Genomic DNA, 72,089 nt, shown 5'->3' on the forward strand with positions numbered 1-72,089 from the left:
ACCTTCTACCTTCTTCCCAGTATTAGTTTTATGCTTTGGGGACTGGAAAAAAATGAGGTGAGGAGGTAGCCAATAAAAGCAGGAAAGAATGGTTGGAGATTTGGTCTCAATCCATGAATTGTGGGGTGGGGGAACAGAAATATTCAGGTCATGGCAGTGTGTTAAGAAAAACAGCAGTTACCAGACCACCTCTCTTCATTTCTGCTTAGAATTCTTCAGCTACTTTTCTTGTTATTTATTTCTCTGTTCCAAACTATTTTTCAATTTTACTTTTTCAGTGTTAGTCACAACTTATTGACAGCTTGAAGAATCATCGTGTCTTTTGTGCATTAATGCCCCAAAAGCTCTTCATCTCCCCTGTAACTATATCATAATTTTAATTAGCAACTCTACAGCATGGCCTTGATGGGCTGTGGTTAGAGCTGAGTCATTTAATAAATGATGGTTACTATTTTTTTCCTGTACAACTCTTTCTTTTTCCTGAAATTAAGACTTGTGTTCCCTATCTCATTTACTTGATTTTCATGTATTCTTTTATGGGAACTCAAGGTCTCTGCTTGTTATCTAAATCTCTGCTCATGCAGTTATTTACACTGTGTACTTCTCACTTTTATTTTCTTCAGCCTTGGAGCATAGCACAGTTTTTTACTTGTTGCCTTTTGCCTAGTTTTGTTTCTTTTTTTATTGTAATTGCTATCTTCTTCTTCCTTAGCCTATTTTGTTTCAACAGTTCACATTATTTCTGTAATTAACTTTCTGAGAAAAAAGTAGCACTGTTTTCTACTGGAAAAATAAATTCAATGTAAATTCAGTTCTGTTAAGTGCAGATACCATTTGGTTTAATGATGGTATAGGAGGGACATTGTGGCATAGAGTAACCTGCAATTTTGAGATGTCCACAACCCATATTGGCATGTCAATCCAATACCTAGACATTCTGCTTCCAATCTTGCTTCTGTCGATTCTCCCAAGAGGCAGTAGGAAGGTTGGAAACTCAGACTGATTTCTCAGATTCTGGTTTTAGTCTAGCCCAAACCCAAATGTTGTAGCCATTTGGTGAGTGAGGTGGTGGTTAGAAGATCTCTTTTGCTCCGGTTCTCCCTCTCTCTCTGTCAATTTGCCTTCCAACCAAATGCATACTATTTATTTAAAATGATGGCATAGCCATGCAGACTGCAGACTGCAGCAACCACCAGCCTGATAGGAGTTTTGAAGAATCAATTTGAACAGGCCAGGACACCCCCTGATGGGCATGAGTTGAGTCTGGGGGCTGGCCAGGTTGAACCATTGCACCCTCTGGTGCTCATGAGAGCCATGCAGCCATCCAGGAAATGGCCTGGAAAGGGCAAAAGGGGTTGCCGTAACTGGGCTACTGCATCTTCTGGTAAGTGCTAGAGCCAGGACTGGAGGCAGGATGGGTGAGACCAATGTACCTTCCAGCTTTCACAGGAAATGGAACTGGGTACTAACTTGATAGGGGTTTGAAATCCCCAACCCAACCATGTTGACACACCTGCAGAAACATATGGGAGAGAGGGCAGGAAGCTGTCTGGACCAGGCTGCAGCACCCACTGAAGAGCACCATAACTGAAGCCATGGTGGGCCAGGTACTATGACCTGGTCAGGAGTGCGCTCCCTGAGTCATGAGAGTATCTTGATCTGACAAGTATCCCCAATCTCAATGAACATCCCATGCATGTGTGGTCCAATTGTGGAGCATATGATGTGAGACCAGGCTGCTCCCCATTGTTATCTTTAGGGAAAGGATAAAGTACACTCAGTTGCTCATGAAAGACAAGACAACCAGATCCTGTAACCCAATGGAAGACCTCAAGTACCTCTTCAAAGGATAGAAAGAAAAGCAAATGGCACAATACTTCAGGCCAAGTTCTATGTAAAGCATCAAGGCTTGAGGATACTCTGAGGTAGACATGCATAACCAATAGGTCTTGGAACCTATACAGAGAGAACAAGGAAGAGCCCCTATGAAGACAGATGGAATATGTCACCTCTTATACAATGACCATTCAATCTCCCCAGGACATTCTCTCCAACACTGAATCCCCTGAGGTGGCATCAATAGACCATTTCTAACCTTCACCACTGATGTAGTCTGACACAAGCTGCAGCACAGCCTTTCCCGCATCCCCCGATGCAAACACATCTCACTTATCCCTCCTCCCCTCCCTGACGCCCTCCATCCCTACTCGAGCACCACATGGGCCTGCAATCCCCATATCCTTACTTCTGTAATAAATGTCAGAAAATAAATGATTGTGTTATGAAATAAGCAAATACATACATTTTATAAGTATTTTTAATGACAGAATAAGAGAAAGTAACATCTTAGGAATCCATCTATGTTGCTTAATTATTGAGAATTCCATGATATGTTGCCAGTTTTCTTTATGTGAGTACCAAGAAATGGCTTTTAAAAATTTATGGCATAGTAGTTTCCTTATTTAAAGACTTTGGCTAGGGCTCGGCAGCGTGGCCTAGTGGCTAAGGTCCTCGCCTTGATCCCATATGGCCGCTGGTTCTAATCCCGGCAGCTCCACTTCCTCTCTGTCTCTCCTCCTCTCAGTATTTCTGACTTTGTAATAAAAAATAAAATAAATCTTTAAAAAAAAAAAAAAAAAGACTTTGGCTAAAGTGTTGTACCATTTGGTTTTCTTTTCCAATGAAAGGAAGATCTTTCTCTCTGTCTCTCCTTTTCTCTCTATAAATTTGCCTTTCAAATAAAAGCAAATAAAATATTTAAATAAAACTTAGTAATGTGCTAATCTATAAGTCTGTTTTTTATTTTGGAAATTAGTGTTTCTCAAACAAACAAAAAATAGCAAATTTACAACTATGTGTTATTGTAGCTGTTTGATTTTACAATATAGTGGGTGGTGACATTGCAGCACAGCAAATTAAACCAGTACCTCCGATGCTGACATTGCATATCAGAGTGCTACTTTACACTTACGATGTTATGCTTCCTATTCAGCATCCAGATAATATACCTAGAAAAATAGCAGTAATGGCTAAAACACTTAGCCCTCCTGCCACTTATATGGACGACCTGGCCTGGATGCAATTTCTGTCCCCTGGCTTCAGCCTGGTCCTGCCTTAATATTTGTAGCCATTGGGCCCGGCGGCGTGGCCTAGCGGCTGGGGTCCTCGCCTTGGACGCCCCGGGATCCCATATGGGCGCCGGTTCTGGTCCCGGCAGCTCCACTTCCCATCCAGCTCCCTGCTTGTGGCCTGGGAAAGCAGTCGAGGACGGCCCGGGGCTTTGGGACCCTGCACCCGCGTGGGAGACCTGAAAGAGGTTCCTGGTTTCCGGCTTCGGGAATATTTGTAGCCATTTAGGGAGTGAACCAGTGAATGGAAGATATATCTCTCTTTCATTTTATATTAAAGGTTTATCTAGGGACATAAAGCTTTTAGAATGTCCTTGTGACACTTAGGTTTTTAAGTTCTTGGTTATTGTGAAGAGTAATAGACATGGGCGGGCAGATGCTTCCTCTCTGTATATCTGACTTTCCAATAAAAATAAAATAAATAAAATCTTAAAAAAAAAGAAAAAGAGAAAACACCATGTATTTGCAAGAATGTGGAGAAAAGGGAATCGTTGCATAGGAGTTATGAGAATATAAATAGTACAGCCACTGTGACAAACAGCATGGATGCTCCTCACAAAGCTAAAGAACAGACCTGCTATGTGATCAGGCAATCTTGCTTCTGGATAAACACTCAAGTGCAATTAAATCCATCTGTTGATGAAACATCTACCCTCCCATGTCTATTACTCTCCACAATAGTCAAGAAATTTTAAAAATCTAGGTGTCAATTAACTGGAAGAATGGATAAAGAAAATACGAAATCTATATACAATGAGATATCATTCAGCCATTAAAATGATGGCATTTTGTCGTTCACAATATGGTTGGAACTGAAGCCATTATGTTAAGCACAATAAGCCAAAGACAACTATCTCAGCCAAAGACAACTATCTCAGCCAAAGACAACTATCTCAGCCAAAGACAACTATCTCATGAACTCACTCGTATGTAGAATCTTTTTTTAAAAATAACAGGTGATTGCAGAGAAGTTAACAATATAATTGTGGTTACCAGAAACTGGGAAGGAATACATGGAGAGTACGATGTTACACTAGATGGGTTAGGTAATCTGAACTGGGTAAAAATATGTAAGCTAGTTTACTGTATATTTTCCTATCTTAAAATTAGAAGATGGGAGTTTTGGATTTTTTTATGCTAAAGATATATTAAATGCCAAAATAATAAATGTGTCTGCCCTGAGTAGATGTTATGCAATATATATATGTGTAATAACATATAGTATCCTATGAATATGTACAATATATATCTGCTCAAATGTTTAAGATAAAACTATTTTTCAAAACTGAAAAGTAAAGTAATATTATAACAAAAACATATAAACTATATATACGGAATATCTATAATTATTTTATTTGAAAGGCAAGCTTGCAAAGAGATGTGACACAGAGATGTTCCTCCATCCCTCTGTTCACTCCCCAAATGGCCACAACAGCCAGGGCTGGGCCAGGTTGGAGCCAGTTATAGGGAGCATTTTCCAGCTCTCCCACCTGGGTGCAGGGGTCCAAGCACTTTGGCCATCTTCCACTGCTTTCCGAGATGCCTTTGTGGAGAGCTGGATCAGGAGTACAGCAGCATGTACTCAAACCTGTGTTGTCATGGTGTGCTGGCACTGCAGGTGCGACCTGCTATGCCACAGTATCGGCGCCTCTAGAATTAACATACTTTTCAAAGGCACAGCAGAGACAACCTAGCAGGTATAAATGCCTATGACCCACATCAGAGTAGGTTCAGTTCCAGGCTGTTTTTCCGGGCCTAGCTTACTGCTAATTTAGAGATGGTTCGAGGAACTGAGTCCCTGTCACCCACATGGAAGGTTTAAATCATGCTCTAATTCCTGCTTCAGCCTCGGCTTATCCTCAGCGACTGTGCGAACGTCAGGGGTGATGAAACAGATGGGAGAGCTCTGTGTCTCTAGATCTTGATTTCTGTGTATCTCTGTCTATTTCAAATCTAAAATACTGGCATACAAGTACTGCATGTATGGCTTCATAAAATTAAAAAGAAAATAATTCAGTCAAGAGAATTTTTACAAAAGTTAGAGGGAATCTGCATCCATCTTACCCAGAAAAAAGTTCCAGAACTAGGAAAAAGAAATGTTTCCACAAGACTTAGGATAAGCTTTAGTAGTGAAATAATAGGAACTACAAAACAACACAGCAACTCTGAAAGTCAGCTAAGAGAAACAAAGCACACAACTGGTCTTACTGCCGCCGCCACCATGCCTACCAACACACTCAGACGTGAAAAATCAACTCATCAGTAAAATGATTCTACATATAAAACATGCAAATTGAGGAGACCGAAGAAACACTTCAAAAAAGAGTTGAATAGAGGGCCCAGCGGCTTAGTGGCTAAAGTCCTCTTCTTGCACGTGCCGGGAGCCCATGTGGTTGCCGGTTCTAATCCCGGCGGCCCTGCTTCCATCCATCTCCCTGCCTGTGGCCTGGGAATGCAGTCAAGGACGGCCCAAGGCCTTGGGACCCTGCGTCCATGTGGGGGACCCAGAGGAGCTCCTGGCTCCTGGCTTCGGATTGGCTCAGCTCTGGCAGTTGCGGTCGCTTGGGCAGTGAATCATTGGACGGAAGATCTTCCACTCTGTCTCTCCTCCTCTCTGTATATCCGCCTTTCCAATAAAAATAGAGTAAATATTTAAAAAAAAAAAAGATGTTGTAATGTTGTAGGGTATGAGAGAGACCATGCCAGAAAAGTCTAGGATGTATTAAGGAGTCATTATTAACCAACCTTGGTAATGGCAATGCCCACTAAAAATTAGCAAATGAAAAGTCTTCAGGGCAATCCAGTCTGGAATAACCCCAAGAGGAACAGATGGTCATTACTGTGAAGTCCATCAGTTAAAATGAAGGTTCCAGCTTCCCTAGCAATATAAATTATCCTGAGACATGCAGCAAGCCACCTGGACACACAAAGCTGCAACCATTCACCTTTTCCCTGACTTCTCTGTCCACATTCTGTTATTGCTAGGCCTCACCTGCCCTAGAACTCTTGAAAGCACACAAATTATAAATACAAAGCATCTTAGCACTAACATCTTCACTGACTCACCCAAGCAGTGAACAGAGGGTGAGGAATACAGACATACAGGGGCCATGTTTAGGAGCTACCTGTCCTGGAGTCTGTCCATGGGAAGGCAGACAGCAAGCAGGTTCTGGAACGGTCAAGAAAGCAAGCCCCTCCCTATCATGGGACTTTTTGGATGCCTGAGGGCGGACTGGTTATGCAACAGTGCAATATTGCTCGCATCAGGCTTCAGGCGATAGTAGGTGACCATCATTTGACTCACAAGTGGGTAAAAAGGATTATATAGATGGGGAGGCGTGGGATACAAGCTCGTGACCCTGAACTAACTGCCTAAGACGATAACAATACTACTATAGTTTTATGATATGTGATTACTTTAAAATCTAGTTTATATGAATAAAATTATCATTTTTCCATTCAATTATTATTATTATTTTTTAGTTTTAATATTGTTTACATACTGGAGAGGGAAGCATACCTATGTGGGCCTGTGATTAGGGCAGGAAGGTTCAGGTACAGAGGAAGGTGGATGTAGCAAAACTTTCAGGGTTTTTTTTCATGTTCATGAGAGAGGAAGGGGAGGGGGCTGTTCCTTGCTGTCCAACTACACTGGCTCCCAGGGATAAGGGATGGTCATTTGATGTCATCTTAGTGACTCATGTGGGGAAGAATGTTCCAAGGCTGTAACTTGAGCAGTTTGGATGGTTCTGAGAAATAGTTGGTTTCACTGCTCCAGGATTAAACTTCTTATTCAGTGAACTATTAAGCCTTTTTACTGTAATGTAGATTTAAAATATTATCTCACAAACTGCAAAAGCATAAAAAGCATAAAAAGCAGAAGGAAGATGAATGGAAGGGAGGAAGGAAGGGAATATCATGTTCTTAGCATTGTATCTAAAAGTCACATTCAATTTGTTCAAAAATTGTCACAAATTTGTTTAAAAAATGAAGAATTAAAATAAAATACAAAAGTGGAAAGAATTAACCATGCAAATTTGGAAGTAAGCAATGCAAACAACAAATAGCTAACCAAATAGCTACCTGGTAAAAGTTGACTATATTACATTGATTCCATGGAAAGATTTCGTTGTTTTTTTTTCTTACCAGAGTAAATATATACGTTGGTGATGGAGTTGCCTTCCTTGCATGTAATACATTTTTTTTAAAGAAAAAGAGATATTTATTTTTATTGGAAAAGCAGATCAGATTTACCAAAAGTAGAGACAGAGAGAAAGATCTTCCATCTGCTGGTTCACTCCCCAAATGGTTGCAACAGCTGGAACTGAGGTGATCCAAAGCCAGGAGCCAGGAGCTTCTTCTGGACCTCCCACATGCATGCAGGGTCCCAAGGCCTGCTTTCTCAGGCCACAAACCGGAAGCTGGATGGGAAGTGGAACAGCTGGGACACAAACTGGCACCCATATGGGATTCTAGCACTTGCAAGGTAAGGATTTAGCCATCGAGCCATGGCACCGGGCCCTACATGTAATACTTTTGCTCAAATATCATCCGTGAACTTATAGACTGCCTTACCCATATAACATTGCTTTTCACTCAATAGAAAAAGGAATCTCAATAGGGCTAAATTCATGTAATTCACCGGTTCTACATTTTTTTTCACCCTTCCGAAGCAACTGGATTGCTATATTCTTGAGAAGGCCTTCTGAAGATGCCTTTACAGTGCCCACTAGATGCCAGTATCTTGTAGAAATGGGCCTAGGGTTGACAAGAACCTGTATATGCTCTGAGTCAGTATCACTACTGCTTCTTCAATAGCTGGGATTCATAGAACCAGAAATTTAAGGATGTTTTCCCACTTTCTGCCATTCCTAGAGACTCACCAATAAAAATGTTGCTTCTTTTTCCTGTGACTTTGTTTTTCTGACATAGAGGTCTTAGTTCCAAAAAAAAAATAGGGCTTTCATGAGCAAACACAAGATTTCCACTGAACTTAAAGCTAAGAATGCCTCCTTGTGCCTCTTAGTGAATGTCAAGTAAAGACAATACATGGGAAATTAGACTACCATTCCAGAATGAAGGCAAAGAAGAATGTGGAACATATAAGATTCCTAAGGTCATTTCTGAATATTACCATGCCCTGTGATTGGTGTTAATGAAAAACTATAACACCCTAGTCCAGGAACAACTACTGATGGCCTAAGCCTTTCAGGTGAAGAATTTATAGATCTGGATCAATGTTACAGATATGGATCAACAAGCTTAAACTTGTTTCCTACAATGACTGCATCCAATATGGGCTCTGGGTCAATTCCCTGCTGCTCTACTTCCATTCCAGCCCCAGTTCAGCCCCAGTTCAGCCCCAGTTCAGCCCCAGTTGCTCCATTTTCCTACTTATGTGCCTGAGAAAGCAGTGGAAGATGGTCCAAGTACTTGGACCCTGCAACATGTGAGAGACCTGGAAGAAGCTCCTGGCTCCTGGCTTCAGATCAGCTCAGCTCTGGCTTTTGCGGCCATTTGGGAAGTAAAGCAGTGGTTGAAAGATTTTTCTCTCTGTCTCTCTTTCTCTGTGTAAATCAGATCTGCCTTTCCAATAAAAATAAATACATCTTTTTAAAAAATCAATAATTTTCTTTTCCTTGAGGGAAGGCATTAGTGTGTTTATATTCATTCAGTGTTTGTTACTAATAAGCATATTTTTTTTCCTTAAAGAGCTCCCTTTGGCATTTCTTTATTTTTAAAGATTTATTTATTTTTTTATTGGAAGGTTAGATATACAGAGAGGAGGAGAGACAGAGAGAAAGATCTTCCATCTGATGATTCACTCCCCAAGTGACCGCAATTGCCAGAGCTGAGCCAATCTGAAGCCAGGAGCCCAGAGCTTCCTCTGGGTCTCCCACATGGACGCAGGGTCCCAAGGCCTTGGGCCGTCCTTGACTGCCTTCCAAGGCCACAGGCAGGGAGTTGGATGGGAAGCAGAGCAGCTGCGACATGAGCTGGCACCCATATGAGATCCTGGCACCTGTGAGGGGAGGACTTCAGCCACTAGGCTATTGCCAGGCCCAACTTATATGTTTTAAATTGTGAGCTCTTCTGAGTAGTGTGTATGAGATCTGCAAGGATGGCCCTGCGTTCAGAGATAGTGACGGGATGCCTGAGCCCATATTCGTAGGGGTCAGCCTAAAGTCTGGATCCAGAAGAGCTGCTGTAAGCTTAGGGTATGCCTTAAACTTGATTCTGCGGAGGCTGCACAGGAACTCTGGCATCTGAGTCCACTGGGATGGGCGTGGAGCCTGCTGTGGCACGAGGCCAGTTAAAACCTGAGGCATCAAGAGGAAGGTCTGGACTATGTCAATCAGTGGACTCTGCACCAGCCTCATCGTACCTGGATTGTTGCTGATGGTATGTTGGAGCTTCTAGCTGATCGGGATGACACTCTGCTGGCTCTGCCTTCAAACCAGAGAGGGCCTCCCTAAGAGGCCGTTGAACTTGACTGGACAATAGGAGGCTGGACTCTATGTATGGTATATGCTTGCAATGAGGGGATACCAACGGAACTTAAGCTGTGGTTATGCATCAAGATGGAGGAATCCACCATAGGTGGAGGGTTTGGGGTAAGGGGGGGAGAATCCCAGTACCTATGAAACTGTATCACGTAATACATTGTAATTAATGAATAAATTATAAAAAAAGGCGTGGATCTAGGGTCTGAATTGGGTATTTCTGTAGCATCAGTTCACTGTGCATGGCATGATTCTACTGAGGTGGGCCTGAACCTTGAGTTTGCTGTAGCAGATCTAAACCTCAAATCCTCTCTAACATGGGTGAAGAGAGACACTCTCTCCACCCCCACTCACCTAGGATATTGGGCCTTGACTGGCCAATACACATCCTGTGATGGCCTACTTCCTATGATTATAAATGTTGGTGTGGATGATGTCACTGGGTTTATCCTGGTGCATGGGGCTGTGGGGACTGTCATGGATCCTGTGTCTGCTGGTACTGACCTAGAAGTTGAGTGTGTAGATGCTGGCCTGGATACTAGGACAGCAAGGGCTAAACTCAGTACTAGGGCCTTTGGTTTTATGCTGGAAACATGGAAGGTCTTAGAGCCTAGCCTTACAGAGATCAGTCTAGTACTGAAATCTATCCATATAGGTCTGGGCCCTGGAGTTAACAGAACAGGCCTGTACCCTTGGTCAGATGGTAGGGCCATGTAGACCAGTCTTGTGTTAGGCACATGGCAGACCTAGAGTCTGTGTCCACAGGTGGGCATCTAGTATTTGTGGCTAAGGAGGCTGATCTGACATTGGGACAAGTCTGAAGCCTGGCGTTGCAGGGACTAGTGTAGTGTCGAATATCTTTCACTTACAGAATCTAACATGGAGGCTGGGCCTGTAGGTACCAGCCTGGTGACTAGCACTCCGTGGTTGACCTGGTGCTAGAGTGGGTCCATAGCCCAGGAATGCTGGGGCTTTCTTGGTGCTGGGGACAGGCCAGACCTGAAACCACCTGGGATGTCCTGATGCTGGGGTAGACTTGAATAACGGGGCTACAGAAGCTACTAAGCACCATTTTTTTTTACAATGGATTTGAATGGATAGGCCTGGATTTAAGGATCCAAGGCAAATTTAGTCTCAGTTCCCTCTCACTCACCCGTAAAGTTGAGTATCTTTCTCTATGCTAAGCTTATTGCCTAGGATTGAAGGAGTCACGTGGGTAATGTGAAGTTGTTCTTCCCGTATTATTCAATGCGTATTATTTCTGTGCAATATTCCAAGTGCTCTGTTCTTTTAGTTTCTTTAGCTCTTATTTTATATGGAAATCATTGTTCAAGATGATTTTTCTGCAGAGAGTAGTGCTAGAATCCTATTCTGCAGCCTTCCTTCACACAAATTCAGAGAAGTTGGGAAAGATGGCCTTGAGAACTGCTATCAAAGGTCTTTTTTTTTTTTTTACAGCTTTGAAATATAATTCAAAAGCAATGCCACAACTTAGAGAATATAATTGGATTGCTTTAGATATTTATAGATTTCTGCAAATATACAAGTCAATTTTGATACAACTTCACTACCCCACAAAATTCCCTTAGACATACTCCTCAATCATACCTTACGGGAAATCGCATTTGTTTAAAGCAACTATTATCTGTAGATTTGCATTTTCTAAGCAGCTCATATATATGAAACTACAATGTGTTGTTTTGTAACTGGCTTCCGTCACACAGCATGTTTTCAAGGTTTATCCTTGCAGCATGGATCCGTAAGTCTCACCTTATGATCAAATATTCTATTGTGTGGAGATACTCTCTCTCTCTCTCTCTCTCTCTCTCTCTCTCTCTCTCTCTATATATATATATATATATATATATATATATATTGCCTTTTGCCAGTGAATGCGTACTTGGATTACTTCCATATTTGGCTGGCATGAATAATGTAATATATTTTTTAGCATTTATTTTTAGTTTGTATATACATGAAGTTCTTTATCACGTTTAACGTACAAAAATTTTTCTGCTGTACCACTTTACAATCCCACCAAAAATTCCATATCCTCTCAAACACTTGTTATCTTGCTTTGTCTTTTTAAAATTATAACTATCCTATTGGATAAAAATTAATATCTTACTGTGGTTTTGATTTGCAATTTCCTGATGAATAATGATGGTAGTACCTCCTTATGTGCATATTTGTGATTTCCATGTTTTATTTGTAGAAAAATGTATTCATAACCATTTCTAATCTTTAAGTTTTTAAAATTATTATTGGGATTAGGTATTTTCATATATTCTAGATGCCAAGCCTTTTATGAGACATACCTGTATTATTTGCAAAAATATTCAATTCTGTTACCTTTCCATTTAAAATTTATTTTATTTTATTTATTTGGAAGGCACAAACACAGATCTTCCACTTACTGGTTCACTCCCCAAATGCCTGCAACAGCCGGGGATAGGCCAGGTCAAACCAAAAGCTGAGATTTCAACACATATTTCCCAAATGGATGACAGGGATCCTATCCTTTGGCCATCACCCGTTTCCTCCATGGATGCTTATTAGCAGGAAGCTAGAACTGGGAGAATCGGGACTGAAACACAAGCACTCTGATACAGAATGCAAGCATTGCAAGAGGAAACGTTAACAGCTGCACCCAATATCTACTCCCGTCTTTCCACTTTGTTGATGGTATCCCTTGAAGCAATACATTTTTAGTTTATATCATGTTTGGTGGATCGAATTTTTTTGTCACTTGTGCTCTTGGCCTCAAATCTAGAAAACAAGTGTTAAAAACACTCTCCTCTAATTTTATCATTTTGTCTTCCTTGTAAAAATTAAGTGGCAAAGAGTTTCTTTCTATCCTTTTAATTTTATTTCATTAATAAGTGTCTACCCTTTCACCAGTACTACACAGTTTGGCTTGTTGTACATTTCAAGTAAGGTTTGAAATTGGGGAATGTGAGATCATATATGTGTGTGTATGTGTGTGTATGTGTGTGTGTGTACCATCCACACATATGTGATACCATATAAACATATGTGTGCATAAATGTACATACATTCATACATGGGCAGAGAGAAAAATAAAGATCATCCATGCACTGGTTCACTCCCCAAGTGTCTGCAGCAGTGGAGAGTGAACTACATGGAAGCCAATAGATAAAAATGACCTCAGATCACCTGCATGGCTGCAGCAATCACCACTGCAGCTGTCACTGCTACTGCCCAGGGTACACATTAGGAGCTTCTCTGAATCAGAAGCCAATCTGCAATTACAACCTAGGTGCTCTGATATGGGAAGTCTTAGGTGGCCTCTTCACTGTTGCACCAAATGTCCACTCTGTTACTAGAATATATAAGAATTAACATGATAACATCATTTGTAATATTTCACATGCTTTGATTCTAGGTCAAGGCACCAAGTTCAGTTAACTGAATTAAATACTCAAATTTCACAGTCTGAAAATTTATTTTATGAAGTCAAATTTAATAACTTATTTGAACACATTATATATGTGTCATGGTTATGTTATTTTTCAAATACACTATATGCTTAGGAAAACATTTTATTGTAATTGAGAAAAGTTCTCTTTTTTTACGACCCCTGGAAGATAGTTATAAGAGTTTATACATAATTTTTTAATAAATTTCTAATTTATAAGCAAGTAATAATTGCGTGAAATAATGAAAGCTGCTTTGGGTGGTCATTTGATTTAATAGTTGAGGCAACTTCATGCCATATCAGAATGTCTGGCTTTGATACCTCACTTTTACGTTGTAATTTCAGCTCCCTGCTAATGCTAACCTTAGGAGGCAGCGGTAAAGCTCCAAATGACTGGGTGTCCGACACTCACGGCTAGTTCCGCTCACAGCCCAGTCCTAGATGGGAGCACCCTTTCTCCGTCTTGGTCTCTCTATCCTCCTCAAGTAATTAAACAATTTTAAATGCAAAAAAAAAGTTAAAGTGAAGAAAATGTTCTGAGATCTTGATTTATATTCTGATATTACCATTAACCTTGTGGTGTTGTCGCATGACAATGAATAAGCAGATAGCTGTTTGGAGGAACACGTCACATTTTGACATTCATTTTAGCTATATTTGGAGTTCAGATGAAGTATTAATTAAAACTCATTATTTATTAGGCAGTAGTAATATCTAAGACAACAACAAGAGACAAAATTTATTGGGACGTTAATGAATTTATGACAGCTTAAAGTTATATGGCAAGGACTAAAATATCAGCAAAAGAGAGCATTGGTTATCTGCTTGCAGGACCATCTCAGGAGCAGTATCTGCTTTATGAGTTCATTATGATCCATGCCATGACGTTCAGTCTTAGAAGTCTACAAGCTGATCTTGCCCATGTCCTAGAATTCATCCAAATTCAGGAGGTACAATCACGCTGATTACATCTTAAGACTGAAAGATACAAAAAATGACTATTAATTTATACTGAGGCATTCAATTATCATACAGGTCCAAATACACCTCTTGAGAAGTTAACACCCCACTGTCCCTTTTAAGCAGGTCACAGAAAAAGAAAAGCATTAAAAGATATTGTGACAATTGCAAAATCAAAGTCATAGTAATCTAATGGCCTTATTACTTGGTATATGATGTATCTGACTGTAAGCTGTAACAGATGCTTTAATCACTGTAGGCTTATTTCTTCCAAAGAAGTGCTAGGATATCTAACTTTATGACCGTTGGTTTTGTTGTTGTTTGCTCTGTGTGTGTGGTTTTCTAGGATTCATTCATCAGTCTCCTTAATCTTCCATATTCCTATAGCCTCTTAACACACTCATTTTCTTGAGAAAAATATGTATGTTTACACAAGTAACATGTGAATATAATCAAGCTATGTAAACTTTAAACAACAGACAAAATGCTTACTTCAAACAAGACTCCTCAGATTTCTTCATATCACCAAAGGTATCAGTTCTTTTTAAGCCTTTTTCTATTTATTGACAAGTATACATAGAGAATGGTGACTACAGTGTAAAGTTTTAGATTTAAGATTTGGAATATAAATCAGATTAACTGTACACACTGTTGTACAATATAATTTTACCCACCAACGATGATCATAATATTTATATACCAAATTATTTCTATCATAGCATGATGTAACAGAAAAAAGGACAAGGACAGGAAAGGGACTCTATCATTTGAAATATACTGTAGGGAAAATGATAGAGAACAACAATCATGCTCATGCAATGAATGACACAACAATCTCAGTATGGATACACCCTTCAATCCATGTAAATCACTTCTCCCCAAGAAAACAGACTGGTAAAGATTTACCCAGGGACTGGCAGAGTGGCACAGCACCGATTCCAGCTTCCTGGGAAAGCAGCAGCAGATGGGCCAACTACTTGCAACCCATGATAGAGATCAGATGGAGTTCTACTCCCCTGGCTTGGACTTGGCCTAGGCTTCACTGTTGTGGCCATTTAGATAAGAAACTAGCAGATGGAAGATTTCTTTCTCTGTCTTTCCCTCTTTCCCTTTCAATTTACTTTCTCAAAATCAAATAACATCCAATCACCAAAACATTACAAAACGTGGAGAAGCCATCATTGTGCCTCGGCAAGTGAAGCCACTGCCTGCAACTCCGGCATTCCATATGTGAGCGGCTGCTCACATACTCTGTAAGTCAATCGCAAATGATAATTCACACGTAACAGTCCTGAACACTCTCGTGGAGACCGTGACTGACTCCCTGCCTTCTGGCTACTGCCTGCCTCACACTTGTCTACACAGAAACCTAGGGAACCAACAAGCTGTAGATGATCCCCTAGCTCTCTCTGTCCCAATTGTTAAAAAAAAATTAAGGAAACAAAACACAAACAAATGAAGATGAGGAAATCACAACCTATCTTACAAACACAGCAAGAGGGAAAACAAATAGCAATATCAAAATTAAAAAGGGGTGTGAGGCAGACACTGAGGTGAGCGAGTACGTCACAGTGACTGGAAGCGAGTGAAATAGAACCCAAACATTCCAAATGGAGGCCCTCTCTCACGCTGCACCTGCTTGAGATGAACAGAAGAAACACAAGGATACGATATCATTTATAGTGGATGTAATATTCTCCATATGAAACTTATTCATCTACCTTTCCCTTCTGGAAATCACTGTTTATTTTAAAGAAGTCTGCCAGCATAAGATTGGATATCACAGTGTTTTGTTTTTTTTTTTAAGCAAATGAATAAGCCCAGAAAGCTGAGTAAGACATTGAATGAATGAATGAACATAAATATTCAACTCAAGAAAAAGTTCACCTCTGGTAATGAAACATCATAGTTAAAATATAAAGCAATTTATGAAATATGAAGAAATTTGAGGTCACAACGTGACCTTTGCCTGTGACATACTCAACGAATGTCAGTGTAGATGTAATGAACATCGAATTCCACTCTTAGACAAACATTAATAGTGACTCCATACTCTAAGAATTTTTAATCGTTTCTGCTTTTTCTATCTGCCTAAGAGTACATGTGAAGTCACAGTATGGAAGTCAACAACACAATTACATTGAAGAGCAGGAAATCAATCTGTATTTGTAGTAAGTGTACCCACTTAAAAGAATGAGGAAAATCAATGTTTCTGAGGAAACTTAACACCAAAATCAAAAAAGCAAAAAACCGGAGAAAAAGCAAAAACACCAACAGACGATGGGAAAGAATTAAAAGACGAATAAATAAAGGGACAAAGTGGGAAACACTGAGTTCATCTGCAAATGCTGCTGAGAAAATGAACAGAACAATTCATCAGGTTATGCTCTCCAGCAGGGTCTCTCTGTGCAGGGTTTCCCTGCCCTGTGCCTTATGGAGTTTGCAGGGAAACCATGGGGCTGGTCATGTCCCCCAGTCCCTTATTTCCTTCCCAGGGTTGGTGGGGGGTACCTAAAGGTTCTCAGCTATACAACCCTCTCCCCATGCTGACTGCTGCCAGTACCTACTCCTCTCCCACGCACACACTTTGCAGCAGAGGGCCTAGTAGGCACACACAAGGAACAGGCCCCAGTTCTTGTGCAGGACTCAGTGAACCCACACAAAGGCTCCTACTCCCAGGCTTGCTCCAGAAACTTCCATCAGGTTGAAGCGAGCCTAGGAAGAAGGGACAAAGCCTGGCTCCTCTTGGGGAATCAGGCCAGGGACGGTCCAGTGGAGGCTGAGGATCCTTACCGGCCCCAGACGAGGCCCCTAACTTGAAGACACCATGCTCCCTGTCTCCAAGTGGCAAAGAAACTGAGGCAGCTGACCAGAAAACAATGGCATCTTTTCACCATACCTAACCCTGATCGTGCAGCCCAGGGGATCCCCTGCCTGTGGGAATCCAGAAATGAAGGTTTCCCCAAATGGAATGTTTGCACAGGGTGTGTACCAGTGATCTTAGTGGCTGTCTTTGCTGTCAACCTGCATTGAACTCCTCTTTTCTCAAGGCGCTGGGCTTTAAAGGCAGCCAGTCATTCAGGTCATCCAACTGCCACCTCTACCTGCCCAGAGTGGTCGCCACAGGGTCTCCCCATGGGAGACTGAGCATGCCTAAGTGGAGGTAGAAAGTAAGTTGCTGGGAATCTCCCTGAGTCTTGCTAGATGGTGCCTCCCTGGTGACTATGGAGCAGAATAATTCTGTATAAGCATTGTTTTCTTGCTGAGTTCAGATGAAAGTAAAAGGCAGGGAGAAGTGCGGTCCTGGGTAGTCAACGTAGGCTTTTGATAGCAGAGTGGAATTGTTTTCTTCCAACTACTGGGAAGCTATCCTAAAAAACTAAAGAAAGGGAGAGGCAATGATTATGAAAGCAAGAGAGGGGACATAGGGATGGAGGAAGAGAACAAAGGGATAGCATTGTGTTTTTAGAATTTTATCTATAAACTGTATTTAAACAGTGAAAGCTAATTAGAAACAAACCAAACAAACAAACAAAACAAAAAAAAAACCTGCTGAGTTACAGCACACCGAGTCAGGAGATATAAACTGTGGATGCACTAAGGTGAACTTTGTCAACAAGTAGACCCTGGAAAGGTTTTCTCAACCCAGGAACAGTGAAACCAACAACTTCTCAGAACTATCAAAACTACTCAGGTAACATGCTTGGAACATTCGTCCCCATATGGTGGTCTCTAAGATAGCACCAAATGACTATTTCCTATCCTCAGGTGTCGATTTAGTTTGGCAGCAAGGAGCCATCCCCTCCCCTTTCCCCACTACAGACATAGAAAGAAAATAAACCCTGAAACACCTGTCCCACCCACCTTCAGAGACCCACATGGGTGTATAGTACTTTCCACTATGTAAACAATATTAAAAATAAAACAAAAAATTAAACAAAGAAAAAAGCAAGCAAGAAATCATGAAAAGATTTTAAGTAGGAAAACTATTTGTTTAGATTTTTACTTTGGTGATGTTATTCTAGAGGCTTTGCAAAGTTAATAAGCAGTAATGGAGGTAGATCAGTTAGAAACTATTAATGTCATTCATTACAAAAATGGTGAGGGTTCAAGCCACGGTACGGGGATGGAGTTTTGGGGATGTGAAAGAAATGTCAAATTCATGACATTTTGAAGGAATAATTATCATGACTTCACGACAGATTAAAAACATAGATATGCAAGAGAAAGAAAAGGGCATGATGTCTCACTTTTTGCATTGGGCAATTCAGTGCCTAGAATAACAAGAGGTTTGTGAGCTGCTGGTGAGAGGATGGAAGATTCCAGGTTGGCTGTGTTCAATTGGAAATGCTGATAAGGCATCTCCCCCAAATGGATTATTAGGCAGTCAGCTACATGAGTCTCAAGCCTGGTATAAGGGCTTATTCTCAAAATACAGATTTTAGAATCATCTATGCATATGTATTTAATTTGACTCAAAGAGGTGGTTGAGTCTGCCAAGTGGAAGTGAGGATTTAAATAGGTGATTTGCAATTATCCAATCAGGATCTAGGAAAAGAAAGAGTGTTAAAAAAATGATGATGAGCAATAATGGCCAGATAAATAAAAGGAGAACTAGAATAGAAAGATACCACAGAAACGCAGAGAGGAATAGAATTGTGGCACAGTGTTCAGCTGCCCCTTACAACACTAGCCTCCATATGGTGCTGGTTTGAGTCCTCCCTGCTCTGCTTCTAATGAAGCTCCCTACTAATGTGCCTGGGAATGAAGCAAAAAATGGCACATCTACTTGGCCCTTGCCACTTCTATGGGAGACCCAGACACAGCTCCAGGCTCATGGGTTCAGCCTGGCCAGCCCTCACCATGGTAGTCATTTGGAGAGTGAATTAAAAGATGAAAGATCTCTCTCTCTCCGTCCCTATCTGTCTTTTACCTCCCTCTCTCTAACACTTTGCCTTTCAAATCAATAAAATAAATCTTAAGACAAAGAAAGGAAGGTATTCTTTTAAGTGTCATAGAATGATTCCAATAAAGACTAAGATATATTTATTGGAATTAAGGATGAGAATTATGGTAACCTCTCCCACAAAGCATGTGTTTTTCAATCCTAAATGGCTTCCTTTTCTTTAACATATTAATGCCTGTTTTACTAGACTAAAATAAACTTTAGTGGCCAGTGTTGTGGAGCAGTGGGTAAAGCCACTGACTGCAATGCCAAAATCGCATAACGGTGTCAGTCCATGTCCCTGTTGCTGCTCCACTTCAATCCAGCTCCCTGTTAATAGCTTTGGAAAGTGACAAAGGATGGCCCACATGTTTCAGCCCTTGCTACCCAGAGGAAAGACCTGGATACAACTTGGCTCCTGGCTTCTGCCTGGTTCTGTCCTGGCTGTTCAGCCATCTGGTGGGTGACGTAGCAGATGGAAGATCTCTTTGTGTTTCTCGCTCTGTAACTCTGACTTTCAAATAAGTAACTAAATCTTTAAAGTAAACCTCACTAATTTTTGAAAGAATTGATATCTGTAATATGAAAGGCAAATGCAAGTAAAGTTCTTTATAATGAAACAAGATATATCTAAATATGTAAATGCAGACACAACAATATAAGAAAATGAATTTGCAGAAAAATGTACACAGCATATCATAAACGTGATAGCTACAAATGCCAGCTGATACAGGCATATTGTGAATGGTATCTCAATATCCAAGGGCCATGTCTGTTGTCGATGCCATGACTTCCCCAAATGATGAACAAAACAATGTAAATATATTGGCTTATTTTGGCAATGGTACTCCTGGAAATGTCCATGTATATTAAAATTTACATTTTGTACACCAAATGGAGTTCAATTCGAGGCCTATATTAATGTAAATAGGCTTTTCAACCACATGAACACTCAATGAAACCATCAAAGTTGTATAGGAAATATTGAATTACTTATTTGTGCAGGCTGTCTTGCATATTGAACATTTACCAACTCTGACCATACCTACAATATGCCAGAAAGCACTCTGCTTATTTTCATCACCTTAACTGCCTTTCACGTTTGAACCATCCCCTTGATATTATTTCCACTGAGAGCCACCACTCTAGTCCTATCCAAAGATGAAAATAAGTCCTTCTCCTAGCATTGTATCCCCTCAAATAACCAAGGCTTTTTTTCTTAGTTATGAATTCTGTTTTTCCAAATCTTCAATCTTTCCCTCTTTTCTGATCATTGTTTTAAAACTGGGCAAGTTTAGGGCTGGTGCAGTGGTTTATTAGGCTAATCCTCCACCAACAATGCTGGCATCACATACGGGCACTGGTTCGAGTCTTGGCTGCTCCATTTCTGATCCAGTTCCCTGCCTGTGGCCTGGGAAAGCAGTAGACGATGACTCAAGTCCTTGAGCCCCTGCACCCATGTGGGAGACCTAGAAGAAGCTCCTGACGTCAGACTGGCCAAGCTCTGGCCATCGACACCATCTGGGAAGCAAACTAGTGGATGAAAGACCTCCTTGTCTCTCCTTCCCTCTTTGTAGATCTGCCTCTCAAACGAAGATAAATGAGTATTTTTTTTAAAGTTGGGAGAGTTTCTATCATTACTTTTTAATACCCCCTTGGCTCTTAATCTTTTAACAGCTATCATCTAATTTTGTTGTATCATCCAGCTTTTATCCCCTTCCGCCTTAATAATTACTTTGAGGGGTTACTCAATTTGGTACCTCCTAGTCACTCTTGTTTTTTAAAGATTTATTTATTTTTATTGGAAAGGCAAATTTACAGAGAGGAGGAGAGACAGAGAGAAAGATCTTCCATCTGTTGGTTCACTCCCCAAATGGCCGTAATGGCCAGAGCTGAGCTGATCTGAAGCCAGGAGCCAGAAGCTTCTTTCAGGTCTCCCAAGTGAGTTCAGAGGCTCAAGGCCTTGGGTCATTCTTGCTGCTCTCCCAGGCCATAAGCAGGGAGCTGGGTGGGAAGTGGAGCAGCCAGGACATGAACTGGCACCTATATGGGATTCTGGCACTTGCAAGGGGAAGATTAGCCAATTGAGCTATCATGCCAGGCCCCTTCCTAGTCACTCTTAAACCCACTGCAATCTGGATTCTGCTCTAACAATAACACTGAAGGCAGTAATGCGAGATTCATCAGTGATTTTAATTTAAAAATTTATGGATATTGTTCTATTATTAAACCCTCAATAAAATTTATGAAAACACATATTACAAAAAAGCTTTGCATGGATTTCACATTTTTTCTACCATAGGAAATTAATTTCAATTCACTTTTTCACAAACTTTTCAACGTTTGTATTTATTTTACGTATGAGAGAAGCAAAGAAAGAAGTTTACAATCCACTGGTTCACTCCCCAAATGCCTGCAAACGTTGAGCAATGGAGTCCAACTACATGAGCCATTACTTCCTCCCAGGGTGCACACTAGCCAGAAACTGGAATCAGAATCAGAATCAGAGATCTGGACCTCCCAGGGGCATCTCAGCCACAACACAAGTGCCTGTGCCCCCATTAACTTTTTTTTTTTTTTTTTTATATATAATCCATTTTATTGTATTGTTGTTGACAATCTTTACATAGTTAACTATAGTTGAAGGAAAATCAAGAAAGAGAAGGAAAAAAAAAAAAAAGGTTCAGGGGGATAGGGAGGTGGGCAATGCTATTATGTCCATATTGTTTCCATCATGTATCTGAGGTAAAAGGGGATATTGAGGGAGAAGCCCCACCCGGTTTCCCGCCCACCCCAAGTCCCATATGTGGGGCATGCTCTGAGATATGTGCTCAAGTGGAGTTAGTAGTTCTCCAGTTATGAGTCACTGCCAGTTTCGCTCGATGAGGTGGTCCACTGATTGATATGGTCCATCATGAAGTCTCCATTTGTCCCATATTTCGCTGCCAACATGTAGCTGAGATGAATGATTGTCCTATTCTGTCTTCTGTCTTTTCTTGGTTAGAATTCTGAGTCCAGCAGTTCAAGTGGGGAGATCTCCAAAGATACTTTGAGGTATTCCCAGACCAGATTCTTGCCCCCATTAACTTTTTAAAGTATCCCTGTATATACGGTCCTTCTGCTCACATTTTTCTTAAAATTGGAGTATTAAACGCTTTGAGTCTCTCCTTATCTTATGTTCCTTTATTGCTCATCTTCCTGCAGATATTCCTTAAGTGTTGTTCCCCAGGGTTTCTTCCTCAACTCATATTTTCTCTACATATGCAGTCTCTTTCAAATTATCTAATTTACTCCTCTGGCTTTAACTATCTTTTTTATACTGATGGCATCTTCATCTACTTATCTGGCTAAAACCTTTCTTACCGTCTCAGACCTTCACCGGACTTCCAGGAATCCCCAAATAGCTATCTTCCTCAAAATATGAAAAACCTGTTCCTTCTCTCCTACTTTATATCTCAATTCGAGATTTTGTCCAATATTGAGGCCAGAAATTCAAGAGTAATTTTTTATTATTCCATCTCAGATGATTCAATTGTGATGGTCCTTTGACATGTCAATTTGACTAGGCTGGACTCCCCAGTTTTCCAACAAATATGCAACCAACTATTACTATGAAGCTATTTTATAGATGGATTAACCTATACCAATAGTTGGCTTTAGGTAAAGTGGATTTTTCTAAGTAATCTATATGGATCTGAATTAATCAGTCCAAAGACTTTCACAGATAAAGCTTTACTGAAGAAATTCCATTCTCAGGACCTCAGTTTCAGCCTATGCCTGAGAACTCCAGCCTGCCTTTCCTAAAACCTACACTGTAGATTTGAAACTTACCTAACCAGCCCTCCAATTGCTTGTGAAATTAACAGGCTTGACATGAGGGACTCCATGCTGAGCTGGGCTTCATCTTAGGTGAGGCATCCCCCATCCACAGCACCTTAATCCGGCCAACAAAACCCCATCTTGTTTGACAAGAATGCTTGAGACCCTGGGTAAGCTGTTCAGGCATGGCTAGGAGAAAAATTGTTACGCATTAGCTCAGTCCTACTGAACTCCTCCTGGTTTTTGGGTTTTGCCTTTTTTAAAACCTTGCTATTCTGTATTTCAGGGTTGAGAGGTCTTTAGGGTTTGAGCCTCCTCTTCATCGCCAGCAATAAAGGACTTCCAAATTCTAACCAGTGCTTGGCACTCCTCTGTATTGGCTTGCTTGCGCACGATACTTGCAATATACTTAATATCTGTCTCCTACTATTTATGTTTATCTAACTGAACCCTTAGATAATATCTAATCAGTAAAATTTCATCAACCTTTCTTAAATCATTCTCATTGTACTGTATTCCAACTAGCATTAGCTGAATTTGGCCTTCATCACTTATTGCAGGATTTTCACATAAACATCTTATGTGGTCTTCTCATGTGAATCTCACATTATCATCCAACACGGCCACTAGTATGACCTATAGGAACCATAAATATGAATACTGTACTTTCCTGAAAAATACTCAATGACTTCTCATTTCAGTCTACTTAGCATGGAGCATGAAGTCTTCATGTTTATGCTCCAGCTTGGAGATCTAGCTTCACCTTTTCACTTAAGGAAAACTTATGGCTTCTAGATTTGCGTAGCACCCATCTGCATCTCTCCAAGAGAACATTCTATCTTGAGTTCTGTGCTTTTGGTCACTATATTCTCAACTGCTTGAAGTTCTAATTTCCCCTCAGTCATCACTCATTCTTATTTAACACTCTCATTCTTTTTTTTTTTGATTTATTCATTTTTTTATTACAGCCAGATATACACAGAGGAGGAGAGACAGAGAGGAAGATCTTCCGTCCGATGATTCACTCCCCAAGTGAGCCGCAACGGGCCGATGCGCGCCGATCCGATGCCAGGAACCTGGAACCTCTTCCAGGTCTCCCACGCGGGTGCAGGGTCCCAAGGCATTGGGCCGTCCTCAACTGCTTTCCCAGGCCACAAGCAGGGAGCTGGATGGGAAGTGGAGCTGCCGGGATTAGAACCGGCGCCCATATGGGATCCCGGGGCTTTCAAGGCGAGGACTTTAGCCGCAAGGCCACGCCGCCGGGCCCTCATTTTTTTTTAATGACTCAGCTCAGACACTGATTTACACAAGAGAACATGGCTGGCACTTGTAGTCTAAGCCATGCACCCTTCTGCATTCCTTGATAATACTCTGTGCCCATTTCTATCTACAGAGCTTACCAAAACAGTCTATGAACTCCATTGATCGGGTTAGAAATATTATCTTAGTAACTGCAGCCATGCCTAGAGTTTAACAGATGACCTTTAGTATTTTTTTTCTTGAATCAAAGTAATAAAATGGATGAATGGGGGACCAGCATGTGGTATCATGTATAAAGCCACCACCTATGATGATGGCATCCATGAGTGCTGCTTCAAGACCCAGATGCTCCACTTCCAATCCAGCGCCATGATGATGTCCCTGGGAAAGCAGCACAGGATGACCTAAGTGCTTAAGCCCTTGTATCTAAATGAAATATCTGGAAGAAAACTTCTGACTCCTGGCTTTGGCCTGGCTCAGTCCTGGTGGCTATTTGGGCAGTGAATTTGTAACTTGGAAAAAAAACTGTCTCTTCCTTTCTCTTATAACTCCAATTTTCAAATAAATAAATCTTATAAAGAAAGAATGGATCATATATTGAATATCATATTATGGCTGGTCATTCTAATGTAATCTATGCTAGGTAGAATAACGGCTACCGAAAGATGCCCAAACTATAATTTCCAGACTCTTTTGCTATGTTACTTTCAAAGGTAAAATGAACTTTATATGATTAATCTATGATTAAGTTGCTGGTGTGATTAGGTTAAGGGCATTGGGACAAAGAAGTTTATTTTTGTAAAGGGTTATTTATTTGAAAAGCAGAGTTACAGAGGAAGCGTGAAATAGGGAGGCAGAGAGAATACGTCCAACCGCTGCTCAGTCTCCAAATGGCTACAAAGGCCGGATCTGGAACAACTGAAGTCAGGAGCCAGAGGTTTCTTTTGGGTCTCCAATTTGGGTGTAGTGGGGCAAGGACTTGAAGCATCCTCTGTTGCTTTCCTAGACAACAGGAAGCTGTATTGGAAGTGGAATAGCCAGGACTCTAATCGGTGCCCGTATCGGATGCTAGCACTGGAGGATGGAGGCTTAACCTGCTGTGACATAGTGCTGGTCTTGAGCAGATCATTCTGAATTATTTAGGGGAACACAGTTTAGTAGCATATGTCCTTAAAAAGCCAAGGACCTTGTATCTCATAAATGCAACAGTTCCTGTTGTGGTTGCTCTGTTTCTTCTATTTTTTTTTTAAGAGAAGGAGAGATAAAGATGTTCTATCCACTGGTTCACTCCCCAAATGGTCACAATGGCTAGAGCTGTGACAATCCAAAGCCAGGAGCCAGAAATGTTCACCAAGTCGTCCACGTGGGTGCTGGGCCCCGAAGACACGGGCCATCCTCCACTGCCTTCCCAAGTCACAAACAGGGAACCTGATGGGAAGTGCAGCACCTGGGACACAAAACAGCATCCATGTGGGACACTGGTGCTTGTAGGTGGAGGATTAATCCATTGCACCACAGCAATGACCACTGCAACTGCTCCACTTCTGATCCAGCTCCCTGCCTATTGCCTGGGAAAGCAGTAGAGGATGGCCCAAGTGCTTGGGACTCTGCAGCCCCGTGGGAGGCCTGGAAGAAGTTCCTGGCTCCCGGCTTCAGCTCAGCTCAGCTCTGGCACTTGCAGCCGTTTGATGAGTGAGTCAGGAGATGGAAGATTTTTCTCTGCGTCTCCCCTTTTCTCTTTGTAAAAATCTGCCTTTTGAATAAAAACAAAATTTTTTTGAAGCAAAGAACCTTTTCCCAGCTGAGTCAGAGAAAATAATGACAAAACAAATGGGAAAAATTCTGTAAGTGTGAATTTTGAGTTTGAAGATGTGGGAAGCAGACCGCAAACCAAGGAGTGCAGGTAGCCACTCTAAGTTGGGAACAGTTCTCACCTGACATCTAGCAAGAGGCTCAACCTCATTAAGCAGAAAACAAACAAAAACCTAAAGACAAATTTAAAATAAAAGCAAAAATTACAAAATTGGACAAGAAAATAGTGATGATGCTGGATGAAGTCAACAGCTGGAAGTATAACAGTTTTTGATTAAGATGTTCCACACTGTTACAATATTATTGGTGGGTGATAATAACTAGAAACAAAGCATTTGTAGAAACAAAACGCTCTATTCATAGGATAGACTCTCAGCAAACTAGGGCTAGAAAGGAATTTTCTCAAGCATGTTCGCTTTTACCATCAGCAGTTAGAACACATGCCTAGAAAGATGCAGCTCATTGAAGCAACAGAAAGTATTAGATGGTCAGGAGTGAATGTGTACATTTATAAATTTTAAATTAACAAATCATACTTAATAGATGATAATGAACAAATATATAAAATTGTGTAGATTATTATATCCTATATATTTTATATAACAGAGAATTATTTTCTCAGAAGCATTTTGCTTTTTGTTTGTCTAGCATCTTTAATGTGCTAAAATAAATCCATTCCTCCTCTTCTCAACAAATTTTTGGTAAACATGTTACCTTAAACTTCACAACTTCCAAGTGCAGGACATCAGAAAAAGCAGCGTAGCATGGTAAATAATCTTCACTGTCTTCACTGGCTGAACTAGTTTACGAATGCACCAAAGGAATGGAGACATAATGCAATTTCTTTAGACTGAAAAACAACAAAATAAAGTGAAATAATTTTTTCTATTGCTGCCCGTTTCTCTTTGCCCAAGACTGTACGGTCCACCCTGCCCCCATTTCAATGATATATTCCTACAAAACAGTTGTATAAGGCAGCTTCAAAAAGTTCATGGAAAACTGAATTAAAAGATGGCCTATATTTCCCATGAACATTTTTGAAGACCTCTAGATTACATAAAAATATAAGGTTCAGAACATAGGCTCTAGATCAAAAACATTCTGGACTCAAATCCTAGTTCAGTCATTTAGTACTGTGTAAATTGGAACAAATAACACAACTTTTCTTGACCTATACAAACCTCCCTAGTATAGCTGTGACTAAATAAAATAAGCAAACCCTTTTGGAATAGTGTCTGACACATAAAAAATATTCAATAAATATCATCTATTATTCTAACTTTTAGTGATTTGAATCTCTAGGTGAATATTCACAACGCCCCGCATTTCTTCTTTGATAGAGATAATGATGAGAGAACTAAGGCTTTATGGAATGATGCAACATTTTCAGGTGAGATAGCACTCATTATTTCTCTGCTCTACTACACCAATTTCAATCTCCAGAATCTCTTTGGTTGTCAGTGTGACTCCACCATTTATTGATTTATTCATTCAAACATCTGTCCTACCTACTTTTTACCAATCATCTACCCCTTACAGATCCCAATGCAAGATTCAGCCATTGCAGGAGCTCCATTGAAGTTTACTGCATGAATGTAGAGGCCTCTCTTGGCTTAGAAGAATCTGTGAGACTTGGATCAGATTTGATTTCATTTTTTTCATTCTCTAAGAACTCATCTAAATAGGAGATGGCTTCTCTGATAGTAAGAACTGGATTCCTAAAGCACAGTTAATATCACTTACTTAAAAACCTTCTAAACTTGCAACTGCTTATGGGATAAACTGCACACTTAGCATAACATTCAAAAGACCCTGCAACAATGTACCATTATCACCTAATCTTTCTAATGGATTCACAATTATCGCCAAGCTGTTCCCAGAACAAGCTTGCCTTGTGACTTTTGTTCAGGAAACAGCACACGGCCTGAAAACTGTTCTCTCCCCCTTTACATGATAGATGTCACTCACACTGGAAGACCCACCCTCAGTCCCCCTTTCCTCTTTGATGGCTCCTGATTAGTACCAGGCAGTGATTTGGCCCATCCTCCATGGTTCCTGAATACCTTGAACAAGCAAACATTATGGCACTTGGGTTTGACCCTCATATGGTAACTTACAAAGAAAACTTACTAAACACTCCCACCTCACAAAGAAAGGCATGCTTCTAGAAGCCTGGTTTTACTTCTGCTCTCAGCATGGTGCTAGGCACAGGCCTTCAAAAGATTCTAGTTATTGGTCTTGTACTAGCCTTTTTTTAAATGGAAAATTTTTGAATATACACAAAAGTAGAGAGAACAGCACAATAAATCCACACATGTACATCACCAAGCTTTCAGTCATCAATTCGCAACCATTTTTTTTGGATCTTCCCCAGCTTGACTCCATTTAATTAATTTTAAGCAAATCAAGATTCAAAACTATTTCTTCCAAAAATCCTCACAATTATCATGTCTAAGATATTAAAAATATTTAATGCAAGTATATATCATTTCATCCAAGCACATCTTGTGAGACAGCTATGTTAAGTCTGCATAGTCTTTCGTCAATTTGGAAATCTTGGAAACTAGAACAGGGAAAAGGAGATCCAGAAAATGCATAATTTAAGTTTCAGAGAGCGTGGATGTCCCAAATGAGAAAGCATCTGACCTGGTTTCGGGTGGGAGAAAAATATTCCACTACTTCTCGGGAGGAGGAGGATGCGACTTCAGGCCGGCAGATGCAGGAGGAGGAGCGGAGGGGAGAGTGGTACTACCTCCGTTTGGAGTTCCTTCCGGATAATCCCACCGCGGAGCTAGGAGGCAGCGCTTTTTCGGAGGTTTCGCTTCCCGCGTGTTTCCAGGTGGGAGAGCGGCTCTCCCGGAGGCACAAGGTTGGTCCCCCATAAGGATTATAGGACCCGGGTGTCAGCTTTCTTCAGTGAGCCCTGGCAAAGCCTGGAGACCTGAGATGGCGGCGGGTCCCCTCCAGGCTCAGAGCTTCCTCCCAGTTTCGCTCTTACCGTATTTCCTGTATCCTGAGACGTATATCCCCTCTCCGCCTCCACCCCTCACTCCCCACCCCACCTCACCCCACCCCATTTTAACGTTTCTACAAGGCTAGGTTTTAGAAAACGCTGCGTATGTTTAATTTAATGCGCTCTGCCCCCTCAAGTGTAAGTAAACCTATGGAGAGTTTTACACAACCTATGCAAGAAATTCAAGTTTATCACTCAGTGATAAACTAATGACTTACGGATGTGTGTGTGGAAAGGTGGGATGGGAGCTTTACCGAACTGATGCAGACTCACATGAGGGCCATGAACCTAACTACGACTATTTAAAAAGCAGTGTAAAAACCTGTAAGTTAACCAAAGTGTGGACTAGCTTAGTGACCACTGAAATTGAATGGGAAAAAAATAATTCATCGCATGTCATAGGTTCTAACGTGACATATATATATGTATATATATATAATTAACAAGTTTGTAATTTTGAAGACATTTTATAAATGTTTATATATATGTATATATATATACATTTCAACATCAAGGGAGTCTGTGAAACCTGACAGTAGTACTGTAAAAGTCGTTTTGTTGTTGTTGTTGTTGTTACTTAGAACTGTAGAAAATTACTCCTCTTTCTGTTGCCGATGTGTTATATTCTATGACATATGGTAAACAGGCAGAAAAAGATACACTGTATCTTATAGGCTTCTGGAATTTCTTAGACTTTCATCTTTCAAATCGTTTTCATACGTATCCTCTTTTGGCTATGGAAAAGTGAAATCCCATTTTCCCAGCACTGTTCTCAATATTTTTAATGGGGGAGAGTTAGCATTTAATCAGCTTTGCTATTGTAGGCTCTGTGGTTTTTAAGTAAATTTTTAGAACCTTGGTTTCCAGGGCGTAATAATTTCTTCTTTGCAAAGCTTTGGCCAAGATCAGGGACAGCCCATTTGCGCCCTTTACTACCGTAACTACCTCTGGCACAGATTCCAGCGCTGTGACAAAGCCAGCAAAGCAGCCACCTGTGGTGCAGGAATCCCCTGCGGTGGTTGCTTTGGCTGTTTCACCTCTGATCCAGTTCCCTGTTAGTTCCCCAGTGCTTGGCCCAGCACCCTGCGGGATAACCAGAGGAAGCTCTTGGCTCCTGGCTTTTGGCTTAGGATTCACCCAACTCTGGCTGTGGTATCCATTTGGGGAGTGTACGTTTAGGTGGAAGATCTCTTTCTCTCTCAGTCTCTCACTATGTGTCTGTTGTACCTCTGTATTTCAAATAAAAATGAATCTTTTTTCTTTCTTTTTTAAGTGGCTAACAGGAAGAGAACTCCAATCCAGGATTGCTCAACCTTGGACACCAATGGCTCTTGAGGACACAGAATTCTTCACTGTGGTAGCCTAACTTGTCCATTTAGAAGGTTTCACAGCAGCACAGTAGCTATAGCAGACCTCCACTCATTGCATGCTAGTGGCACTCCCCATCTCCCTCCCCAGCCAGGTGTGCTATTCTAAGTATCTCCAGACTTTGCCAAATACTAAGGGAGAGAGGATGGGGAAATCCCTAGATGACTGATACACACCTCTGTCCCTAATTCTCCAAACTTGCTTCTTTCCTAGTCTTCTACATTTCAATAAATGTTACGTGCACTCAAACAAGTCAAGCATTGAGTAATATCTTATTATGCAGATACTATTCTAAATGAAGTACATGAAATATTTGCACTGCCTTTTATGCAAGTCCCTAGACCTGTAACATTAAAGACAGTAACACTGAAAAGGAAAATGCAGTAGTTTGAAAGTTATAGTTTACTGAATTAAGAGAAATGTGTGCTCATTTTGATCAAGTCATGGGGATTAAAAAGTGTACCAAATACAACTTGGTTTGATTTATGGTAAACACTTAAGATAAAAATAGCCTCAAGTTAGAAATGCTGCTATCTGGGCTTGGTGGCGTGGCCTAGTGGCTAAGGTCCTCGCCTTGATCCCATATGGCCGCTGGTTCTAATCCCGGCAGCTCCACTTCCTCTCTGTCTCTCCTCTCAGTATATCTGACTTTGTAATAAAAATAAAATAAATCTTTAAAAAAAAAAAAAAAAAATGCTGCCATCAACCTCAAGTTTTTATTCTACAACTTGTTTTAGTTTTACATCTGGCAGACTGACACAGCATAAACTTAAAAGTAGCAATTTAATCATTTGTAAGTGTTCAGATCAGTAGTATTAAGTGCAGTCACACTGCTGTACAACTAATCATCACAGCTTTCATAGCCATTAAATAAAATTCTACGTTCTACCATTTCCCTCAGATCCTTGGAAACCACTACTATAATCACAAATGTATTTTTGTATATATATTCTTGTTAAATCAGAAAGGGAAAGCAAGGCCCCTTTCCTTTCCAAATTACTGTTATTGTTGTTATTATTATTGTGGTTGTTGTTATTACCACCATCTTCTCCAAATTAAATTCTTTCTTTTCTAAAAAAATATTTATTGCTCTAAAAGGTGACAGAGACTGCGGAAGAGAAAGAGAGATCACTTGTCTACTGGTTCACATCGCAAGTACTCTAGACTAGGCCTCAATTGTCCATAAGAGCTAGGGCTGTGTCTGGCCAAAGCCAGGAGCCAAAGATGTCATCTAGGTCATCCAAGTGGCAGGAACCCAAGTACTCGGGCCACCATCTGCTGACTCCCAAATGCATAAGCAGGAAGCTGCATTGAGAGTGGAATAACGGAACTTGAACTGGCACTCCAGTATTGGAAACTGGCTTTCTTAAATGATGGCCTAACTCTGTGCCTCAGTGCTGAATATGAACCATACAACCAGAAGAGGGCACTCTTAGCTTGGACTACCAACCCAAATTTGAAAAGTGCTACAGGTCCTGGATCTCTTTTACAATTTACAATGCGCAGAAGAGGAAAACAAAGAACAAAGCATCTGTCTTTCTGAATTAGCAAGTTAGCTGATTTGGTATGGGTTCGTTTGGAAAACTATTTTTCATTTCAAATCCAGGAAATTTCCTTTTCCATATGTAAAAGGTTTTAAGCTACAAATAGAGACAAGAACTACGGAGTTCCTGTGACATTCTCACAGAAGTAGAAACTTGTGTGAGCTGTGTCTACCTCTATGTGCACTGTTTTATCTTGAAACACTGGCAGGCCCCCACATATAGTTCGATTGCTATTTCACAAAGCCAGTCACTTTTTTACTTTAATTTTTAATTAACTTTTAACAGATCCAGTGTGAAGAACATAATGATATTCCCTTCCTCCCTCCCTTCCCTACCATACCTCCTACTCTCCTTTCTTCTTTCTTTTCAGTTTTTCAGATAATATATATTTTTTCTTTTTTAAAATTAATTGTGTTACATTACAGTTGAAAGACTTAACACTTCACCAAATAAGAAGTTTAACAAGTAAAAAGCAGAAAGACTCTAATTTCATGGAACCATAGACAGTGGCTATAAATGATAAATGGAAGAATGAGCATCTCACAATATACTGCAAATTTTTAAGTAATCATGATCTTTAAAACTATACTAGCATAACATGCATTTATTTTTGTATTTTAAAAAAACATTTATTGAAAGGCAGAGTTAAAGAGAGAGAGAGAGAGAGAGAGAGAGAGAGAAAGATTCCATTCACTGATTAACTCCCCCAAATGGTTGCAATGGTAAAAGCTGGGCCAGTTTCAAACCAGAAGCCTGGAGCTTCCTCCAGGTCTCCCACATGGGTTCAGGGCCAAGCACTTGAACTAGTTCCCCTGTTTTCCCAGGAGTGTTAACAGGGGGATAGTTGAGAACTAAAGCAGCCAGGACTTGAAGTGGTGCCTCTACAGGATGCTGGCACTGCAGGTGGCAGCCCTACATGCTGTACAGCTCTGGCCCAGTATCACATTCTTAACCATTGATTTGACAAAGGTAAGAAACAAAGTGTTACAAACCTTGATTTGCAGCAATATTGGTAGCAGACATTTCTTTGTTTTTACTTTATTTTTTGTTTGTTTAAAAAAATTTAGCTCCCATATGTACGGGAGAAAATAGAGTATTTGTATTTCTGAGTCCAAATGTTGGCCCCCTTTTAATCTATTTTTAATGGTTGCATTGTAGTTAATTGGTGCATATATTTACTGTATATACATTTTAACTTTCAGGAGATAAATAATTGTGGGCACCGGACATTTTGACTTTTTTAACTGAAAATTAATTTCTTGTATTAAAAGTAAGTTTTATAGTGTACAATTAAATATTTTAAGTATGTTCACTGTTATTGTTCCATCATTGCTGTCTAAGCCCAGAATATTTTTTATTATTTCACAAAGGATTCATGTACCTTGAAATAGCTCAGTGATCCCCTGGTCCTCTTTCCCTGGCCACAGCTGATATACTGTCTACAGGGATTTATCTATACTGGAGAGTTCATATAAATAGAATTCTATAATATGTGGTCTTATGTATCTGGTTTTTTGAGCACAATATGTTCAAGGCTCACTATACTTCACGAGTCAACAGATATTCTTTTTATTTTATTTTTAATTGCTTTAAAAAGCATCATGAAATTTACCATCTTAATCATCTTGTTAAAAGTTATTTATTTGAGAGATAGATAAATAGAAAGGGAGACAGAGGAAGAGCTCCCAGGTTGGGCCACCACCAAAGTGGAGAGTTGGGAACTAATGCCAGATTTCCCACACAGGTGTCAGGAATTTACCTGCGCTAATAGCACTGTCTCCCATGATCAATATTTACAGAAATGTGGATTCAGGAGTAGATGACCAAGGACCTGGGATACCCAGGAGAAGCTGTTGACTCTCAGCTTGGACTTAGCCCAGCTCCAGCCATTGCTGCCATTTGGGGAGTAAATCAGCGTGTGAAAAAATAGCTTTCTTTCTCTCTGTAGCTCCACTTTTCAAATAAAAATAATCAAATCTTAAAAATGAAAGTGAAACTCTATACCTATTTAATTTTTCATCTTCGTCTCCCCCTAACCCCCGACAGCCATCATTCTACTCTGTTTTTATGAAATGTGACTAACTATATTGTGGGTATGTATCACATTTTGCTTCTGTTTCATCCATTGAGAGACACTTATTTTCCATAGAGGCTTTATCCTTTTCCTTCCCATCAACAAGATCCACATTTACACCAATACTCCTTTAAAAAATTATTCATTTGTTTTTAATAGTATTTACTAGTTTAATAATATGAAGTAAGTGTTTTAATAGTATTTTTAAAACAAGTCATTTTTAATAGTTTTTTAATGCTTCCTGATGGGTGTAAAGGTGGCAGCTCACTGTGGTTTTGATTTGCATTTTTTAAAGATTTATTTATTTTTATTCGAAAGGCAGGTTTTACAGAGAAAGAAGAAAGAGAGATGTTTCATCCATTGGTTCACTCCCCAAATATCTACAATGCCCAGAGCCGAGCTGATTCAAAACCAGGAGCTTCTGAGTCTCCCACATGGGTACAGGGTCTCGAGGCTTTGGGCCATCCTCCTCTGCTTTCCCAGGTGATAGAGTGTGGGATCAGAAGTGGAAGAGCCAGGACTCAAATCGGTCTTCCATATGAGATACTGGGGTGGCTTTGCCTGCTGTGTCACAGTGCTGATCCTGAATAGGTTTTTCTGATCTTTATTTATTTATTTTTTAAATAAAGAGGGAGTGGGATGGAGACATAAGAGAAGGGAAGGGAAGGGAAAGAAGGGGGAAGGGAAAATTTCCCAACAACGATTTACTCCCTAAATGCACACAGTTGTTAAAACAGAGGCATACCAAAACCGGGGGCCCGGGAACTCAATGTATGTCTCCTGTGAGCGGTAGAAGGAAACTGGAATTGAAAGGGAGGTGAGCACTTGAATATGAAATGCATGCGCCTATGCGGCATCTTCACCTCATCATCAAGAATTCCTTCTTTTATCTTTGCTGAAATTTTAAGAGAACACAGGAAAGTCACAATTACCCTTCTTATACACTTCCTTTCCCCATTTCTTGCCTCTTCATCTTCAGCCTTTCTCTTTGCTTTCGATTCCTCTCCCCACCCCCCACATTCAAGTTGGAATTCTTGCACTATGTAAACCTCACTCTGTTCTATGCCACTATAGCCGTGGGGCTGTATCTACTATACTAAACACACTGAAAGAATTTTTTCCATAGAAGTCTCTCAAGAAAATTTTCATATCAGTTTTAAGGGACTACAATGGTGTCTGTTTAGTATGTTATGCCTTCAGGCACCTCAGCATCTCTCACAAAGAACATTTGAATAAATACTCTGCACTAATCTCAGTGCATGAACCTCCGTGTGTTAGAAGCTTTTTGCAAACTGGTATTTGTTGTGTGAGAGGTTCTGCAGTTTATTCCTCATAATCATGGGATCTCAGAAACCAAAGACAAAAGCAACCTCACAAATACAGGACACCTAAAATTATCAGTGGCTTCTGTGCAAGCCTGCAAACTTGTTAGGTTTTAGGATTTTAGGGGCCAAAGGAGAGGAGATGGCTAGTTAGAGAAGACTTTATTTTAGGAGGGTCAAAATGGGCTAGGAGATATAAAGTCTGGAGCCAACAGCTTCTTTCACATCTCGCATGTGGGTCCAGGAGCCCAAACACTTGGACCCGCCTCTGTTGCTTTTCCAGGTTCATCAACAGGGAGCTCCACCAGGCGGCGGCTTTATTTACTACTATACAATGCCAGCCCTGTCTCCTTGTTCTTAAATTCCCAGTTTCAATAGAAATCTTATGGTCATGCTAAAGGAAAGGCAGTTCCTTCTAGAAAAATATTGCCTGAAAATATCTGAAAGAAGCTGATAATCAGGAAATGGATTCAATAGCACTGGAGACATACAACAATGTTTTAAAACTCACATATTTTTCTGTCTTCTAAAGCAAGGAGATATTGTTTAAATAAACAGTGAATTCTAAGAGAAGTCTGTAATTTTGTGGTCATCATTATTCATCATGTTACATAAGAAGAAACTCATCCTCAGCAATGTTTCATTCGTGAGGAATAAAATTCTAGCTCTTCTGAAAAACAAGGTGGGATTGTCTATTTTTGTAATTTTTGTTTCAGAAAGTGGTTAGTTCTGGGTGACAGACACTATCAATGGTTTTGATTTTCTCCTTTATTTCCTGTGTTGGGAAGGAGGTGCAAAAATAGGGGTACCAAATGTTGGGAATGAAATACAGAACAGAGAAGAAGCAGGGTGTGAATTCACAGCCAAATCAGACTTATTATAGATTAATAAATCCCCAGGCAGTGGTCAATTGCCAATAGACATGACAGATAGCCTGTCTTTCTGCAGGCTGTTTTTTTTTCCTTTGATTTTATTTTTGATGATGTTTACATAGTTGATGAGGGTGGGAAGGGTTGAGGATTAGGGGAAGGGGGATGAGACCATTGCTTCCATATTTTCTTTTTCTTCCTCCTGTATCTAAGGGAAGGGGGAGATAAGGGCAGAAGCCACACCCAGCCTCCCAAACATCCCAGTACCCAGGTATGGGGAACAGCCACCCAATGTCATCCCAGGTCCCCGATGTGGAGCGTGTTCTGGAGGTTCTGTTCAAACTGCTTTAATATCTCACAGATCCTATGATGAGGAAATCCTTCCAAGGTTCCTTGGCTGACTTGGTTCACCTTAGGGACTCCTTTCACCCAGGAATTTGCTGTCAAGCTTCACTGGGGTAGTTGACCAATGTAATGTGTTCTGCCCCCCTTCCCCTGCTGTGGTATCAGATGAGCTCCGCAGGCTCCAATGGACTGCCAAATCCTCCATGTGCATCTGGGCGTGCTGCGCATCTTCAGTAAGTGAGGAAGCCCCGTTCAGACACATGCACTCCAATGTCAGATCACAGTCCTGTGATTCTCCCCATGTTTGGTGTTCAGACTCCAGCTGTTCAGTTAGGGGTACCATCAAAAGGATCTCATCCGAGGTCATACTAGACCTGACTCCTATGTGTACCCGCCAGCAAGGGGTCCAGCTCATTCTGTCACCCACATCAGCCTATACACTCACTGATAGTTATAATTGTCATGTCAGATCTATTTCCAGCCCCGTCTCCTACACAAATCAGTGGGTGCTATGGCTCAGCCCAACCCTGCCCACCACATACTCAGTCGCCACGTACACTATCAGGAGTTGCAGCCCAGTCAGAGCAACCCTCCGATAACCCCCACTGGGCTGGCCCACAGCCCTGGTTCCCTCATCCACCAGCATGTGCAGTGGACTGGTCTGGTCTGCCTCACACCCCACTCAGCTCTCACACACATTATTAGGTGTTGAAGCCGAATTCAACCCAACTAACTCCACCTTTCAGCCCTCATTCATGCCAGCAAGTGCTACTGCCTGTCTAGCCAGGCCTGCCCCACACCCTGTCCCATTTGTCATGCTCACCAATGGGAGCTGCAGCCCATCAGAGAAGTGCCCACAGTTTCCCTACTGGACCCACTCTCATTCCCTGATCTTGCACTCTCCAGGTGGAGAGTCTAAATTGACAAGGATTGCCCCTAGTCCCAGCCCTTGGCAGCTGATAACTGCTGCAAAGCTTGACTAACCTGCCCTTATTCTGGCTCATGCCTGCACCAGTGGGTACAGTCAGTTAGCAGGCTGGATTTTTTTTTTTTAATATCCTAAAATGTTTGGGGATGTTCCAGGAGGAGGTGGGGGGAATCCTGGTAATGGATGATGAGTGGCCTGGAGTAGCTTTCTCAAAGGCATTTGGACCTTGGTATACTCTGCTCCCTGGACATAAGATGGTTTGGAAGACATGCAGGAAGGTGAGGTAGGGGAGAGTGCTACCATGCACCAATCAGGCTGCTCTTTAAATTCAGGAACAATTTCTGGTGGGTATTCAAGATCATGAAGCTAAAACTGTATTCTTGGCCTTTCATACCCCATTTGTTTTAGAGTTTTAAATGTAAACATGTTTTGAGAAATGGACATTGTGGCATAGCAAATCAAACCACTGTTCGTGATAGCTATGTCCTATACTGGAATGTCAGATCCAGCCTTGGGTATTCTGCTTCCAATCTTGTGTACTCTGCCTTCCAGTCTTGGGTACTCCGCTTCCAGTCCTGTGAGGCAGCAGATAATGTCCCAAGTACTTGGGTCCCTGTCGCCCATGTAAAATATTTGGATGGAGTTCTAGGCTCTGGCTCCTGGCTCTGGCCTGGCCTTGCTCAGGCTGTGGCAGCTGTTTGGACAGTGAAGCAGCAGATGGAAGATGCTTACCCCTACTCTTCTGTTACTCTGCCTTTAAAATAAGTAAGCAAATAAATCTGTACAGTAGCTAGAGAATAAATTTTCCTGAATGGCAAAAAAATAATGTTAACTCTACATCAATTGTCAGAATTTACTCTTCATTTTCTCATACACAAAAATTCTGTTTTAATATAGCTGATTTAATTTTAAGACAACTCATTCCAAGACAACTCACATACAAATGAGCTACCTGTGACAGAAATGTGAAGTTATATATTCTATTGAGAAATGCATTTGTCCAACAAATTTCTGATCTCTGAATAAATAGAAACTGCCTGTGCTGCTAATGACTAGTGTTATCAGTCAAAAACAAGTGAAGCAATAACAAGTGAAGCAATACTTAAGAATTTTTCAACTTAAAGCTACCATCATTTATTATCTCAGTTTCTATGGGTAAGGAATGCAGGTACAGTTAGCTGGGTGACTCTGTCTCTAGATTTCTCATAATGTAGAGTCAAGATGCCAACTGTGACTACAATGTTATCTTAAGATTGACTTATGGAAGATTCACATCCAAGTTCATTCAAGTGATTATTATAAGCCTTGATCCCTTGTCACATAGGCTTGTATACACTATTGCTGGAAGCGCTGGCTTTCACCCGAGTGGATTATCAAGGACAGAATAAAAGCACATTCAAGATTGACGCCATAGTCTTCTCACAATTTAATTTCAAAAATGATGATCACATAGCTTTTGGCACATTCTATTCATTAAGAGAGAATCACTAAATCAAACCCACCCAAGGACAGGGAATTACACCTGCCTACTACAGATAAAAAGTTTAGCCATTGGATGGCCACATTGTAGGGTAGTGGTAAAACTGCCTGGAACATTGGCCTTCCATATGGGCACAGGTTCATGATCCAGCTGCTTCACTTCCAATTCGGATCCCTGTTAGTGTTTGGGTTCCTGTGGTCCACAAGGGAGACTTACATAAAACTTCTGGCTCCTGGCTTTCACCTGGCTCAGCTCTGGCTGCTGTGGTCATTTAGAGAGTGAACTAGAGGATGCAACATCTCTCTTTCTTTGTAACTCTGCCTTTCTGAATATATACATTCAGAAAGTAACTAAGTGATATATATATCACATTTCTTGAAAAAGGGGAAACCACAGATTGACCAATATCAGAAAGTATACAACATAGAACTGTATATTTTTTTATGGGGGTACAATGCAATGTTTTGGTATATGTGTAGAGTATGCAGCGATTAAATCAAGGTGATCATAGTATCTGTTACTTCATTTTTCTATTATTTTTATGATGAGACATTTGAAAATTACAATCATTTTGAATACAGTATGTATTACTGACTATGGCCACCTTGCTCAGGCAGTAGATCTAAAAATATATTCCTAGGGGCCACACAGTGGTGTAACAGGCTAATTCTCCACATGTGTTGCCAACATCATATATAGGCACTGATTCATGTTCCAGCTGTTCCACTTCCAACCCAGCTCATTGCCTATGCCTGGGAAAGCAGTAGAGGATGCTGAAGTCCTTGGGACCCTGCACCCATGTGAGGGACCTGGAGGAAGCTCCCGGCTCCTGGCTTCGGATCAGCTCAGCTGAATAGAGTGGTCATTTGGGGAGTGAACCAGTGAACGCAAAGTCTCTTTCTTTGCTTCTCCTCTCTTTAAATCTGCCTTGAAGTAAAAATGAATAAATCTTTTAAAATTGAAACTTATTCCTTCTGTTTTATTTCTATCTGTATTCTTTGAATAATAGATCTCATCCATCCCTCACTCACCTTTGCGCTATCTGGTCATCATCATTCAATTCTCTACTCCTATAAGTTCAATTTAAAAATATTTTCATTAGAAATTATAAATTAAAAAATTTACATCAATTTATGCACGAAAAGGCACTCAATACTGATGATAATTTAGAAAACTCCTACTGTAATATATTGTAATCATGGCATACATATGTTCAGTACTTTAAAAAATCATGTTTGCAATGTATGTTCTTTATCTCTTGCTCTAGAAATTCTATATTTTGGCATCTGTCTTAAGCAATACAGATTTTCAGACTTTTTTTTTACAAAAGCATTTATTACATGATTACTTTTAATAATGAAGAATTAGAAATAAGTAAATGTTAAATAAGAAACTGTGGGGTTGGAGTACCGCAATAGGGGATATGGGCATTTCAAGCACTGATTTAAACAACTGTGGCACAATACACACACCTCCTTAGTCACTGTGAGTTATATTCACCCCACTATGCTGTTGAAATAGGAGCTTGTTATTTGATGTAACTTTTATGTGATACCTAGTATCCAGACTCCCTCTGGCCCCTTACTCTGCTTGCCTTAGGTAAGCACTGCGCTGAGTTCGAATTTTTAATTTTTTCTCTTTCTCTAATTTTTTGTCAGACTGTGGCTCACTTCATTTAGCACCATGTGTGGCAGTTCTATCAATTCTGCTGCAAACAGAAGTGCAGGTAACGTTTTCATATGCTTATTTTCATATGCTTATTTCATTTTCCTGGAATATAATCCAGGATTGGGATTGCTAGGTCATATACTGGATCAATTTTAATTTTCTGAGAAATCCCCACACTGTCTACAATAACAGTGGTACCAATTTTCATTTCCAGCATTATTATGTATTATATAAAGTTATTATTTATGATGCTATCTTCAAGGAATTTATGGAGAAATGTAATGAAAAGATAATATGGATCCCCTACGCTTATACACTTATATCATGGGGGAAATGCATTTTTAAAAATATAATGTGGAATGGGAAACCAAAGTTACCTACCAAAGGCAGGCCCTAGCCACCTCACTGAATACCATTATTAGAAAATTATGAGCGGTATGTACAGTGTACAGAAGCGAATTGGAGACTAAGTTAAATTTAGAGTTAATCTTTCATAGTCACTAATAAGGTTTGAATTGTAACTCTTATCTGATACACCTTGCTGAGACTGAAAATTCCCCAGCTGTAGGCCATTGCCTAGGTTGCCTTGTACCTAAGCGAATGTTACACTGCTGAGAGAAAAGCAGCCAATAACTGGTGAGCATTCTGGGCCTGGTTAATGCTGACTCTGTTAACTATACCCATGTGCCAACTATTCTATATTTTTAAAGTTCTGGGGAAAGGAGACAGAGTGCCTGCTTTGCCACCATAGGCACCCACAAGCTGTGGCCATTCCGCTGTGTGGGAGGATGGGGGGAAAGTGTACATTACTAGGGGCTGAGGAACTATGGATGGGTCAGAATGAGGGCCACTGAAGGCTTGTTTGACATATATAAGGTGATTTTGGAGGGGGCTTCCATGGACCAAGGTAACACACCCGCAGGTAATTAAGAGAGCTGGATGAGGTGAACCAGAAGGGGGAGTTTCGAGGGCCTCCTTAAATCAGGCCAAAGCACCTGACCTGCACACAAGAACCAGGGTCGGGGGTGAGGCTAGATAATAACACCTGTTGCAGCTTGCAAGAGCCGTGTTTGGGGACTGTGTCTGGTAGGAGTTCTTTGGGGTCACCTCAGCTAGGCTGCAGCTCCTGTCGGCAAGTGTCAGGGCTGCGAGTGGGCCAGGTAGGGAACCCTGCTAGGCTGCAGCACGTTCTGGCATGTGGAGGAACTGAGGGAAGGTGTAACAGGGGTTTGTAGAGGGTCACCCTGACTAGGCCACACACCTGCTGGCATGTGCAAAACTCAGGGCTGGGGGAGGACCAGGTAGGGGATCTTCAGAGTCCCCCAGACTAGGCTGCAGCACATGCCAGTATGTGCAGCAGCTAGTCCTGGGTACAGACTGCTCTGGGTTATGCTGTAGCACCCTCTGGTTTGCATTAGAGCCAAGGCTGAGGACGGGACTGACCACGCAGCTGCACCACTGTGCTGGCTGGTGCAGCAGGCAGACGGAACCTCACTTTGCTCTAACTAGCGCAATCGAAAGCAAGGTCCAAAGACCTCTCATGTGGGGTTTTCTTAGGAGGCTGCACAGCTAGACCCCCCCATTGGGCTCGATCCCTGACCTCTTGGAAAATCACACAGTGGTCCATCCCCAGAGCACATGTTCTAAGACTGGAGCACCTCAGTTGCTGACCCTCATTCAAGAATAGAGAGCAAATGTATCAGCCAGCTCATTGAAGTCGACAGAAGACTTCAAGGACCTTATCAAAAGATGGAAAGAAGGACAGTTTATTTTTTTTATTTTCTTTTTTAATTTTCTTTTAAAAAATTTTAAAAATTTATTCTAAATTTTAGATGATCAGAGCGGTGGATCAGAGCGGGATGGATCAAGGCTTAGGGAAAGTGGGTGTGATCACTGCTTTTAAATTCTCTGTTTCTCCTTCTGGTTTTTTTTGGGGGGCGGTGAAGGACAGTTTAAACAACACTTCAAGTCAGGCTCTACAACCAGCAGCTAATCTGTGGAAACACTGACGTAGACAAAGACAGCCAAAGGACATTCAAATTTCACATCTCACGTGTAACAAGACAACTTCTTATAACAATCAGGACCACTCAAGTCACTCCCTTGGAACATTTGTCCTCACATTAGGGACTCAAATGACCACCTCTGTTCATACGGGTGCTGGTATAGTGTGACAGCAAGGAGTGGTGCACTCTCCCCTAGGAAAACTGAAACCGTTATCTCATCCATCTTTCCCCCAGTCCTAATCAGAATTGTAGGCCCACATGGATCTGTAACCTCTTCACCCTTACCCCTTTTTAATAAATATTAAAATAATAAAAAAGAAACTGAGAAGTGATAACTGAGTACTTCCCTGAATAAAATCTATTTATTTATTAAACATATATTTACTTTTATTGGCAAGGCAGATTTATAGAGAGAAGGAGAGACAGAGAGGAATATCTTCCATCCACTGATCCACTCCCCAAGCTGCTGCAATGGCCGGAGCTGAGCCAATCAGAAGCCAGGAGCTGGAAGGTTTCTCCTGGTCTCCACATGGCTGCAGGGTCCCAAGGCTTTGGGCCATCCTCCACTGTTTTCCCAGGCCACAAGCAGGGAGCTGGATGGGAAGTGGAGCAGCTGGGATATGAACCAGCACCCATATGGGATCCTGGCACATGCAAGGCGAAGACTTTGACCATTAGGCTACCGTGCTGGACTCCCCTGAGGAAAAGTTAAAGCTGAATATAGCATAGCTGAAGTCAGGAGCCAGAATCTTACCCTAGGTCTTCTTGCTCCTAGGTACGAGGTCGCATGCACTTGGGTCATCTTCCTCTGCTTTTTACAGGCAGTTTAACAGGGAGCTGGATTGGAAGTGGAACAGCTGGGACTTGAACTGGGTCTATTTGGTATGCTGATACTTCATATGGTCGCTTAACTTAGCACAGCAATAGACCCAATTCCATCTCTTCATGTTTCTTCTTTTATGACATGAGTTGGAAATAAATACAGTCTGACAGCCAGTTGCTATTTGGTAAGAAGTTTTGATTATCTGTCACTAGAAAGACACTTTATTTTGATTTGTCCAGGACAGTCCTAGCTTGTGCATGTTCTAACATTCCTTATCATAATGTTCCCTATTCATAATGTTCCTTATCACCTGAGTAACTGGCTGTGTTGAACTAAGTGCATGTTTAGCTAATCTATACTGTGAATATCTCAGGGTGCAGAAAAGCAGAGACTTTGTTAAATTTCAAAATGCTTAATATATAGAAAAATCCTCCTTATATATTGACTTAAGTATGCATATAGATTATCTACATATAAACAAAATTAGCAATAGCAATGATACAATGTAGATGTGATTATCTCATTTTGGGTTTTTTTTCTTTTTAATTATTTTTAAATGTTTTCACTTTATCATTCTACCTATTTTAAACTTTTCATTTCATTTTTAGTATTCTTTACATGGTTGAGAGGGATCCATGCCCATGTGGGTCTCTGATTAGGTTGGGAAGGGTCGATCGTGGAGGAAGGTGAGTGAGACGAATCTTTCAGTTGTTTTCTTTTAGTTCTCCGAATCTGCCAGAGGGAGGTGGAGAGGACTGTTCCTTGCTGATAGACTGCATCAGCACCTGCAGGTGGGGTGGTCATTTGATGACACCATAGAGAGCCCGATACAGCGGTGCTACTTGAGTGGTTTTGATAGTTTTGAGACATTGTCAGCTCTGTTGCACCAGGATTGAGAAAATATTTGCAAGATCTGTTGGCTGACCAAGTCCACCTTAGTGGACTCAGCATATTCTATGTAAAAAAAACCCTTTCTATTTAAAATTGAATATTTTATTTTTATTGTTTTATTGTGTTTATTTTATTCTAATGCTTTGAAAAAGGTAAGGTTGGCCTTGGTTAATTGATAGAGTTGGGGGATTTTGCCTCGATCTTCCCAAATCTAACTCTCAGATTCTAATATAAAAGAAAAGTAGTCATGCCACATCCAAATTTGCATTCAGTCACCAAATATCAACTAAAAGTAGCTTGTGATGGAACCCACAGTTTGCCTGTGCAGTGGTCACTGTCCAGCTTTTTTCGTGATAACAGAACTTCAAGCTGCTTTTGTTCACTTCAGATTTTGAGCAGTAATATGTTTTAGAGGAACTTACCTCTTTCTCTAGAGAAAAGAGAATGTATTGAGACACTCTTCTCAGATCTAGAAGAAAAATGATCTTAAAATTCATATGGAAACACAGCAGGCCCTGAATAGTCCAAGCAATCTTTAACAACCAGAACAAGTTGAAGGCACAACAGTATTGAATTTCAAGGTTTACTACATGGCAGTTGTAATCAAAACAGTCTGGTACCACCACAAAAAACAGATCTAAAGATCAAAACAACAGAATAGAAATTCCAGAAATGAAATCACAGATCTACAACCAGCTAATTTGGGGTAGGCAGACTGAAGTCAATCTGAGGAGGACAGCCCCTTCAACAAATGGTGCTGGGAAATTTGGATCTACATATGCAGAAAAATGAAACAAGATCCTTACCTTGTACCTTATTCAAAAGTCAATACTAAATGGATGAAGGACCTAAATCTACAACCTGATGTCACTAAATTACTCGAGGAAAATATCAGCGACTCTGCAAGCCATACACACAGGCAAAGGCTGCTTGGAAAAGATCCTAGTAGCACAGGTAATCAAAATAAAGCAAATGGGATTACATCAGGCTAAGAAGCTTCTTCACTACAAACGAAACTGTCAGCAAGGGAAAGAGGCATCCAGCACAGTGGGAGAAGATATTTACGAACTCTGAAATTGACAGAAGATCAATATCTAGGATCTATAAACTCAAGAAACAACAACAACAAACCAATCTAGTTAAGAAATGGAAAAAGAGGGGCAGGCATAGTGGCATAGTAGGCTAAGTCTCTGCCTGTGGCACCAGCATTCAATATGGATGCCAGTTCATGTCCCAGCTGCTCCACTTCTGATCCAGCTCCTATTTATGACCCTGGAAAACACAGTAGATAGCTTGAGTCTTCGAATGTCTGGATCCAAGGGGAAGACCTGGAAGAAGCTTCTGGCTCCTCGCTATCGATCAGCTCAGCTTTAGCCATTGCAGCAAATTGGGGAATGAAGCAGTGGATGGAAAATTTCTCTTTCTCGGGGCCAGCGTGATAGACTAATGGTTAAGGTCCTCGCCTTGAACACGTGGGGATCCCATATGGGCGCCGCTTCTAATCCCAGCAACTCCACTTCCCATCCAGCTCCCTGCTTGTGGCCTGGGAAAGCAATCGGGGACGGCCCAAAGCCTTGGGACCCTGCACCAGTGTGGGAGACCTGGAAAGAAGTTCCTGGCTCCTGGCTTCGGATCTGCGCAGCACTGACCGTTGTGGTCACTTGGGGAGTGAATCATCAGATGGAAGATCTTCCTCTCTGTCTCTCCTCTCTGTACATCTGCCTTTCCAATAAAAGAAAAAATTAATCTTAAAAAAAAGAAAATTTCTCTTTCTCTGTCTTTCCTTTTCTCTGTAAATTGTTTGAAATAGCCAGGGGCCATGGCATTGGGTGAATATACATTTGTTATCATCACTTCTTCTTGTAGAGTCAATCCCTAAATCATTATGCTAATACCCTTTTTCATCTCTTCCGTGTGTGTGTGTGCACATGCACGTGTGTGTGTAAAAGTCTATTTTGTCTCAGACTGGCAAGGCTTGCTTGTTTTTTCTTTCCATTGGCAAGGAAAAAATGTTTTTTATACTTTAGCTTTCCGTCTGCGCGTATCTTTGGGGTGTGGTACGTTTATTTTAGACGGCAAATAAATGGGTCTTGCTTTTTAATCTTTTCAGCCAGTCTGTATCTTTTGTTTTCAGAGTTCAGGCATTTGCATTCATAATTATTGTTTGTAAGTAATGACTCTGTCCTGCCACTTTTCTGCAAGAATTCTCATTGTTTGGATTTCCCTTTTGCATTTACTAGAACATTTTCTCCCTTCACAGTTTTTTCATTATGATGATTGTCATTCTGTACTTCTGTATGTAACACATTTTTATCATCATTTGCAGAACTGGCAGGGTGGCAGCAAATTATTTCAATTCCCATTTATTTTGGAAGGTCTTTATTTCACCTTCTTACAACAATGAGAGCTTTGCTGGGTGTAGTATTCTAGGTTGTCAGTTTCTCTGTTTTAAGACCTAGCTATGACTCTCCATTCTTTCATACCCTGTAGGGTTTGTGATGGGAAACCAGCTCTAATTCTAGAATCTTTCATGTTTTACTGTGGAAAGTCTGACCATAATGTGTCATTGTGTAGATCGGTTTTCATCATGCCTAGTAGAAGTTTTATGTGGTTTTCTTGTAGTTGAATACCCCTATCTTTCTCAATATTAGAAAAGTTTTTGCTTATTATTTCAGTGAGTGGACCTTCTAATTCCTGCTTTCTTTCCATGCCTTCAGGAACTTCTAAGATACACATGTTTAATAATTTGGAAATGTCCCAAAGATCTTGGACACTTTTTTGTGTTTTCATTTATTCTTCTTGTTTGTTCATTTGTTTGTTTGAGATTTTCCCAAATAATTATCTTCTAGCTCAGAAATTCTTTCTTCTGCCTCACTAAGCCTGTTAAGACTTTGCACTGCATTTTTCATTTAGCATATCAAACTCCTCATTTCAAATATTTTAGTTTTGTTTCTCTTTAAAATTTCAGTCTCATGGGAGAACTTTTTATTCATGTTGTGAATGGATTTTGTTAATTGCTAGATTTGTTTTTGTTCATTTTTGAGTAATCGTAGGACTTTTAAAATTGATTTTTAGGCATTTCATTGATGTCTTTATCTTTGCATTCTGGTGTTAAAGTGTTGTTATGATCCTTTGCGGAAACCATATTGTCTCCCTTGTTCATATTTCTTACATTTTTCTGTTAATTTTTTGTCATTTCTACCTGCATTCCTTCTCCTCTGAAGATGTTTGTCTTCTAATTCTGCCTTTTTGTCTGGGTAGAATGACTGCTGCTTCAATGGTTATATGAAGGTGTGTAGTAGGTGTGCACAGTGCACTGTGGCCTGTGCTCAAGTGTTGTGCTGGGAGTCTGGTATGACACCCAGGTTGGGCATGATGGATCTCTGTTAATGGCATGGGAGAGGCAATAATCGCAATTTGGTGATCACTGCCTGACCTTTTTTTTCCAGGTGAACAACACCTGAGATTAGCTCCTGTTGGTTACAATTCCCACCTATGCCACACTGGCGCCTGAGCCACACAAAAATATCTGTGTATTCCTCTGTGTGCCCAGAGACGCAGGTACACACCAAACACTTGTGCAGTCACTGAATTTGCACAGTGTTTTTGCAGAAGGCTCCCACGGTCACAGGGTGCTGAAGATCCCCTAATCTCTGTTCCTTGCTCCAGCTCCCTTTGGATGCTTTGGCTTGGTAGGTCATACTGTGGCACGTCCCCTCATGGCTGGTTGAATGGTGGTGGGGTGTGTGTGCTGGCCCTTTGCCAGGCTCCTTGCCCAGATTCAAAACCAGTGAGGAAAACGTATTTATCCTTCTGACAGAGCCGCCTGATGATAGCGTTTTCCCAAGAGACACCAGATGCATGTAGCTGGCCACTGCAGCTAGCTGCAGGACAGGGCGGCTCTCAACATGGTGGCTTTTCACCGCTGGTTTGGGTGCCCTATCTGGTAATGGGGGGAAGGAGTGTCTTCCTCTCCCCACAGTGACCCTTCAGTACCTTTCCTTTGCTCTGGCCGCTGTCTGAACCTGGAGTCACTGTGGTCTGTGAGAGTCTATGCCAGGCAGTGCCGCCAGTAACTCTGGCCTCACTGTGTCCCCACCTTTGTCCTCCTGTCCCACAGAATTTCAACTATTTTCTTTTGCTTCTTCATTGAAAATTTCTGGAATCACAGCTCTTCCTTCATTATTTTCAAATCATGGAGCAGACTTCAGCCATCTTGGAACCTCCAACCTAAATATTATGTGGTAAAATAGATACCCCCTTACTGTTGAGCCTAGTTTCTGTTGCTTATAGGCAAATAGATCCTCACTCCAAGCCACAACAGTTCTAGCGCAATCTGTCCCTTAGACTGAAAGGGAAGTTTAAGGCTTAGAGATTCAGTGTTACTCACAATTTCTTTGTAAAAATATTTATTATTTAATAGGCAGAATTACACACACACACACACACACACACACACACGTTTCATTTGTTGGTTTACTCCCCAAACAGTTACAATGGCTAGAGCTTGGCTGGTCCAAAGCCGGGCTCCAGGAGCTATCTTCCAGTGCTAGCTTCAAGTGCTTTTCCTAGTCACATTAGCAAGGAGCTAGATCATAATTGGAGCAGCCTGGACTCAAAAAGTGCCCATATAAGACAATGACCATGGCTTAACATGCTTTGCCACAGTGTCATTCCCCACACTTCTTTTATGAAGTCCTTACTTTGATTCAGTGATTTAACTTAAATGGAGGAATGAATTCCTTCAGTTTAGAGACGTCTATACTGGACCATACGGACATTTTCCTCTAGAGTTCCAGAAATAATCAAGAAAATTGTTAGATTTTGAGAATGAAATCGCCTTCTTCTCTTGACCCCAACACTAAAAATGTTGATTATTTGTTCTTAGTATGTGACACTCTTTCCCACATGAGTCTGCTTTCCTGATGTCATTCTTTTTGCCTAGAATGTATTTCTTACCTTTCTTCTTCTGGCTAATTCTTATTACATGCTAAGTAAGATTCAGTTTAGTCACAACCTCCAGGAAGTCTTCAATAATCTCAAGATGGCTTAAGAGTTGTTCCTTAGTGTTCCCGTGAGCCTGTGCTTGTCCAGCTGTCACACTTACTTAGCATCCTATGTTGAATTTATTTGTTTATGCTTCTTTTTCCTAGACTAAACCATAAAACTCTTCAGAATGTAAACGTGTCTGTTTCCTAATCCTCAACATTTACCATACTTTCTGATACATAAAAAGTGTTTGGTGAATCATTTATTTAAACTACAGAGGCCATTTGAAGAATTACCAAAATAAAGTTTTTAAAGAAAGCTAATGCACTTGAGTTTAGAGTTCAATCAGTGGTTAGAAAAAAAAGTATTCATTTGCATGTATTAAATGTTTATTTGTTCTGATGGAATCAAGTAAAATATCAGGAAAAATTCTCCCATATCCTCACATTCTAGTCTTATTAACAACCAGCACTATCATCTCCCTGTTTCTTTTGCTTTTTTTCTCAAAGTGAGAAATAGAAAGCTTGACATTTCGAGCTGGGGCTGGCAGGAAAGGAAGCCAAGTATGTCATAGCAGGGGAGGAGGCTTCCTGGTATTAAAAGGGGAAACTCAGCACAGGCACCAACGCACACAGCAAGGGAGAGGAAGGAAGGCACTTCCCAAGCAGAGCGGGGCAGCGGGGCAGAGCGGGGCCAGCGGGGGCAGCGGGGCAGAGCGGGGCCAGCGGGGCAGCGGGGGCAGCGGGGGCAGCGGGGCCAGCGGGGCAGCGGGGGCAGCGGGGGCAGCGGGGCCAGCGGGGCAGCGGGGGCAGCGGGGGCAGCGGGGCAGCGGGGCAGCGGAGCCGGCGGCGCTCAGGCTGGGCTTGGTCATATCCCAGTGACTGGAGATTCAAGGTAACAACTCTGTTGCCTCCCCTTTTCTTTCCTGGAATTCAAGAGCGTCTGCATTGTAACTGGAGATGCGTGCGTGTGTGAGTGCGTGTGTGTGTGTGTGTGTGAGTGCGTGTGTGTGTGAGTGCGTGTGTGTGTGTGTGTGTGTGTCTTTTCCTGTATTGAGAGAGGCCTGCGTGTGAAACCTGCATGAAAGGCAGCCTAAAGATCCAAAAGCAGACAAGACTCTTCCTGAAGGAGAATTCTGAAAATCAAGATTGTTTTTCCTCCTGAAGTTAATCTTAAAGAATTTAAATATATAGTTTTAAAGCATCTGAATGTGCAGTTTCATTTCACGGGCAATCAAAAAGCTACTTGGAAGAGGAAACGAGTGCTGGGGATTTTCTCCTGCAAGTAGAATAAAAAACTATTTCTCAATTCTTAAAGTTGGGTTTTTTTTCCCCTTTTGTTTATATCCCAGCTAATTTGTTACCTATTTTGCTTTTTTAGATTTCTGTCAACCAAAGCAACTTAAAAGGTGGGAAGTATTACCAATTTAAATGGGTGGGTTCTTTCTTGTGAGTGAATGTGTATTTAAGACCGAAATGGCAATGGTGGGGGAGGAGGAAAAGAAAGAAAAATGCAGGGAAAGAAGGTTGGGGGTAAAGAAAAGAAGAGAGATTATGACACAAAGATTTCAGCTTCAACGAAATTGGGATTTGGTCCCATTCAATTCATACACTGATCTCTCGAGAAAATATTTCTTTCACATTTTCAGGACGAAATCAGAGGTTGTTATGAAATGGTTACAAGGTTACAGTATGGTGTGTTTTAGATATATTTGACTTGGTTTTGTTTTTTCCTTTTTTAAAAAAAAGTTATAAGTCCTGTAATTAGCAGCAGGATTCTCTGACTGCACAGGATGTACTTGCTACTTTCCTGAGTGCTTTGTAATATTAAAATGTGAAGCAGGGGTTTTCCGTGTATACCTACCAGGGTTCAGAGACTTCCAAAATCATGATTTAACAATTTACGTTCATATTGCCTCGTGTTTTTTTTTTCCTACAGTGTAGACTTTTAGCTATTTGATTTACTGCAGGCAGCTCCCCATAGCCCTTGTCAGTCTCTACTTTGTGGAAGAGACTAAACGAGACATTTCATGATTCCTTAGGATGTCATTTCCCAAACTGACAACTGCTCAGATTAAATGAAGTATTTTTTTTTAAATTTCTGTGAACAAGCTAACCAAATATCAAGTACTTTGATGGAAAAGGGAAGAAAGGGAGTGCATCCATATGTTTTATAAGTAAAAAAATTCTTTTTACATTGCAAAAAATGGAAACAAGTAAACATCTTCTTATTTGGAAAGTATATCTGTCCTGATTTTATGCTGTGATAATAGGCCATGTGTGGTTTTGAACTGAAACTTTCATTATTGTAGGACCAACCTCCACTTTTATTTCTTAAAAAACAACTTTTGGGGGGATTCCTAATTATCAGTGACCAAATATGTTTGTGATTGTACCACAGAGAGACAGCAGTTTCAGGTTTTGAGCAGCTCCAGTACTGGCTTGCTTCCCCTTCTGATTTATTCCTCCAATAATAAAGATCGTGTTCCAGAGTTCAGCTAAAAACTCCATTGTTAAACTGAGAAGCAAAAATAGATACTCAGCTTAACTTTTCAAACTCAATGTGACTGTGATTCATGGGAGTTTAGACCATAAGTTGACGTGGGTGGAAGCAACTTCAAAACAACGAAACAGAAAAATTCGAAATGGGAGAATATTAATTTCACACTGTAACTTTTCAGAAACTTAATTGTGTTATACAATGATCTGTGCAATGAAGAACACTATCTTAGACGCCTGTTGTTCATGGAAGGAATAAAAACTTTTTACTGCATTCAGAAAGCTGCAAAATATAGCATATACATATTTTTTGTTTATATACTCAAAATGGATTTCTGTAATGAATTTCTACCCATATTCTGTGGGAAATATAAAAAAAGAATGAGATTGATATCAATTTTTGTCAGTTTATTCATCATTTATTCATCATTGATTCATTAATGATTTATTTATCCTTCAGTGTTTAATACAGGCTTATTATTCTCCATTTTCACAGTGATGAGGATCCAGAGATATTTAAATTGAGATTACTGTATAGTTTCATAGATATTAGGCACAGAGAAATACAGAAATTCAAAACTTTAAGCATTTTGTGCTCCAGTAGAAATGTCTCTTAACTACAGCAGTAATGAGAATATAAGGGATAGGTTGGGAAGTTAGAGAGGATGTTTATTTTAGCAAAATTTTATTGGACATTTTATGAAACTTTTAGTGCCATAATCATTTCAGTGTATAGCAATCCCTTATTGTTTATTTCCAAGACAAGCTAATCATTTGTTGAACATTTGTTATGAGTCAGTAGTATATTAAATATTTTAAACACTTTTTGTATAATTTCTTCATATTATTGATCATAATTTTATACCTATGCTAGCCAATATAAAGAGTACAAAAATGTACTTCATGTGAGCAAGACTGACATTCAATTAGTATTTGCAGTCTTTGTCTATGCTCCTGAGAAGTAGAAAGTTTTTAATAATTGATTTTTAGAATTTTCTGTTTGCTATGTGTTAACATTTTTCCTAATGGAGTGCTAAGGCTATGATTTCAAAGTGAAATGAAAGTATGTCATTTTAAAAACTAAGTAAAAAAGAAAAAAATAAGGAAGAAGAATGAGTGGGAAGTATCACTGTGCTCCTAAATCTGTGAGCTTTGTTCACTTCACATAAATAAACAACATTTCAAAAAGAACAAAAAAGATTAGGATACTAAAGATTAGGAAGAAATAGTTAACTCAAAGTTACCCATTTAGCAAGTGGTGGAGTTGGAATTCCAACTTAGATGTGCCCAAAGCTACTGCTATGTTTTTGTTCTCGAAGTTTTGTCAACAATGTTTATTCATGGAAGAATAAAGTCAGTTGTGCATTTTAGTACAGTAATTATGGTTATAATAAAAAGGGTGGGTTAGTGAGTGGAGACTGAAAGCAATAGTCCCTGAAAAGTTGCAAAAGACTATTTCTACTATAGTGGTTGGTTTCCATATGAAAAGAGATCAGAAGAGGACTTTTACTAAGTGCTTCAGAAATCTTAGCCATTGTTATTATTTAAATTATTAATATTACTGCTATTATGTGAGTGAAAAAGAAATTATATGAGTTTAAAAAGCCAGAGGTTTCAAGTTTAATGTAAAAATATGAGGAAGAGGCTAGCCTTGTTTTGGGCTTGAATTGGTCTTTGAAGTATAGACAGACGTGTATGTGGCTTAGCACTTCCCAGAATGGAGAAGATATGAATAAAGGCAAAAATTATCATTTCATGGGCATGTAACAATGAATTACATATTTTTGACATGTAAAGAAGTCTAGGTAAAAATAATCAAAAGGGAACAATATAATCTAGTGTTTAAGAATGTTGGCCTCGGAGTGCTGATGCTTGAGTCTGAATGGCGTATCATATACTTGTTGTATATCAGTCACTTTTTTCTTATTAATTATTTACCAGTTAGAGGTAATAATACTACTTATCTCATTGACTAAGAACAACATCTAGAACATAATAAGTTCTATATTAGGGTTAAGCATTTTCATCACTAAAGAGAGAATAGAACTATTATGAATAGTTTTGAATTCTTGGGCAAGAATTTGATATATAGCCAAAGTGGAGTCACTGGAGATGCTTAAGCAGAGTAACATGAAAATAACTGATCTGGTAGCAATACTTAGAACAGCTTTGAGTGAGGGTAGGAGGATAGATATGGATAGGTAGCAATCAGTGATGTCCAGCTCAAGTAAGAGATTCTTGTAATAGTATAGTTTGAAGAACAGGAAACTGTAGCTTTGATCACATCTATGTAAGAGACATAACAAAGGAATAGTTTCCAAGCTAGTGAGGAATGGGAATGAAGAAGATGAATGAGTCATCAAAGATGACTCTGAAGGCTGGATAACTGTGAGAAGCTTATGCTACCTCCAAAAAATGTGACCAATTTGGGCTGGAAAAATGATGACAGAAGTAATTAATAACAACTTGCCTTTACAACTTGCATTTTATCAAAGACTTTCATAAACCAAGAGAATTGGACATGCCAAGTTCAAGGGCATCAGCAAGTGCTTTTCAATAGGGAAAGAGAAAACAGCAAAATTTGGAGATCAAAGAGAACATGTGTAAGAGTGCCCATTAGAGCAAAGAGTTGAAAACAATCTGGGCGTCAATAACCAGGATAATGGATGGTAAAATATGATGGATATAGGGATGAAGAATGAAATATTTAATACAATAGCATATACATGTATCTAAAACCATAAAACCCATTTTGTGAGAGCACATACAAACAAAAATATATATACTAAACTTATCGGAATGGAAGTGGAGCATAAATACTAATTAGAACTAAATAAACATCCCAGGCGGGGTTTCTTGCAGGGACTTTGATGTCAGGAATTTTTGAGTTTGATCATCTAATGCACCAGCACTCAGAAGAACATTAAAAAAATTTGCAAAGCTAAATCATGTATTATTTCTCTATGCTACCTTTGTCAATTTAAAAATAATTAATGAGTAAAAGGTTATGCTTCTGCTGGAATATGTTGATGTGTATGTGTTTGTGCGTGTGTGTGTACAGGTAATTAATAAAAAGGACCTCTGCACTGTAAGCTTTTATTTACAATGAATCTGTTTTACTTCTGCAGGTCACTATGGCCACGCAAGAGAAGTCCAGTTACACCAAACAACATGAGGATTCCTGTCATTTCCCTGAGATTATTGAACTCAATGTGGGTGGTCAGGTGTATATCACTCGCTATTCTACTTTGGTCAGTATTCCTGGTTCCACACTCTGGGAAATGTTCAGTGAAAAGAATCCGTGCTCCCTGATCCAGGACAACAAGGGGAGATTCTTCGTTGATCGGGATGGTTTCCTCTTTCGCTATGTGTTAGACTACATGAGAGATCAGCAAGTGGTGCTTCCTGATCACTTCCCAGAGCGGGGTCGACTCCAGAGAGAAGCAGAATACTTCAAGTTACCAGAGCTTGTCAAGATGCTGACTCCTAAAATGAACACACTCAATTCAGTTGACAACAGCCTATGCCAAAGTGACCTAGATGAGCTGTCTCCCAACAGTGACACTATATATAATCTCTCTTCGAGCAATGTCATCCGAGTAAGTGGTTCTGTCAACCCTCTAGCTCTGACAATCGGAACTGGTTCTGATCTTAAGAAAGCAGGTTTCATCACTATTGGCTACCGAGGCTCTTATACTTTGGGTCGGGACAGTCAAACAGATTCTAAGTTCCGCCGTGTGGCCCGAATCATGGTGTGTGGTAAGATCTCATTGGCCAAAGAAGTATTTGGAGATACTCTGAATGAAAGCAGAGATCCTGACCGCCCTCCTGAGCGATACACTTCTCGCTATTACCTCAAATTCAACTTTCTGGAACAAGCCTTTGACAAGCTAGCTGATGCTGGCTTCCATATGGTAGGATGCAACTCCACTGGCGCCTGTGCTGGCACCCACGACCAGACAGATGATAAGATCTGGACATCTTATACTGAATATGTTTTCTACCGTGACTGACTTTGAAAAGTCACCAGAATTCAAACCAAAAAGCCAGCTCTGCCTCCACTTTCTGCTCCTGCATTTAGATCTTCTTATAGAAACTGACACATTATGCTTAGACCTTGAATTCTGTGTTTAATCTTGGACGATGTAATTACTTTTACCATAACTTATAAAATCCTTTTTGGTACCCTTCTTTCTTACACATCATCCCATTTTATATGGCTTCTAGTCTTCTGTGGATTGCGGAGTTGGATGCTATTCAGAAAAAGTATTCAATAGGTAGGCATATGTACACACACATACTATAGACAATAGAGAAGTATTTGTTGGCAAATGCACATAAAACTGCCACAGATTCTGTTAGTTGAGAAATGATGAGCAGTGGTTTTCATATACTTTATTAGCACCATATTGTGAATTTGCTTAACTATGTTGTAATTTGTACTCACTTAGGTAAAGTCCTTTACTCATATATACTCATAGTGAATCATATTCTATAGCAAATGTGAATACATATACATATGTATTTTCTTTATCTTTTATTCTCTCTCTCTCTCTCTCACACACACACACACACACGTTATTGTTCTTACCAGACTGAATAGAAGAAGGTGACAAAAGTCATCCAGGAAAGGCCAACCAATTCTTTAAATTACCAATTATTTCTAATAGTAAAAAGGGAAAAATTACATACACAATTATTCCCAAGGATAAAACAATTATTGTTTAAATTGCTTTTACTTGAAAAGGTTACTAATATAGTGAGTATCATGATTGTTACACACACACATAACCAAGTATGCCATTTTTTTTTTAAGATTTTATTATTATTGGAAAGCCGGATATACAGAGAGGAGGAGAGACAGAGAGGAAGATCTTCCATCCGATGTTTCACTCCCCAAGTGAGCCGCAACGGGCCGGTGCGCGCCAATCCGATGCCGGGAACCAGGAACCTCTTCCGGGTCTCCCACACGGGTGCAGGGTCCCAAAGATTTGGGCTTTCCTCGACTGCTTTCCCAGGCCACAAGCAGGGAGCTGGATGGGAAGTGGAGCTGCCGGGATTAGAACCGGCGCCCATATGGGATCCCGGGGCTTTCAAGGCGAGGACTTTAGCCGCTAGGCCACGCCGCCGGGCCCAAGTATGCCATTTTGAAAGATTGTTCCCCAAATAACTATTTTATCCATAACATTGAAATGCAAGAATGTGTAGGCAATGGAAGGGCAAACAAATAAATGCTTTATGTGAATATTAGATAAATAGATACTATATGTTAGCTTTTCACTATTGCTTTTTCTTGGCTAATCTAGTGTGTGTATCTGAGGTGGGAGTAGGAAAAGCAGCTAGAAGAGAGGAAAAAAAGGAAACATAGATAAAAGTCCAAATAAATAAACATCAATCTTCTGGAATTCTTAGTGATTACTTTTATCAAGCAGATTGGAAGCAAGTACTCTTCTATGAAAACATCCAGTATTTAAGAAAACATATTAAATTATTGGAGGTTATGTGACAAGCCATGAAAAGGAGACTTGGAGACTCACTTCACAGGACTCTTAGCTCCTCTTTGAGTAGCTTTGCAACACTTCCGTTATCAGATAGCTTTATCTTCCCTTTTATTCTACCTTTATGCTTCCTTATTTCTCCCAATACCATTCCTTATTGCATTTATTAACTTTTCATTTGTTATTGAGCGGAATTTTTTGGGATACAAGGAGTTAAGATTCTTTCAAAGTGACTTGAGAAAATAGCAAGTATGTGTCAGGGATGTGAGTTGTCTCATAGGGGCCCTGTGAAATCCAAGGATTACAAACGGAGTCAGTTCTGTTTCCAGGGACCTGTAGACCTGTTAAGAAATGATTTCTTTTCTCTCTCAGAGAGCAGATAGCTTATTCTTTGATCCTTTGTAGAGCCTGTTGCTTCTCTGTTTCTCCCTCCATACAGATCACCATTTTCTTTTCCTGCCTGAAACAGTTATATCATCCCATCAATGAACACAAATTTTTAGGCATGCTCTCCATAATTCTTTAGTGACTCATTCTTTATAAAATCTTAATCATCTGTAGCCTAGAACAGGATTAGTGGACAGGAGGATCTATTGATTGAGCAACCCAATTCTAATAGGGGACTTTCATAGATGTTTCTATAATTACCATATGTGCTTACACATAGAACACAATATATTTTCATTGTGTAACAGACTATCTGATGAGTCTTCTCATATATGTTAGTGGCCAGATCAATTATTAAAGAATGTGATGAGTTTATAATGTGATCAGGGAAATCTTGCATGTTCTTCCAATATAGTTATGTTAATTGATTTCTGATAAATGAATGATTGTTTTATAAGGTAGTAAACCACTTAATCTAAGAACTTACCATTTTAGAAAGGTGTGTTTTCATTGCTGTACTAAGCTTGGTTTTTGCCATTTCCATGTCCCTCCTGCATAATTAATTTAGCATTCATGTCATTATATTTTTATTTAAACATATTTGCTGTCCCTAATGCTTTGGCCATGTTTCTGGTATTCTCAGATCTCAACAGGTCCATCTCTCCAGTAGTGAAAATGATAGCATTGTTCCATCAGTCATATGTATATTGTTGTTAGCATGTAATGGTAGGGAAGTGGATAGTGATGACTTGTTGCTTCATGTAACTATCTTGAGTTTTTCCTCCAAGAAATGTAGTCAACCTGTATTACAGATATTTGTAATATATTTTAGAAACAAGGATTTAACTCTGTCATATTTTACTGTATTCTTGTATTAAAATTACGTCTGGAACATTGCCATTTGCTCTTCAAATTGTAATCATATTAGCTCAGATTATTTTCCTATATACCAGTAAGACAATAGGAAAAATAGTAGTTGTAGTTCATTAAGAAGTTAGAGTATAGGAAGATTCAGAGGCTAAATAGGGTGTAGTTAATTGGCCTGGCATGTTATTGCATATTTGTTTTCATTTAAGGGCCTTTAGTGAGACAGATGTTCACAGGTAGTTGTTAAAACTTAAAGTCATAAGATATTTTATAGCAAGGATTTTTGTTTAATGTATTAGAAACTGAATTAAGTTGTTTCTTTATAGAAAAGAAAATTATGCAGTTAATATAATACATTGAATAACAAGATTCTTTGGCACTTTCACTACCACAGTTTATATTGTCCCTCACACGGGTACTGGGAACTAACATCGCCTCTAGACTGTGTCACTCTGTCTGAATGATCATTCTGAATCACTAGTTTTCCACTCAGGGAAAGTGAATCTGTCTGGCAGAAGTTTAACATGCCAGTACTCTAAAATGACAAGCGATGTGGAAAAACAAGTATCTATAATTTTAGCTTATTTAAAGAGAGGCAGGTTCCTAAAATGCAAGAGTATTCAGTAAGAGGAGAGCTATTCAAATCCTGGATGCCTTTGAAAGTGACTTATCTATTTGGACTCAGAAGAAAGACAAGCAAAATGTAAAAAGTAAGAAAAATTGCGTATCTTGTCCATATGGTGAAAATCTACAAAATGTTAGCTGATAAGGTTTGTTTTCTTGCATCTGTTGTTCTTTAAAATACTGTCAATAGTTTCAGGCCTTCAAATTACTTTTAGAGAGCTGCATTGGTTTGAAAAACAAACAAACAAACCCAGATGACACTATTATGTCATCAAACTAGCACAGTTATATCTTAACAAGACTCTTAGGAATTATGGTTGGAACCTACTAGAAATTATGATTGGTACCTAGTTGTGGTCAAACATTTTGAAGCAGAAAATTTAAAAGAATAAATTCTTATTTGAAACTGGTATAGGAAAAAAATAAAACTAATATATGGAGCACTTAGAAAACAACATGGATTATTTTATAATTATCATTGTTGACCATTCTTTGGGAACTCCAGGGTTCATTGAGTAGTTTGAGAGTTTGTGTCTGTATGTTTTGCACTAGTGCACTATTTATTTTTTTTAACATTTACCATTTTTTAATACTTTTTATATTCACTTCGTATGTGGACATTGCATACCCACAAATGTCATTTTTTAAAAAGATTTATTCATTTTATTACAGCCAGATATACACAGAGGAGGAGAGACAGAGAGGAAGATCTTCCGTCCGATGATTCACTCCCCAAGTGAGCCACAATGGGCCGATGCGCGCCGATCCGATGCCGGAAACCTGGAACCTCTTCCAGGTCTCCCACATGGGTGCAGGGTCCCAATGCATTGGGCCGTCCTCAACTGCTTTCCCAGGCCACAAGCAGGGAGCTGGATGGGAAGTGGAGCTGCCGGGATTAGAACCGGCGCCCATATGGGATCCCGGGGCTTTCAAGGCGAGGACTTTAGCCACTAGGCCATGCCGCCAGGCCCAAATGTCATTTTTTGAAAGCAGGAATATTAGCATCACAAAATGTGGGCTTCATGACAGTGATTATAAATCAGAGAAAGGAATGCCTATTGTGATGTACATTGTATAATTCAATGAAGCAATATTTATTTTTTTTTAAAGATTTATTTATTTTTATTACAAAGTCAGATATACAGAGAGGAGAGACAGAGAGGAAGATCTTCCGTCCGATGATTCACTCCCCAAGTAACTGCAACGGCCGGTGCGCGCCAATCCGAAGCCGGGAACCAGGAACCAGGAACCTCCTCCAGGTCTCCCACACGGGTGCAGGGTCTCAAAGCTTTGGGCTGTCCTCAACTGCTTTCCCAGGCCACAAGCAGGGAGCTGGATGGGAAGTGGAGCTGCTGGGATTAGAACCGGCGCCCATATGGGATCCCGGTGTGTTCAAGGCGAGGACTTTAGCCACTAGGCCATGCTGCCGGACTCGTGAAGCAATATTTATAACCACATAACATCAGATTAAGAACTAATTTTTTGAAGTCAGAGAGATTATTATTCCAAGAGGGCAGAGGTAGTGTATCTGCAATAATGTACAGGGACCGTTTAGTCAACAATTTGTGAAAAACCCTGAATTTAAGTTCCCATAAAGGGTTATAACTCGCTAGGTTGAAGCAGTTGTTCATTGTTTTGGGTCTTAAAGAAAAACTATCAGTTTTATAGTTCATAATTTGATCTAATATGTAGCTTTTAGGTGAACACTTAAGTATGAGCGTGCTCCTGGCTCCCTAACTCATGGGATTTCATTTATGTCCTAAAATAATTCTGAAAAACTGATATTTTTATACTATTTAGTTTGAGGAACTGAAAAGAAAGGTAGAACACATTATTTTTTTAAAACCAAATTGGACACTATGTGGTTTTTATTCATTATTTAATTCTAATCTTTTTTTTAGTAGTTATTGAAATCTCTGGTGCCATCACATGTCATTATCTTACTGTGAGTTTAAAACCAGTTGAAAAACAGACATAAGAGGAGCCGGCGTTTTTCTGTACCAAGTTAAATCTTTGCCTGTGACGCTGGCATCTCATAAGAGTGCTGGTTTGCTTCCTGTTAATAGCTTGGGAAAGCAACAGAAGATGGCCCAAAAACTTGGGTCGTGCACTCATACGGGAAATCCGGAAGAAGCCTCAAGCCCCTGGTTTGTCCAGGCTTAGCCCCGGCAGTTACAGCTGCTCGGGGAAGTGAATCAGGGCATGGAAGATTTCTCTCTCTTTCTCTTCTACTCTGTAATTTGGCCTTCCAAATAATTTTAGAAATCTTTTAAAAAAATTAATACATCAATTAAACATGAAAATAATATTTTTTATTAAGATTAACTCTGAGAATGTGCCTTGAATTTGTGACCACAATTCTAATTCTTCCCTCAAAAATTACACATTTCAGAGAGGAACCAGGTCCGCAGTTCCTGTTCTATGCTGGCAGACTAATTATGGCTATACATATTTTTTAAAGCAATGTGAGAACAGAGTACTTTGAGAAAGAAAGATGATAGGCCATATTTGTATAAACTTTTCTCCAATAAAACCAAACAGGCGTTTTTTTCTTCCATGTAGAGGAATAAGTGAGGAAATGGAATACAACTCTTCCTGGAAGACTTATTTCCCATTAAAAAGATGTTTCTTTTTTTGAGAGGCACACAGGGCTTCCATCTGCAGATGTCCAATGTCTGTCCAAATGTCTGCAATTTGTCAAAGTGTCAGGTCTGAGCCAAGGCTGAGGCCACACAGCTGATAGCAGGAGCACAGGTCATTTGAGCCCTCACTGGTGCCTTTCAGGCTCTGCATTAGCCAGAGTCTGAATCAGGAGCTGGGGTCCACACCTGGGAAAGGAGAAATATTGATGACCTATGAATAATGTATTTTATTGCCATTTTAGAAATGAGAAAATTGAAGTTCAGAAGGATGAAGTAGTTTGTTACATGTCACTGAATTTTTAAGTGAAAGTTATATGATTATAGTCTAGGTCATTTGACTCCAAAGCCCCAGCATTTCACAATGTACCTTGAGGAAACTGAGTTTAATCTCAATATTTATGCGATTAGGCTACAGATTCAGCTGCATATGATGCAAAATTCAAAATAATGACTTACATAAGATAGGAATTTTTGTCATCTGTAAAAAATCTAAATCAGTACCACACTGAGAAGTGAAGATACATTTCAGTATGCATCTCTACTTCCCCCCAAAAGGACTCCTAATGAAACTGTTAAATATATCTTGACAATAGGATGCTGGACTCTGCCATTGTCTATTCCTACAATGTCAGGATATGCTTAAATAGCAGAATGATGGACTTATGACTGTTTATGAAGGACTATTCTATTATAATAATATAAGGAAAATCAATGGCGGTAGAGAGAATAGGGAGGGTGGAAAGGGGAACTACCTAAGGAACTGTATCAAGAAAAACAAAAATTAAAAATCAAAAAAATTCTAAATCAGCATTAAATTCAAGCATTGCTTTGCTAGGATGTCAAGATACCAGGATCCTTTTGTCTTCATGTATGTTTGCTGCTATTATGCCATTCTCTTCACTCCCATGGTCTAAGATAACCATGGCAAAGTTAGAAACAATGAAAAAGCAAAAAGCAAAAGAGGATGGCCAGCCCCATCTACTTCAGGAGCATGACACTAAATTTCTATGTGTAACTTTTGCTTTATATTATACTGTCCGGAGCCTAGTTATACCACCACATCTATCTTCTGAGAAGTCTAGAAAAATCACTTTTTTCCCCATGACTTTCGATATGTGGAATCAAAATGTCTGCTTCCTTAACAGAAAAGAGTTATCAAGAGACAAATAACAATCGGACACACTTTTTTAAAATAAAAGATTTATTTATTTATTATTGGAAGTCAGATTTACAGAAAGAAGGAGAGAGAAAGATATTCCATTCACTGGTTTACTCTTCAAGTGGCCGCAACAGCTGGAACTGAGCCGATCTGAAGCCAAGAGCCCAGAACTTCTAGATTTCCCAAGTGGGTACAGGGTCCCAAGGTTTTGGGCCGTCCTCGACTGCTTTCCCAGGCCACAAGTGGGGAGCTGGATGGGAAGTGGAGCAGCCAGGACACGAACAGGCACCCCTAGGGGATTCTGGGTACTCGTGAGGGGAGAATTAGCTAGTTGAGCCATTGCAACTATAATTAATGCTGCAATTTATCCATGTATAAAAAGCTTTCATAAAGTAATTATGAATGAAAATAAGGTTATGTATGTGAAACCTAAAAGATCAATATAAATTATAAAATTTATAGGAAATAATTTATCCACATTTTTGCAGAAATATAGGTAGTATTATTATATAAGGTATATAATTCAATGATTAACATTTATAAATGTATATACATTGAATAGTATGTCATCCACTTTTTGGGGCTGTATTTATCCACTTTTCAAAAAAGTGTACATCAAAGATATAATAGCTACTAACCTAGAGTAGACTAGACCTTCTGAATCATTTGTATGGTTTCCACTTTTTTTTATAATAATAACAGGTAATAATATAGTTTTGACTCAAGTTTATCTCCCTCAGAAGATTGTAGACACTGTGATAATAGAAATCAGTCCATTTTGGTCCTTATTTTGCCTCTAATCCCTGAGACACCGAAGGTATTCAATATATATTTGTGGTACAGATGAGTGATTCCAGGACATGGGGCTGTGTGGTAAAGGAGGCAGAGCATTCAGTTCATGCTGCACATTGATGCCATCCTATGTTCAAAAATTGCTGGCACTTGATCTAGTTTCTCTTAGATTCAGTATGGCTGAGTAACTTCTTGCATGCATAAAATAGGTAGGACTTCATATGATATTAAGGGAAGGTACACAAACTGTGCACTGAATGAATGTGCAGCTCTAACGGAAAGTCAGACATCACCCATTAAGTACAAACCTCCAGGGATAAGATAAAAAACAAGTATAATTTGTGTGTAATATGGTATAAAGAATCTGAAATTTGACCTAACTATGTTATCATATGCTTATGTATTCAAAGATTTAGGAAATTAACTTGTGATTCAGATTAGTTTGTGATAGTTGAAATTTTAAAAGAGGATGTGTATCAAGGTAGTATGTCACCAGGACAGTTCTTTTGTCCACCAAACAATCTTACAAAATAGCATTTATCTTGATGAATGTATTGTAGTTTTAAGATTCAGTCATTAACCCTTCTATCTCAGAAACATGTTGATTCCCATTAGAAGTGTTCACAAGGGGTTAAGTATTTTTAATTTAGAATTCTATGAAAATTGGTGATGTTAATTTATTTGTTTCTAATGAGATATAATTTGTCAAATAGATGTAAGGACCGTACTCAACAGAAAATGCCTTCTGTTACGTTTGTCTACATGGAAAGCAGAACTATAATACTAAGATTGCTTTGTTAGTCTAGAATCAGAACTTGTAGTCAAGATTTGTTGTGGTTTAAAAGTTACTGAATCTTTAAGCTGGCTCTGCATAGCTCAACATTTTATAACTTTAGCTTTCAAAACTTCCTTTATTTCCTACTATTATATCATGGTTTTGGGTGGCAGTGCAATATTTTCTTTTTTTTTTTTTTTTTTTAATATTTTCTATTTTTGTCCTTCCTCCCCTACTCCATGTTATAGTCTGGATACCAGGGGCTACTTGTTATCTAGTGATGCCAACATAAATTTCTGGTCATGCAATGTTGGAGTTGTCAGAGTACTGTGAATACTTAAAGTTATGTAAACATGTTTCTGCAGCTCATATTACAAAATAGAAATGACCTATGTGAAAATTATAAGAATGCCTAAGCAGATTCACAGTACTGTGAGTTATCTGCTGAATTTTCATCTATAAGACATAGTATTATTGGATTCAACTGAGCAAGAAAGATTTATCCATCTGGGTCGGTCTTTATTAAATGGTTAGGATTCTCTATCACAGTGTATACAGTTAGGCTGAAGATGTATCTGACACAGGGAAAAAAGAAAGGGAAGAAGTATAATGGAAATGGATTGAAGAATCAGCACATAAAATTTTTAAAGTAAGTAAAAAAAAGAATCAACACATTTTGAGTTAGAATCATGTTTTAGTCACTGCAAAAATAGTTTTAATACATTATTCTATTTAATCTCCACAAAGCACTCTGTGGTGGATATTATATTCTTTTTACAGAGGAGGAAAATGGAGACCCACCTCTTATGTTTTAATTCATCCTCCAGATGAGTCTAAGAATAATACTCCTAAAATCCAACTTTGTCATGTAATCTTCCTGCTGAAAAAATTTCCAATGGCTTCCTCTGGCAAATATAAAGTCTAAATAGTTTACATTAACCTTTGTAATTTTTTTTTTGCACAAAAGACAATTTTCTAAATTCTGAGAAAATAAGACTATTACAAACTATAACTGACATGGGTTACTGTTTAAACTTTTATCAATTTCAGTTACTAACAAACACTCATTCGGTTAATGTATTAACAATCAAATCTCATATTTGAAATAATGAAGCAGAGCACAGTCTCGACAGGTTGAGGTTTGGTGTGGTGAAAATCTCTGTCCTTCGCCCACCGTCTTCTACAGCTCCTTTCAGTTGTATGATGATTTTTGTCAGCTTTCTCAGCACACACATGGGCTCAAAATGTCTAAGCATCAGTAAGCAAATATGGTTCTATGATTTCAGACGGAATGCTGTAGTTACCTTGCTTAATCTTTATTCTAACCTCGGTTAGCCAGATGTTGGAAAGTTAATAATAATTCTCTTGATTCTCTTGCTGCTAGGGTCCTATACCTAACTTTGGGTTTACTAATCAAATACGTATTTGTGAGATTTTCGTTAAAAAATTAACACATGTTGAGAAGGACAATGTATAGAGTATTTTGCTAATGAGAACTGTGTGGGGGTAATTTGGTTTTGGAATTCACAACCATAGAGGCAGCTTCCACATTTGGCAGACAATCTTCTGCATTGTCAACTTCATGCAGTCATTTCCTTAAATTCCTCAATCCGGCTTGGGTGGAGTGTTTTTTTTTTGGGGGGGTGGGGAATTTGTAGAAGCAAAACAACTCAGATTCTGCCTTCCATCAATCTAATAGATGCTTGAATTCCTGTTTTAATTATCTTTCTGGCTAAATTAGCTAGAATGAATTAAATTGTTTTCTACTAAATGCTGACCAATATAGAATTTCTGTGATCATATCTATTTTTCCCAGAAAATTTTAACAGTGGGAAGTAAAAGAAAAAATTATAAAAACTTTCACAGTCTTTTATACTTTACTTATATTTTATTAAATCATCTATGTAATAGAATGCGTAGTATATTACTTAAATTTTTTTTGTATTTTCTTTTTAATATTGTTTGAGAGGGATATACACCCATGTGGGCCTTGGAGTAGAGTGGAGAGGTTTAGGCACCAAAAAGGTGGGAGGCACAAATGTTTCAGGTTTTTTTACTGCTAACTCCATGGGGGAGGAGGAGGAGAGGATCACTCCTTGCTGTCAAACTACATCAGCACCTGAGGATGGGAGCTGATCATCTGATACAATCTTAGAGACCCTGATGTGGGGACAAATGCTCCAAGGGTGTTACTTTAGTCGTTTTGATAGTTCAGAAATGTAGTTGGCATTTGGTCCTTTCAAAAATTTATTGATTGACAAAGTCCACTTTATTGCATCCACAGACTCAGGAACATGCTGAAAGCTTGTCCAGGAGAGTGGTCCAACCTGTTCTGCTTTCCATCCTCTGAAAAGGCAGCTGATGTTCCCTACTGGCCTAGATGAGCTGTCTGTCATGTCCCCTGTGTACATTTGGGCATGATCTTCACTGCACAAGCATCAGCAACTGAGGGGCCCAGTCCTGTTTAATATATTAATATTAATATATATTAATATATAATATATTAATATAAATATATGTTACCTCTACTCAAAGGTTGGACCACACATCCTGTAATTTTCCCATAGCCAGGGTCTGAGTCCATCACTCTAGTTCAGGAGTTGCCCAAGAAATCTTGCCTAGTGTGATGTCAGACTTGACTTGTGTGCACTAACCAGCACAGACTCAGGTTTGATCAGTCACCTGCACCAGCCAGAACACACTGGTGGATGCAGCTGCCTGGTCAGTTCTACCCCAGCCCCATACCTCATGGAAACTGACAGGTGCTGAGGAATAACCCAGCATAGACCTGGTCCTCCTGCATAACAATGTGTGCTGCAGAATAGTCAGCTTAATACCCAATAACCACCACCAGACCTACCCTCAACCCCATGTTTTGTGTGTGCCAGCCTCTGCTGCAGCCTACCCTGTCCCAGCCCATATCCCATCTGGCTTTCATACACAGTCACAGGTGGTTAGTTCAGCCCACCCCAGTCACAGACCCAGCACTCACATTATGCCAACAGGTGCCACTGCCTTGTCTGGCCTGGCCTGCTCCCAGCCTTGGTTCCTGTGCTTACAAGCTATAGGTACAGCCTAGTAGGGGAGTGCCCACACTTCCCCTATGAGGCATGTTCTCAGCGCCAGATCTTGCAACTGCCATGGGGTACTGTGGGCCTAGCTCAGTGGGCTGGGCCTGCACCCATTCTGGTTCTCATGCACATCAGCATGAAATACAGCAGCCTAGCTGAGCCTGACTCGTCCCCAAGTCAGCCCACTCCCAAGCTCACCAGTGAAGCAAAAGCTCAGCAAGGGAATCTCCCAAATTCCCCTACCAGGCTCATTCCCAGCTCTGGCTCTTGCATGTGCCGGCTTGTGTTACAGCCCAGTCTGAGGTGGCCTGCCCCCAAACTCAGCTTTCACCAGCAGGTGCTATAGCCTGGCTCAGCTCCACTCTCCCTCCCTCCCCCTTGCCAGTCCTGGCTCTTGCCAATGAATGTAGCAGTCAAGCACAACCTGGCCCACCCTAAGCCCTCATGTGAACTGATGGGTGTTGTGGTCCAACCAGGCCTGGCCTGCATCCTGGCCTGACTGACAGTTGTGCCAGTATATGCAGACTCTGCCAGCCCCAGATCTTGTGCTCAACTGCAGGAGCTTTGGCCTAGCAAGGGAGTTTCCCAAGTTCCCCTATCAGGCTAGCTCAGAGCAATGGATCTCATGTGTGCTTGTGAGTACTGCTGTCCAGGCTGACATGGCCAGCTCCCAGTTCTAGTACTCACCAGTGGGTACTGCGGCCCAGCCTGAATGGCCCACACTCCCATACTCATTCCAGCTCTCACCAATGTGTACTACAGCTCAGCCCATCCTAGTCAGTCCTTAGATCTGGCCCTCATGTGACCTGGCAGGTGCCACAGCCTAGCCCAGCCTGTCCCACACCCATTCTGGCTCTCTTTTTTGCCAGTGGATGCTGGAGCTTAGCCAAGTCTGGCCTAACTCAAACCCAGCCCACACACGTCATTTTGTGTTACAGCCTTGCCCAGCCTGGTCTACCCACAGCCCCGGCTCTCACATTCACCAATGGGAGCTGCAGCCTACCAGGGAAGTACCCAGAGTTCCTTTACCAGGGCAGTCACAGCCCAGAGTCTTGCGTGTGATGACAGGTACGTTGACCCAGCCTGGCTTGGTCTACCCATGTTCTCAACTCCTGTTGTCAGGTGTTGCAGTCTAGCTCAGCAGGGTGCAGTCCACACCCTCTCTTGGCTCTCGTTTATGCCATCAGGTGCTATGGACTGGCTTAGCTCAGCCTGTGACCAGACCCAGCTCACACAAATGCTGAAGAGTGCTGTAGCCTTGCCTGGCCTAGCCCTCACCCAACCCTAATTCTTGTGCTCCCCGGTGGGAGGTGAGGCCTAATAGGGGAATTCCTCAAGTTCTACTTGGCCTGCTTGCAGCCCCAGATCTCATGTATGCCAGCAAGGGCAAAGGCCCTGCTTCACATGATTTTCCATCAGTTTTTGTATGTGCTGGTGGGTGCTGCGGCCTGGCACCACCCGACCTCCTCTCAGCCCCAGTTCCATGTCAGGGAGGTTTCTGTCAGGTGATTTCTGTGGTCCAGTCTGGTTCAGTCCATCACCACCCCCAGCTCTCTGCACAAACCAGCCAATGCTCCAACCCATGCAGGTGAACCCACAATTGCCCTACAGAATCTGCCTCCAGATCCATTTCTTTCATGTTGTTGTGGGAACTGCAGCCCAGCCTGGTGAGATCCACCCCGTATATTGACATGTGAGAGCAGTACCTTGGCCTAACCTATCCAGGCATGTCCCCCAGCCCCAGCTTTTGAGTGTGCCAGTAGGCAACAGGTCATGCTATTTCACGCAGCCCAGGTCTCCCACATGAGTGGGTGCCACGGCCTGACCTAAATGCGCTCTCTGGTTTTCCTCTGTAAACCACCTACTTTTGGCTCCCTTGGCTATCTGCGGGTGCAGTGGCCTGGTCTGTTGAAAACCCCAGAAGTCATTCCTCCCCTGTCAAGCATGCCACATGCACTCCAATACGTTCCCAGACCCCCTTCCCTGGGCAATCGGCAGCCCTACTGGGAGCCATAGTGGTGTGTCTCAGCCCAGAGTTCCCCACCTTCCCCACTTGTCTTTAAAAAAGGAAAAAGAAATAAGAAAGAATAATCAACAATGTCAGCATATTGTTATAGTTAACATGAATTTGGCATTAACCAGATCCAGAATGCCTGCCAGCTGCTGGCCGCCTTTCTCCCAGCAGTATAACACTTGCCTATGTACAAGGCAGCCTGGGCAGTTGCCTACAGTTGAGGGATGCATATTCTTTAAAAAATAAGTATATGGAAGAAATTAAACCCCTTCTTGACATCTACTTTCCATCCTAAATTTCCCTTTGATCTCAACTAAATGCAACCACCACCTGCAAGTTTTGAGCATGTTTTTCAAAACATTATCAGACACCAAACAATTTTTACAATGTTCATGTTTGTAGCAGTAGAAACAATATATTATTTTGTGAATTTTTATAGAAATGATATAGCCCTATACAATTTATTTAACTTTTTAATTAATAATTATTTTGGTGGATATGTCAATGATAAGACACACATATATGAAAATTTTGCAAAGATATTCCAAAATATAATTTTTAAACTGTTTTATAGTAAACCAATGTGTAGAAATGCCACATTTTGTTTAAATTCCTGCTTCTGCATGATTTTCATTATAGTGCTATTTCTACTCTGTATTTCTTTTGTTGAATTTTGAAACTATGTATATTATAATTACATAATTAAAATCTTAGGAAGCCATTGCATCTCAACAAAATTCTTATGCCTGGCATACAAAAGGTCATTAAATTGTCCAAGATACGATTCCTCTGTCACCCAGATCAAGAAAACACTCAGTAAAATATGGCTTAATATTTAATACGGTAAATATAAATGTTTTTAAACATTCGTTAGTATAAAAGTCAAAGGCATTAGATACATTTATGTTTTATAAGCATCACTACTGCATATACTCCAAACTTTTCAACACGCCCACAAGTTTTACACTTGCTAGTAATTCCTCCTTTTGCTTCTCTCCCTCTATTCCTGAGATTCCACTGGTTTTCGACTTTCTGTGTATTTGAATCTATTATAGAGAGTTTTCTGAATTTTAAGCAAGGGGGTATAGCTACTCATATTCTCTTAACCAAAGACCTATTCTATTTGATGACGCAAACATGCAGCTTTAGGAAGGACACACAAAGGATCAATGAAGCGGAGGAGACACTGCCTAATCAGCCAGGTCAGCCAAATCAACCCTGATAATCAATGGAGTGACAGATGCTGCAACCAGATCACCCTTACATCCGAATTTGCTTACTCTTGATACTGCATGCAAGTGGAGTCATAGATTTTTCCTTTAGCATTGGATTGTTTCATTAAGAATAATGGTTTCAAGGTCCATCAATGTTACATTCTAAATCAAAATTTCATATACTTTTATGATTGAATAATATTCCAGTGTCTTTTGATAGATGCTTGAATTGATTCTTTCTTTTAGACCACTGTGATATATTGCTAAGTCCACTGGAACTTTCATATACAGATGTTTGAGTCCCTGCCATTCTTTTGGATATATGTACTGAGCGGTGGGATTGCTAGGTGGTGTGATAGTCCTCTGATTATCTTTTTGAGGAACCACCACTGTTTTCCACAGTAACTACACAATTCTACATTCCCACCAGCAAAGCCATGAGGGCTCTAATTCTTGATGTTCCTCCCTTACATATTTCTGTTTTCAAGATTTGTGTTTATTATAATCATCCTAGTAGGCATGAAGTAGTATCTCATTGTGACTTTGATTTGTATTACTTTAATAGTTATATTGACTATCTTAGCATGTGCTTCTTATTCATTTGCATATCTCATTTAGAGAAATGTCAATTCAAGTCCTTTGCTAAGTTTTAAATATCTTTTGTTCTGTTGATGAATTATAGGAGTTCTCTGTAATTGTGGATATTAATTCCTGATCAGTGGGTTAAGCCACTGCTTTCAATGCCAGCATCCCCAGTGAGCACCAGTTCAAACCCTGGCTGTTCAGCTTCTGATCCAGCTCCCTACTAATATGTCTGGGAAAGCAGTAGAAGATGGTCCAGGCATTTGGGGCTTTGCACCCACATGGGATACTCAGATAGAGTGCATGACTCCTGGCTTCTGCTGGGCCCAGCTCTGACCATTGCAAACTATCTGGAAATTGAACCAGAGGTTAGATAACTTTCTCTCCTCCTCCCTTCCTTGCTCTCTTCCACATTCCAAATTTCAAATATTTAAGTAAGCAAATATTTTTTTTAAAAGTTGTATTATGTTGTCTTAATTTTAAAAGTATTTCTTTGATATCCAAAATTTCATTTTAATGAAGTTCTTTTTATCTACTGTTTCTTTTGCTTTTTGTGACTTTTGTGTCAGAAGTCAGTGTTAAAAATACATTTTTATTGTCAGCTTCCCTGTCCTTGTATGCTTAAAATAGTTTGGTTTGGCTCCAGAGACCTGAGGAAGGATAAAGGTCAGACCACATTATTTTATGTTGGAGTGGTACTTCCTTCAGAAAAAAAAACCCACTAGAACTAAAAATATAGAAGAAAGTCTATGAAAAATAAGACATAATGCTAGAAACTCA

General features: G+C 40.1%; 2 protein-coding genes across 3 annotated transcripts; one reads left to right on the top strand and one right to left on the bottom strand.

Moving 5' to 3' along the window:
* Positions 1-13,746: 13,746 nt before the first annotated feature.
* NBDY (negative regulator of P-body association) lies at positions 13,747-28,857 on the bottom strand. Of its 2 annotated transcripts, XM_058658975.1 has the most exons (4): positions 28,513-28,857; positions 26,581-26,716; positions 22,807-22,983; positions 13,747-14,048 (listed from the first exon to the last, which is right to left on the bottom strand). In XM_058658975.1, the coding sequence occupies exon 1, from the start codon at positions 28,746-28,748 to the stop codon at positions 28,542-28,544; it is 207 nt and encodes a 68-aa protein (XP_058514958.1). In that variant the 5' UTR covers positions 28,749-28,857; the 3' UTR covers positions 13,747-14,048; positions 22,807-22,983; positions 26,581-26,716; positions 28,513-28,541. The 2 variants fall into 2 exon arrangements, with proteins under 2 accessions (XP_058514958.1, XP_036353677.1); XM_036497784.2 differs by lacking the exon at positions 22,807-22,983.
* A 21,153-nt stretch (positions 28,858-50,010) lies between these two features.
* Positions 50,011-56,485, top strand: LOC101523570 (BTB/POZ domain-containing protein KCTD12-like). The gene is made up of 2 exons (XM_004598283.2): positions 50,011-50,080; positions 54,813-56,485. The coding sequence occupies exon 2, from the start codon at positions 54,819-54,821 to the stop codon at positions 55,695-55,697; it is 879 nt and encodes a 292-aa protein (XP_004598340.2). The 5' UTR covers positions 50,011-50,080; positions 54,813-54,818; the 3' UTR covers positions 55,698-56,485.
* The last annotated feature ends 15,604 nt before the right edge of the window (positions 56,486-72,089 follow it).

Source organism: Ochotona princeps, chromosome X (genome assembly GCF_030435755.1).
Source record: "Ochotona princeps isolate mOchPri1 chromosome X, mOchPri1.hap1, whole genome shotgun sequence".
In the NCBI taxonomy this organism is placed as follows: domain Eukaryota; kingdom Metazoa; phylum Chordata; class Mammalia; order Lagomorpha; family Ochotonidae; genus Ochotona; species Ochotona princeps.

What these genes read in the sequence shown, in the direction of transcription:
- NBDY (XM_036497784.2), bottom strand. Translation starts at nt 28,748, where the DNA reads ATGGGGGACCAACCTTGTGCCTCCGGGAGAGCCGCTCTCCCACCTGGA.
- LOC101523570 (XM_004598283.2), top strand. Translation starts at nt 54,819, where the DNA reads ATGGCCACGCAAGAGAAGTCCAGTTACACCAAACAACATGAGGATTCC.